Raw genomic sequence first — 72089 nt, forward strand, 5'->3', positions numbered from 1 at the left:
TCATTCCCTATATCCCTATATCATGTATTTCCATGTCGTCAATCCGGTTCAGTAATCCTCCACATCTTCGACCTTCAGACATCTGCCTCAGCTGTTTCACAGCCTCAAATTAAACATGTGGAAGGTTGAAGCTTTTTCAACATTTGAACCACGTACACATCAGCCCCCTGAAAGAAATTAACCCTTAAATCTGTTGCTGCTATCACAGCTAAAACACCCACCCTCGCTGAGCAGACCAATCGTTTTATGGAATTTATGAGGTCAGGGTCCAGGGATAGCAACTCCTGTCCCGAGAGATATGTGGTTGCATGTCGTGCACGGCTTGTCAAACACATACAACATGTTTTTATTTGGATCTCAGCACGTGACAACAATGGTTAAATCCATCCAGCGGTAAGGGCTTCAGTGCTCCACTAAACGGCACGTCAAGTCCACCTACTAGTCTACCTGGTTCTTCCCCTTTCTTTAGTACAATCCTGCAATTCTCAAGAACACCCTGTTGTCTGAATTTGAGTTAATTTGAGTTATTTAAGATACAATTCAACTGTTACTGTGGTGAAGAGCTATATAAATGCCAAGCTTTAGAATTATGCCAGGGACATCTGAATTTGAGATACAGACACAAATAGGGATGCCACAATAACAGAAATTCCACAATTCCCGATCATGATCCCATGGACTATTGTACTCGACGTTTTTCAACGCAGGCCTTATATTGTAATATGTTGTTTCCAATCTTCATAGCTTCACTGATTCTTCATAGCGCAACCTCGCTAAACACTTTACCATTGGCAAACATTTAAGCGTTCAACGTGACTTATTTTTGAAAACCGGGAACTCACATTATAGTCCTAGATTTCTTTGCATGTTTTTTTGAACACTGATAGTGTTTTGAATAGTAACATCACCCTTTATTTCGAACTACTTTTGGCAGTCCAAATCCAGGTAAATCCAGAGTGTAATCTTTGTTTCTGTATTATACCAGTAGGAATTGCCAAAACTTCCTGTTTCTAGTCTTGTGCGGTTATAGCCAAAAGGGCTGATTCCCAGAAGTCAAGCCATTTTTTTTCATGGTATAACATAGGAAAGGACTGTGACTATATTGTGAGCTTCCTGTTTTCGAAAAGGAGATTTGCAGTAAGATGTTTTTCAAGGCTTCAAAGATTGCCTTGTTGGACTACATTTAAGCACAGTGAAAAGTAAAACCACCTGTAACCAGTACTGAACATGTTGAGGCATTGCGGCAGACTGTTTAAAGGAATTTGTGTCCCACCGCAGCAAAACTCGCCATCTCACGCATTTCTAAAATCGCCAGCAGCAGCCAAATATGTTGAAAAAACCTTTCTTGAAGGAAAATTCGATTGTTCCAGGTTCGTGTTCCTTTGTGTTTTTTGTATCTCTCAACGTATTTTCAAAACAGAGTTTGATTTATAAATAGTAGAAAAATGTTAAACTGTGGAGTTAAATATTCCCGTTAGATTACACAGGAAAACTCAGTTCACTTACGAGACGCGGAACAGCGCTGAATAATCGATCGTTTCCTTTAAAGCGAGCGTCCAGGTGAAGATCATCCCTACATATTCCATGTGATACAACGTCACAATGTGAAGTCGTTTTGATAGAATTAAACCTTAATTTGTGCTACTTTCACACACACGGAGCCACAGTTGTAAAAAGGGCGTAGAAGAAGAAGACGGGGAAATGCGTCACGCACCTACGTCACTTCTGTAAACAGACGGTTAAAGCGCAGCACGGGGGTGTTTCGGTCTCACTTGTCTGTGAAAACTTTCTTCTCTGTATCGTTATGGATTATGTGAAGCTCTGAATCATATTTAGGACCTTAATTTGACCAGTGTGATAGATCCAAGTCAATGTTAGCAGCTTGTACTGGACTTCATTTTCCGTGATGATAGTCACTTCTCCGACAGCGACGCGGAGAACGACAGCGCAGCTGAATCTGATATTACTCCGGACTTGGAGAACATTTTAAACAGCGGATTTCCAACTTAATGTGACGATGAAACGGAATATTCTCAAGAACCACCAGAGGAGACCGATGATACGTCCGTTGTTACAACGGAAGAAGTCGATGACGTGATAGTCTATGGAGGTTGGTGACAGATTTTCAGATTTTGGGAGACTCATATTATTGATAGACATTTTGTTGTGTTGTCCGTATTTTTAAACTCCAAAATAATTCCACGTTTATAAAACATGTATACTCTTACTGTTAAATAAAAGCTTTTTTAAAAGCCAAATGATTTGTGTTGTTGAGCTGTTTGTGATTGGCCCATTCAGCAGTATGTTAAGTTGCCATGAGGCTTTGCTTGTCCGCCAACCCCATTTGCATTCTGGGAGCTGGCCAAATGAACCTGGTGTGGGTAAAACTTTGGAGGTGATTATCTCAGAAACACGCTTCGCCACACCCTTGTCATTAACAAGTCATAGCTTTAATAATATTTGCTTGATTTGCACAAGTGACACCTTGTTTGGAAGCTCTGATTCTCCACTTTCAAATGATGCGAGTAAAAAAATCTCGAAAGCCGCCAAATGACCCTAAAGTACGTAGTGCGTCACATTTGCAATGTGATTACAAGAGTGAAGACACTTTCAACCAATGTCCACATTATTTGTGGTAGTTTACGATTTTGTCTCTGGAAAATGTCCTCATAAATTTGTGAAGTTGAAAATATGGTTGTGAATTGAACGGAAACCTTTCTGAATCAACTGATTCTGCCCCTTGATCATCTGCCCCAAAGGAAAAGTACTTCCACATGCAACTCTTTCTCTGCTTTTCTCTTTGTTGCGTTCTTTCTTGCTGCTTTCTTCTGAGGTCATACAACTAGCTCCATCTTCAAAGTTGTTGTCGTGATTGTAAAAGCAGACATTTGCAGTTTTTTGTCTGTTTCTTGTGCTGCTTTCCTGGACTTTACTCCTTGGGGTCAGTTAGACAACAGCGTGTTACCAACTCAGTGCAACCAACAATGTAGAAAAAAACTTTTCTCAAATTTGGTCCTTGAATTGAGTTTGATCAAACTCCTCTCCTGCCACCACGCATGAAGTATGCACAGTGCCTATTTCATTTAATAAAAACGTTATTAATTAATTTTTTAATTTTTTTATTTTCGGAACCACAACCCCACCACGCAGCTACTGTACGCGAGGCCTTCTCCAAATCTCTTGACAGGTTGATACAATCATGCCGTGGGCCATAGCGGTTGACAGGGATTACCAAGGGATTACAATATATTCACCCCACTGGGAGTCCAGTGCATGGCAGATCAGATCCGCTGACAGGGGACCGGCGTGAGGCACTCCCTCGGGCCAGCAGACACTACTGTGACAGTTTTGACACAAAGCTTGAGTGCATCTGACAGCTTATCCAGGCCTAGCGTCTGGTGACACTACAGATGTAAATGTTAAAGCAAAGCGCCATTGGACGTGACTTTATCATGCTTCCTCCGATGGCGTTTCTCCTCCATTACCTCCCTGGGGGAAGAATACTGAGCAACTACAGGGGTTTTTGGAAGGGGAAAATTATATTTTTGGCATAAAGTCTCTCATTGGGATCCAGTCTATTACCAATGTGATGCTACTCAAGGAACTTGGGTTTGTCTCAGGTCAATTTGGGAACTGTCAACACTTTGTAAATACAAGGTCAAGGTAGTCTTTATTATCCCAGAGGGGGCAATTTGTTGCACAGCAATTAACACATCAATCAACACACAAACAATACACACACACACACACACAAAAAATCACTGATTTTCTTGATGTAATTGAAAAGGCCCATAGCAGTAGGGACAAATTACTATTTAAGTCTATTGGTCCAGCATCTTGGCAGATTATATCTGCAACCAGATGGAAGCAACCTGACCTCACTGAACAAGGGGTTACTATGGTCAGCAAGGATTGACTGGACCTTCTTTGTGGCTCTGACTGTACACTTGGGAGAGGTCATTTAGAAATGTGCCTGCAATTTAACTGCACATTCTGACAATACCTTCTAACCTGTTCCTGTTTTTCAAGGTAGCTGACCTAAACCAGCAAAGAAAAGAGAAGATTAAAACGGATTCAATAAAACAAGAATAAAACCTTCTTATAAAAGAGGTGTCAACAGTTAAACTTCTGAGCTTCCCATAAAAGTACATGTGTTAATGTGCCTCTGCACAAACACCAGTTTTTAGTTCAAAGGTTAACTTTTCGATAACTGTCCCCAGATACTTGTCCTGCTGAACTACCTAAACAGCCTGGCCCTAAATAACAGCAGGAAGAATTGGGGAAAGGCTTCTTTCTAATGCCAATTGTCATTTCCTCTGTTTTAGACACAAATGTCCAAGAAGGAGCCTTTGCACCAGTCACTAAATTCATCCACCACTGGAGCGTGGTTAGTTTATCATTACTGAGCAGGGACACAATGATTTAGTCATCCACAAACCTGATGATATGTCTGCCCTCATAATGACACTGACACTCATTTGTACATAAAACAAATAAAAGTTGTGAGAGGACACACCAGTGGCGGGACAGGTGGCAGATAAAAGGGCATCAGATAAATCACCATTGACCTTCACCTTTTTGAGACCTGTTGAAATGTCAATCGACGAGCAAATGGATCCATGCTCAATGTTGTGGATGCTGGTAAGAGAACTCAATAAAAAGCAATCGTACAAAATTTGCACTTTGCACCATCCAGGAGATCCAGGACCATTTTAGGTAGGGTGCCTGTGCCTACACACCTCTGCCTATCCTGTAAGCAAATTGAAGTTGATCCAATTTTGCCTGAGTTGCATCCAAAATCCCCTCTTTTATAATTTCCTATAAGGTTTTCAGTTCAAAAAAACTAAGTGCGACAGGTCTATGGTCATTGAGTAATTTTGGTGCTTTAGTCTTGGGCACAGGTACAGTCACTGAATACTTCCAGAGACAACTAACCCTATGGCGTTGACGTGACTTGATGAAGGAAAATATGTCAGACAACGGTTCTGCACAGTTCTTAAGAAGTTGAGCGCCAAAATTACCTGGACCGGAATTTTTTTCTCTCCTCCACTCCCGTGAAGAGTGTAAAAACCATGTCCCTATCAACATGTATCTCATTCTGCTCTGGGCAGGCATTTCTGTACACAGACAGTCCCCTGCCAAAATCATGCGAATTAAAACGATTATAAAAAATGTTCAGGTCATGAGCAAGACCTGAACAGACCGTATTTAACAAGGTGCTCGACATGCTTCAGTGTTTTTTAGGGTTTCCTGCTTTACCTTTTCTTTTTGATCTTATAGTATTTTCTGTACTATTATCACCTTATAGTCACTTATTTTTGGCTTTGCTGCTTTCGTTTTCCTTTGCATCCTCCACAAACAGACTCACCGACCGGGGATGAATAATACATTATATTGTATTCAGTCATATAATTTTGTATTTTATTGTATTGTGTTGTAAAAGATTGAAAACAGCCTTCGCAATGAAATTATATCAGCGCGGCCGTGGTTTCGTCCACACGGCAGAACCCAAACAATTTCCTGCACTTCCAACCCACTGATGCGCGCAGGCCTTCTGCAGATTAAGTCGGAATGCTTCAGTGCGCTGTAAAAAAAAAAAAAATCAGCGACAGGATGAAATTAAAAGGAAAATAAAAAAGGCATGAGAGAGAAAAGTTACAAATCCTCTTGTTCCTCCATTTGTTACATTAAACAGTGGCCACCATCTGTTCCGTTGCACTGATGAATGCGGTGGCAGCAGGGTGACAGCTGCCACCCTAAGATGCAGAAACCTGTCCCCACGCTGCACGCTGACACACTCTAAAAATACGTCTCGGGCAGCCTCATCCGCCCGGCTAATGGGCTCTTATGCTCTCTTAGCGATAGCAGCACAGCAAACTGCATCAGCTCGCCGGGCAGAGATTGCAGCGCGGAGAGGTCATTAATCAAAATAAAACTGACCCCAAACAAAAGGCAGCTTGGTTTGGCTAGCCAGTTCGGGATTACCGAGAATTATCACAACATTGCCACAGAACGGCATCAGATGGTCGCGTGTAACTAATATGTCAATCTCCACTTCCACCTCCCCTCACCCCCAACACCGCCTACGCCAGGCAGTAGGTGACTGAGATGGGCGTTCGTCCAGGCCTGAGGAGCGACTCCCTGAGGTGGCCCCCGCCGCTACAGGTAGCGCCGCTGCCGTTGCTGCTACCGTTGCTGCTGCTGCTCTGCGGTGCCCCCTGCTGCCGGGCGCGTCCATTCGGGGTCCCCGCACCGGCGGTCAACGTGGCGGTGGTGTTCAGCGGCACTGCCTGTCAGGCGGAGATCAAGGGCCGGTTGAGCCGGGAGAACTTCCTGGACCTGCCGCTGGAGGTGAACCCCATCACGGTGCTGGTGAACAACACCAACCCGCGGGCGCTGCTCACGCGCATCTGCGACACGCTCGCCGCCAACCGCGTGCATGGCGTGGTTTTCGAGGACAGCGTGGGCTCCGAGGCCGTGGCGCAGATGCTGGATTTCATCTCCACGCAGACGGCAGTGCCCATCGTGGGAATCAGCGGCGGCTCTGCGGTCGTCCTGCCATACAAGGTCAGTAACAAGGCATCCGGTATCACTCACGACAGGGATACACCAAAAGATTTTCAACAGATTATCAGAAGACAGAATCCCACATCTAGACTCATCTAACCTCAGTACTGCACGCACTATAGGATTTAGCAAGGACGGATGATCATAGGGGATCACACGTTTCGGGAGTCAAGCTCACACCGTTGGAGCCGAGACTTAAGACTTAAGATGATATCAAACCAAGCAGATATTCTCACAAGAGACCCAGACTAGTCTGAGACTAATCACATGAGTTTCAGACGTCTCAAATAGAACGACTAGAAGACTCTTGATGACCCTCAAGAAAAGTGTTTTTATTATGATTCTTTGAAGATTGTGAAAAAATAAGAGACTCAAACACCCTAGTGGAAATCCTTTGGCCTATACTGGGTATAACTGGAGTAATTGTTTGTCAGAATAGAATGAGGTGTGATATTGCATGAGGTATTGGACAGATTTACACACACTCGTTCTTAAAAATACAAATATTGAACCATTCAGATGCATACAACCTTTATTTTTCTTTGTGTGTTGGGTGGTCATCACCACTTTAATATTCATTACAATATTTGTATCCAATGCTATAAAATATGGACATTTTAAAATATTCATTCAGTTAACTGAAATCATTGAGCTTTACAGAGGGCTCAATGTATTTTCATCTTATCTAATTTGGTATAGCATAAGATACATATATATGCACATGTAAGAAATCATCTTCATACTAGGTGGTAATATAGTATAGTAGGCCTAAAATTAGGGTGTGTGCTCCGACCGCTCCAACTCCATTTGGTAGTAAAGAGAGTTTAAAACTTTAATATCTTTACACATTTTGTAAAGCAATAATAATTGATGATTAACTTTGATAGACTACAAATAACCTCACGATTACACTTGTGTACAAAAACAATGAGCAGCACTTTAATTAAAGGCCGCCTTAATGATGACAGACTTGTTAACTTCCATCCACCATCATCTCAGTCTTTAGATGAAACTTCAATGAATTAATCCATCAATTTAACATCTTTGTTCAAAGTTTCAACGGGTTCTACTCTTAATAAACATGATATTCTGTTGCGTCACCGGTACCAGCTGTAAAGCTACACATCGAAATTGATTGCAATTTACGAAGAAGATAACTAGTGAAGTGGAAAGATCTATGGAGGAAAGTGGAGAAGATAGTTTCACGTATTCAACTATAAAATGACACCAAACTAGTGAGGAGGAAATGCGAGGATTGTTGGGAGGAGGACATGATGCCTCTTGGCTGGGGAACGCTCTGCCTGCTTTGCTTTCAAAAACTGTCTTTCACACAGAAATTTGGAGGTGATTGCTGTGGGAGTCTCTGCCCACATGTACGGGTTGAGTGAGGGAGACGAGAGTTGTTCTGGCAGTGAGGCGCCAACATGGCACGGGTTTATTAAAGTTCCCCAAAACAAAAAGGCTCGCTGGCCAGAACCGGGAGCATAAAATAAAGATAATGATTAGTGTCCGTGGTTCCTCGGCCGCCGTCCGGCCCACAGCCGCTGCGGCGCCCTGCACCGTACAATCTCTACGGAAAGACAAAAAAACACAGAAGAAAACTCTCCTAGGGCCTGGGTCCCACCCATCAGCACTAAAGGGGCTGATCAGGCGGACGCGGTACAGCTGCGCCACCACGGGGAGAAGCCAGCGCCGCCACCTGCGGACCGTGGCTTGACCACGCCCCCTCGTCTGCCACAACGGCGTGTAGAAGTGATTGATGATCAATTCTGAAATTGTTGTTGAGGAGGACAACTGATGTTTGGTTTAATGGGGAACACAAATCACTCCCAGAGATGGTTTGTAATGTTTCAGAACAGGTATATGGAATAGAATATAAAACTATATTTTAAAGGTGTGGTTGTTTCATTTAGTTATATTATGATCTTTACTACTTATAAAGCTTCAGAACAGGTATTGGTTATAGATAAGGATAGAAGGGAATAGAATAGAAAAGTGGACCCTGGAGGTGTTGTGGTTGCTTTCTTAGTTATATTATGTTCTTTACCCCTTTTAAAATAAAAAATCCCAATACAATATAATCCAAAGTGAATATTAATCATACACACTGCCAATTTATAATGTTACTGCTATACATATTATCATTTGATCGATGGACAGAAATTGTCATCAACATGTCATAAAAAGCTCCAGGTGTGAGGGGGACCTTTCCCAAAATCAAGCACAAAATGAAAAATATTATTACATCTATTATTCATTTGGGTACATTTTACACTTTATCTGTACTGGAAGGCAAAAAGGAGTATTCCTCAAAACTACCAAATCTATTTGGTAGTATTCAGGCTTTTTGGCGGTTTGACGGCGTTAAAGCTCCATCACGCACAGTTTGCCCTGACACATAAAATGTCAGCGGGATGATCTTGATCGCCGCCTTCTTTCGCCCCCTTCTTCTCCAAGGTCTCAGCCTTGGGGGGGGGGATATAATAAAAAATGAACTTTTCCCTATTGTTGCCGCAGGGCATTAGGGAGCCGAGTAGGAAAAATAAAATAACGACAATTGCAACACACGGGCAATTACAAGTGATGCAGCTCAACTGCATCTATGCAAATTCCAGACCCCTAAGCAGAGGAGGAAAGTCTCTCCACTAAACAGATAATGAGCAAAGTGTTTGTTCAGCTCAAGACAAAGCTGCTGAGCTCAGCTCGCTGGATGAGGGAGCAGGAGACTTGTAGTTTACTCGAATGGCGCACTCTCTTTTGTATCATGCATGCTACGCAAACCGACAGAACAGCATCGGGGAAAGCATGGGTCTCAAGATTGCATGGACAAAAAAATTCAGCTTTTTCGCAAAGCTGTTTGTGCAATTTGAATCAATGTGCTCGGTCACGCAACTGGAGAACTTAAAGCCGGGGCCCGATTATACAGTCATCACCACCCCCAGAGACCTGAAGTACTGATGGATATTAGTCCAGTGGATATTTATTCAATAAGCTTCATTGGATTAGTACAAAGCTCCGTAAAAAGGTCAAATGATGTCGACTGTCCAGTTTTTTGACTTTCCCTCTGAAGCGCTTGGACTTTTCCCCATCGTAAATATTTAGCTTACTTCATTATTTTTACTTTAAGTCTTTTTTGTGAGGAGCCGCCTGTAGGCTGTTTCAGTTACCAAACCCGCCTCTGCTCCTGGTTAAACCACCTGAAGAGCCAAGGCAAAAGTCTTTTTTTAAAGGGGAGCAATGCACCGCTCGGTCACGAGACACATTGGGATTCCAGTTGCGCAACATTAAAAATGTGACATTTAAAAACGCATTGTGCGAGACCTTAGTCCAGTGCCCTTGAAACAAATTCATTTTTTAAGGGATAGTAATCATTAGGTTTTGAGTCAGGTCCCGATCTCATTTGTTTTTTGGAAGCTAATCAACCAGAAAGTGCAGGTAATTCTTTTTTTTTTTTAATGCGTGCTCGTTAGATAGGAGCAGATCTGGGCTGTAGGGGTGGGAATCGCCGATACGATACTAACGCGATACTTGGATCCCGATACAATAATATCGCGATTCTCTCTCGATTCTTTTTCCTTCTTTCTTTCTTTATTATTAGGATACATTACTGCAATATATCTCGATATATCATTCATTTCTTTCTCGTCTGACAGCAGTTACAGGTTTAAAACGCATCTTTTTTTTTTTCTTTTTTTTTCAACTTTAGGAACCACGCCCGCACCCTGTCCTTTATGAACGCTATGATTGCCGACCGCGCTCTGGTTGCACGCCTGAGTTTACCTCCGGGGATTAATAAAGCTACGTTTGTCATCACATTTTCCCTCTCTGTTCGTCTCGGCATCTGGACGTGATGAGAATCGTAGCTGACTTCAGACGGTCACTGCATTACGATAACGCTGCTTCCTCGCGCCCGTAAACAAGGTGAACTTGTTCCGTCGCTGCCGATTTCCTGCGCGCGCGTATTAAAGAAACGGAAGCAATTTTTGGCGTTTCGGCGTGGACGGCCCAACCTTTTTGAAAACACTAGTGTAGACTGAAAACACCTTTTTTAAATACCTCTGCATTAGTCCAGATGTGGCCTATATCTCACGGCCCTAAAAAAAAAAAAAAAAAGATTTTTGATCTTAAGAGTATCGTGATGATATCATGGGGGGAAATATCGTGATACTATGCCATATTGATTTTTTTCCCCCGCTTCTACTGACCTGACACTTCAGATGTGCTTTGTACATTTTGTGAAATGAGTGGCTGAGAAAAAAGCAGGGAAAGAAATGAATGGGTGGTTGGGTGGATGAAAACGCTGTCCTCCCAAAAAGCCTCAGTTTGTTTGTCTTTCCTTTCTTTATTAAAAAAAACCACAGGACAAAGGTCAGCCCGCCACTCCCTGGATTTTTGGCTTCCGTCCCTCGTTGCTCAGAGATTCTGTTCCTCCTTCCGTGACGGCTCTGGGATGTTTTGAGACACCTCGGCACCTCTTATTCTGCGGCGATGACAAATCCCCACCTATCACATGTTGAAAGCAGTGCCACTGTCAGCTCGATGCAGCAAGCGCAACCTAATGTGCACATCAGGATCACATTGATTCACTGCTCACACCTGTTCCATTAGTTGGTGGCGGGGTCTGCTACAATGGAAAAAAATCGGGCGTGAGCAAGAAGTGGAAGGCAGCTGCAGGTCCACAGAAAATGACCGCACTTCTGAATGGAAAAAATATCTCCGCCACCTCAAGTGACCGAGGCGGGGGCGGGGGAAGAAATCAGAAATCAATTGTTTTGACGACGCAAACTTTGGAAAAAATAATTTCGGTGCCCTCGGGGGCGACGGTAAACCCGGGGCGAAAAACGCTGGCGGATAATCTTCAGGATCGCACCTTTAAACCGCCAGCACGTTCTGCTGTGATGACACACGCATGTTGCTCGGCAAGAGCCCGATTGATTCTGAAGGAAGGCTGGAGCCTAGGTCCTCAGGTGTCATCGCTGTCACTTCTCCGCGTCGTTTGTGCCGCCGAACTAATGTTCCCGGTCCAACGCCTCCGCCGATAAGGCGCGCGCCCTTCGTTTGAAACCCGCTCGAGCGGAGCCGCGAAGTTTGACGGAGCGGGGAGGCGGGGCGGCAGGGGGGCTGGACCCCGGGTCTATTTATAACCCGCGGGGCATGTGGCCAGCGTTGGAGACTCAGGGGGCTAGGACAAAGAAAAGCGTTACGGACCCCTCCGAGGTAACGCGGCTCTTTTTCGGATCGGTCGGAAGTAGTTATTTATGGTCTTGAAGCGCGTCTTACTTATCACGTTGGCACTTGTCTCGCCGTGATGCATGCGGGGATACGTCGGCGATTGAGTGGGGGGAAATGAAATCAAAGACGCTTCACTTTGGCCAATCAATCACGGGTCGGTCATCGCTCACGGGGCGGTTGAGAGCGCAGGCAGTGGATGAATCAATAACGTCCATGCTTGGAACGCTAAATACCCTCAAAGAAGAGTGATGCTTTGAATTCTGGTACTTTTTATTTATCTTTACTCAAGTATGACTCCTTCTCTGCTCTATCGTGGAGAGCGATACCGTTCCTATATATATAATATCGATATATATGAGACTAGATATTTTCTCGTAATATCATATGTTCGAATGCCTCTACCTGCTTGGTCCTCATTAATTACGATTGTTTCTCATATATTTCTTGTGTGTCGATATCTTATGAAATTACCGAAGAGTCATCCACAAAATGTCAAATGTCACAAAATCCATATTGAGGTATGAGTCAAAAATGGTGTGGTATTTGATTCAGTCGGTATTGCCCACCGTTCCTTTACATAACATTGGTCATTAAAACACTGATTAATACCTCTGTTTAGATGTGGTACCAAGCAGGATGGAGGACCAGAATCCAAGAACAGTCTAAGACCAGAGTTCCCGTCTCGTCGTGTTGCGTCGGCTGTTTTTCAAAGTTGGTGCACGTGTCCTGGAAGATTTCAATGTGTTTATTGAGCTTGAAATCAGTTGATAAGCAGGAATCATCAAGGCATGTAGATTTATAATATTTATTATTGAATATTCTAAATAAAATAAGTCCCATCTGTTAACGCCATTTTAAAAATAAATAAATATTAGGAATATTACTTCTTTAAATCAAATCATTTATTTTCATGAGCAATAAGTAACAAGGTGCAGCCGCTCTTATTACCATTTCACTAAAATAAAATTTTGACCAAATCAAAAACAAAATAAATACGGCAAGTAGGTCTAAATAAATAATAAAGCTTGTGGTGTTGACGTCTCCCTTGGGTCGTCCCGTCGACATCTTTTACACAATGAACATTTACCGTCTGCTTTCTGTCGGAACTTGAATATCCCGAAAAAACGGCAAACTATGTTTCTGTGTGTGTCCCCACGACACATTGTCTTTCTGCTTCTCCTCAGAGTTCTGGACGCTGCGGCTCCGTCTCCACTCATAGTGTGTGTGTGTGTGTGTGTGTGTGTGTGTGTGTGTGTGTGTGTGTGTGTGTGTGTGTGTGTGTGGGCGTGTGGGCGTGTGGGCGTGTGCGTGCGCGCCTGTTTGAATACAAGCCAGGGTGCTCATGTTGAGTTTTTGTGCATGGGTCTACGAGTCTGTGTATGTAGATGTGTCTGCTGTGTTTACAACGCAACCTGTCTGCAGGGGAAGGGGGCGGGGCTTTAGATCCTCCAAATTGGCTTCCCGTTGCAACTTCCCGAGTGCAGTAATGAACAGATCCGTTGACTTATTATTATTCTTTTTTTAATCTAAACGATCGTTGGATTCTCTTGGATTCTCTTTGAAAGAGAATTCATCATGACTGGAGAGATTTAAACATGTCGGATCAGATTTTCCCGGTTCAAAACCGGCAATTGCTGGATAACGGAAAACCCTATCTGGGACACGAGCCAGCCTTGGTTTAGAAAGGTGTGAATATCAACAAAACTGAGCAAATGCAGTGCCCAACACCGTTCCTCACGTGTTTTGCTTTACGCTATTTTACATTTAAAACACGAGTTAATCCGTCTTCAACGACTCAGTGATCCACAGCAACAACCAACGACTTCCTGTAAAAACCTTGGCCAGGAGGCTGTTATGGGCAACTTCACACCGATAACAAAAAGTAGCATTTTTTGGTTTTCTCAATATTTATTCAATTCGACATGTCAGGCGGGCAGAGTTACTTCAAGGTCGACCCCCCCTCCCCTCAGGTGTCGGGGACGAGGTGTTGTTTGTGCACGGTGCGGCAGACGAACCTCACCAAGTGACAGGTGAGTGAAAACTGACCTTACGTCAGACATTTCAGCTAACTGGACCCTGAAGCGCTTACCTGAAAGTCTGTCTGTCTGACTGTCTGTCTGTCTGTCTGCCTGTCTGTCCTAACTGTAGTCATGGGAGATGCTTTTCCCGTCTTTTAGAAAAGCTGGCCCTTTTTCACTGTGCCTGTTTATTCTCGTGATGTTTTGATCGTCTGTTGCTCACCATGAGGGTTTTGGAAAAGTTTTGGGGGTTAGACCTTCCACCTGTCTGAATGTGTGCACGCGTAATGATCAAACAATGCGCTGCAGGAGGTTATTAGACCTCTAGCATTTATCAAATTTTTATATTTTTGATATAATATGCACAATAACGTGCAACCAGCCAGTCATTATTGCAAAATACCCCCAACAGATGGGGCACTCTGAAGATTTTCCCTCGTGGCATAAAATGGATAAAAAAATCGTTAATCAGGGTCATTAGTACGGCAATTAATCATCACCCTAAAATGTCTTGATTGTGAGAGCCCTGTACATACTTAACTGCCGTATATTTAGCGGGAGGGGGATTACAGAACTTATCTAAAAGAAGGAATTGGCCGCTTCAGACGGCATCATCGAGTTGCATCAAAAGCCCTGTGATACTCTCATCCCACGTCGTCTCTATAGAAATATGGGCTGGACCTCCTCCGGTTCCGTGAGGAGGGGGAAAAAAGGGACGGGCTGCCGTCGCCGCCGAGCGTCTGTTCCTTCGGCGACGTACACGGTGACGTCAGAGCACGAGCGGAGAGTGCACGGCGGCGGTGGTGCCAGGGCGCTTCACGCCGAGCGGCCGACATATGCCGCATCAAGCAGCCACGTACACAAGGAGGGAGAGAGGGAGAGAGAGAGAGGGAGAGGGAGATCTGGCTGGGATTCAGCCCTGCTGCCCACGGAGGCTCCAGGCTCCATTTTCTCTCCAGTTCTACTTCTCAACACATTTTAACGTTATCACTACATTCATGTACCGCCACAACGCAGTCCTGCAAACCATTACCATCTTGCATTCCAGTTAGGTCTTTAATCTTTTTTTTTTTTTTTTTTTGGCTTAATTGCGTGTCTGTTAACAAGTCACCAACATTGTGGTTGCGACGCATCCAGACTAATTCATGTCGGTGGTTGAAGGCTTTGGAATGTGACTGATTGTTACTCACGTAAATCACCTTTTAAAGTATGTGATTGTGAGGCCACTCTCGAAGCTGGCAGAAGTCATCCCGAAGCGAATGAAGCAACTGGACAAAAAACATCCATTGTTAATTAAAAAGGATTTTTTTCATTTTGTCTCACTATATTTAGTTGTAAAAATGTTAATGAGCATTTTTATGGAGTGTTTTTTTTCCCACAAACACGTCTGTGCCTCCACTTCACTCCTCCCATTCAAAACATCTCTCAAAATGCTCCTTTTTTAAATTGCCTTAAAACACTTCACTACGTTTTAGACCAAAAAAATATTTATGCATTGTTTTATCCCACGTGATTTTAGGAGTCTCTGAGTATTGGGAAAAGCACACTAGAAAAACAAGCTAGTATTATTATAATCATTATTTTTAGTAGTGGTGGTTTACGATCTCTTGAAATAAAGCAAAGCTTTGTCACTACAGGCAAATTTATGAAATAAGCTTTCAGTATTCTAATAAGATTTTGACAGTTGGATGGTAAAAAGTCATCTTTTTGGAGTGCAGGCTGATCGATTGACTCAGTGTGTGTGTGTGTGTGTGTGTGTGTGTGTGTGTGTGTGTGTTTGCGTGTGCGCGCGCTAGTAAACAGAGCGCGTGCCGTTCGGGATGTTTTAACCCTGTGAATGTGATCTTCTTGTTGAGTTAAGCAGCCACACAGATGAATTTAATCTTCTTTCGGATGCGACACCATCACCAGCAGCTTCTGTGGCGTGTACAAACACGACAGTGTTTACCGCCGGGAGGCAGGAACGACACGGTTGAAAGCTCCACTACGTAGTGACAAAGAAATATCAGTCCGTATTTTCACTAGAAAATCAAATAAGTAAAATTCACTACTCCCTATTGTTATGTAATTAGGATTATGTAATTGAGATTACAAAAGTGTATATATATATATATATATATATATATATATAATTATAGTTTACTATAAAAATGTATACATTTTATATACTTCATTATATTTTGTCATTATTATTTAATTATTTGAAAACTCTTTCCATCATTGCTTCATTTCCCTCAACATTCCTCCCGAGCCAGGACCCACTGAACTTTGAACCCTCAATCATCCCCGTTTCGTTCCCCGTTATCTTCGAGTGCCGTTTGGAGCGCCTTGCTGAACGGGCGACACCCCAGGTATTCGACTTCATAGCGACTGAGAGATCGATTTGTAACGCAGCCACAGCATCTGGCGGACTCCACCTGCCAAGCGGCATCACGCGCAGATTCAACACAGAGCTCGCCATTTCCTCCGGCAGTTTAACTTTGACAGTTTTTCTTTAATTCCCTCAAGCTGTACGTCTTGGCCACTATTAATCTGTTATGCGTGCGATGCACACTGACAGGCGGCGGTGACTTCGGGCTTAGAGCCAAGGTTGTGCCTCCAGCAGCACCGCGGGCAATTTTGGGATCGCTTTCAGTCTAATTGAGCTGTTGCCCTAAAAGGAAGCTTTGCTGTGATTAAAGCTTTGGGCTGTTGATGTTCTTGTTCTTGTTGTTTTGGTTTTTTTTGTTGTTTTTTTTAAGAGAGGTGCCGTATGAATGTGAGCACATACCACACATAAAAACACACTAATACACAGATACATAAGCTAAAGCTGCACGTGAGGACAATTTGTGGTAATAAAAAAAATAATAACCCGTCTTTAGCCCGATCATCATACGAATCTTTATCTATGTAAAAAAATGGTTCATTTAATAACAGTTACATTTTATTTTTTTACATTTGTTAACTGGCCTCAACACTAACTTTCAAAAGTGGTTGCCAGACTGTCAACCAGGCATCAGCTTTTGAAAATGTGACATAAAATGATGTTTAAAAGCTTTATCACAGTCACCAAACAATATTCGGTGTATTTTGTGATTTATCTGATACTTGCTACAGAATTGTTATCTTCAGAGGGAAAGAAACACAAGTCAAGGCAGACAAGAGCCGTGATAACACTAACTCCTCTGGTCACACTTGGCCTGTCTCTCTCTCTTTCTTACACCCACCCGCATATATAATGCTCACCACACGGACAATAAGAATCTGAACAGTCCTGTTTGTCCCTTTATTGTTAACCATGGTATATTCTAATTTGCATCTTTCCATTTAAAAGTAGCTCTCCGTCAGATGAGGTGTGAGCCATGCTCATTGTTAATGCTCTCCATCTACAAAGATAAGAACTGGTTATTGCATTCTAACGGTTATATGTTTACAAATTTGACCAAATTTACTTGAAAAATATATTAAACTAAAGACATCTCCTTTATATTTTTTATTTTATTGTTGTTAGTTTTGTAAGAACACTATTGTTTCAGTTAGTTAAAACTTTTTCTGTCTAGTTTCAACTAAAAAGTTTTTTTCACACCTAGTTTAAGTTTCTTAGTTTAGTTTTAGTTAATTGTACAGGAATGCAAGCACATGTATGGTGAAAATGGACTGAAAGATACTTCCAATGAACGCATCACTTCCGACACGCATTACAGTTTTCCGAGCCCGTGAACGCAGCATCGCTTCCTGCTTGGAGTCCTTTCAACCGGAGACTAGAGGCGTGTGCGCGTCTCAGTTCTAAAGTAATATCAGAGAACGAGTCAAGATAGCCTTGTTCTCTCGGAGAGATTAAAAAAAAAAAAGCTAAAATGGTCTACCGTCCCTATTTTTTATGATAAAAAGTAGTTGCCAAAGTGGGCAACAGAGGCCACAAAATGGTTGCCAATTGACTTAATCTGGTAACAATCTGCCGAGGGTAACCGGGGAACCGTTACAGTACACAATCCAACATAACCAAACAAACACTCTTGTAGTCGCACCAGTACAACCCACTCTTACTCACAGACATGCAAACAAACCCAAGCTCACAAGCAAATAGGCGCACACACACACACGTTCCAGCGCTGTCGCAGTGGTAGGAACAGGCACTAACTCCGACAGATCTCCTGTGGGAACGACGGGGGAAGAGTCCATTTTTTCCTTCACCTCCAGCTCCTCCGTAATGCCCCTGCATAAGAACGCTGCTACCCCGCCCTCCAGGGGCAGTTTTCTCATCGTAGCCCGGGGTAATTGAATAACAAATCGCTAATATAGATGTTATTTCCACATTGTACCGTACAAATTCCCCTCCGTAACGATTCCAAAACGGGCTGATGCGGACGAGAGTCCGAGCAGAAGCTGAGCGTCGTTTAAACCCGCTCTAATAATGTACAACTGTGTGTGACCGCTCTGCACTCTCAAGATAGGAAAAATTGGGCCCGGTCTCTGGGACTTGGCTCACAGTTTGTCTGTTTACCATATTGGATTTAGCAAGAGAGGAATAGTTGGAAATGCACATATCTCCTTCATTTTTTTGTCAATTTGATTTGATTCATGCAGCCTGGATAAAAGGCTTATTCCGCCAGATGTCCACAATTAGTCTTCAGGTGTGCATTAGAGAATTTGCAGCATTGGACTGGAGAAGACTGGAGTGCTGTGAGCAGCAAATGTTAATTCATGTGGTAAAATTACTACATTTTAGTTCAGTGGTGGCCAACCTGCAACCCACAGGTCCCTGCGGTGCAGGCTGCCAGTCAATGACAAGTTTAGGTTAAGACTTTGAGCCTTAAATTAATTATTTATTTTAAGGCAAACTCAATTTTGTATGTTCTTTTTAATCATATTGGTCAAATAGGTAAATTACAGGTAGGTAAATTGTGCGGACGACAGCACGGATCCCTTTCCCGCGGCCGCCAAGCTTCCTCGAATTGTCCCAATCAGCACCGCGCAGGGCGCTGGAGGCAGGGAGATTTCTTAATGATCTTTTTTCTTGCAGAGGGGACAGGCGCACGGGCTCGTCAGCAGCCCAGCAGCGGAACGCTATTCCTCCTGCGGCCAAGATAACCGTTAGCAACCTCGTTATTATAATAATCATCATTTTGTTATTTATACTTGTGGCCAGCGTGCCTTGTTGTTTAAAGTAATAATAAAGACTCTTGCACCACGGCCACAAAGACTCCGTCCCCCTCCCTAAACCCTTACCTGTGGGGGCCTCTGCCCACTGCAGCCCGGGCAAAGGGAACCAAGCTTTGGTTCCGCAGCCGGTGATTGAACACACCCCTTTGTCCGCCACAGAGTCCTTGGATGATGTTTTATATATTTATTTATTCAACCAAATCTGAAGTCGCCACTGCAACGGTTCTTCAAGGTCTTTTTTTTATGTGTGTTCATATTTTAACTTTATGGTCTGACAATGGGAATGTTTCTTATTGAATTGACTCTGCTAGTTAGTGGCTGTTGGCCAGATAATTATAGAAAATACCCACTGTCCCTCCCACCCTTGTTCCTTGCTCTTCATAAATTATACTATGCACAATAAAAAACCACCCCTTGCACACACACCTCTATCAAAGTAATTTGGAGACGAGACCGTGCGGAAACCGAGACCGGTAGTAGTCCCATCCTGGTGCAGTTACAAAACAGAAGTGTGGCGGATGTCCAGGGTTGGTATGGACAGAGGAAAGGCGGAAAGAGAGCGATAGGCGCTAAAGAATGGAAGTGAAGGAGGGAAAGAGAAGAGGGTTGAGGGGAAGTGGGGAGGATAGATGAGCGTGGGGGCGTAGTAAGACGCTGGGGTTTAAATGATGAATGAAGCCTCTGTTCTCGGCAGAGGGAAACGGTGCAGTACCACTCAGCTCTCATCCCTTTCACACCACACTGCCTACCTGCACATACTTCCAGCATCTCTACTTTAGGTTATAACTACCTGTAAGGTATACCTTGAGTAAGCCCTACCTATACCCTACCTGTTGGAAAGCTGGTACATTTTCCTTAGAGGTAGTCCGCTTTCCCATTTCAAGTGTACGTATGGCTAACCTGTGTGAAAGGGAGAACAAGAAGAAGAACAAGAATAAGAATTACTTTACTATTAATTTGCTCTCTGCATATAACCCATCCTAACTGTTGAGGTTGTGTGTGTCTTTTGAAGCTGGAAAAATTGCCATTTCTCCACATGCTCTGACATGCTCCTCTCCATCTGTTCAGGGTGAGGGCTCCACCTTCCTCCAGCTGGGTTCCTCCATAGAGCAGCAGGTAAACGGAATGTTCAAGGTGATGGAGGAGTACAACTGGGACAGCTTCGTGGTGGTCACCAGCCTGTACCCAGGCTACGAGGCCTACGTGGAGTACATCAAGTCCTTCACCAGCTACTTCCTGTGGGACCTTCAGGATGTGCTGACCTTCGACATGTCCGCCGACGGTACCAATGACATCCGTGCGCGCCGGCTGCTGCAGCAGATAGACACTCAGGTGCTGCTGGTGTACTGCACGTACGAGGAGGCCCAGTACCTGTTCACCATGGCGTCCGAGGCCGGCCTTCTGGGGCCCGGCTACATCTGGATCCTGCCCAGCTTGGCGGTGGGAAACCCGGACAAGCCCCCGCCGGACAGCTTCCCCGTGGGGCTGATCAGCATCATCAGTGACCGCTGGCGGATGAGCCTGCGGAAGAGGGTGCGCGACGGCGTGGCCATCGTGGTCAAAGGGGTGCAGAGCTTCCAGAAGCACAGGGGCTACGTACCAGAGGGCCACAGCGACTGCCAGAACCCGGTGCGAACGACGACCAATGACACTCTGTTCAGGTGAGGCCAAAACGTCGGGAGGATGGGGTGGGAGGGCTAGTTTGTTGTGAAGGCGCCTTTACACCAAATCCGAAAACGGATCCGACAGTCTGGGGAAAAAAAACCACCTCCGGCGACCGTTAAAGTGTGTCGCATCACATAATTCTAGTGTGACATTGTGAGTAGATTGCTCAACTGGAGATTTACCATTTTTCAACAAATGAAAAGGCTTTTTTTTTACATCTGTATGAATGAAAGACAGTTGAAAGCTTCAAAGGGGCGCAAAAATTAGGAAGTATGCACAATTCAACAATATAAAAAGAGATTTATTAATTATGAATGTGTTGAATGAGACTCCCGGTGCATTGTCTTTTGTCGGATTCCGTCAAAAGGCGGCTTTCAGAGGCAGCAGAATGTGAGGCCCAATCGGAACGGTGGCAAAGAGTTGCAGAGGACGTCTGCAGTACTTGCACACACAGACACACTCGAGCTACTGTCCTTGAGCGAGACACCCTAAACTGCTACTGATGAGCATTTTGGCGACTTGCATGGCTGCCTCCTCCATCGGTCTGTGCCCTCTGGATTTGAAAGGACGCCACATCAAATGCAGTCCATTTACCATTTGACAACAACAAGTTTATTATGTAAAAACACAAAAATAAACCCCTGTGCTTTGCTGATCCAGATAAGATTATTGAAATATAATTACGTTCAAAGGATGAGATTGAGAGGTTGCTGGGATAAAGCAGGTGGTTCAAACTGCGATCCGGTTTATCGCGACGTTGTACCGCTGCCAACAAATTGCACTTTTGGAAAGACTTCACTGTACTGAACTCAACCCGGATAGGGAAAAAGAATAAAACCAAAGACAGCGGCAGAGCAAATAGACTGCACGGTATGTTAATGCTATCAGATGTATATAGAAAGTTTCGGAAACAGATGAATGACCTTTGATAGTCGCAGCTTGTGGTGTACAGTCCTCATTGGGAGATGTCAGACGTCCAACCTGAGTGAGTTGCCAAGGTCCTTCTATACCTGGAGGTCATAACTGTTTTACTGATTATTCTACAATACCCGTCAGACTGATTATGTAGCTGATGTCTCTGAAGCAGAATGGTATTGAATTTTTAAGGATGTTTTTTCCCCCCGAGACAAGCATATCATCACCTTGCAGCTCACATCCCTTTGACATTGAACGCCGTAGATAGAGCTGCACGTCAAAACCACTGAAGGGCATCGTTGTTTTATTAATGTTTTTATAATCTACTAACATTAACCACGGTTTTAACTTTTCAGTGAGTGAGGTTTAGATGGCCAGAGTCTTGGCAGGATTCTGACTGAGCAGAAGGTCCTTGGTTTGATTCCAGATGTGGGTCTAGATACAGACCTCCTACATGTACCTGCAGAAGGTACTTTGTGGCAGTCACTTCGGATAAAGCCGTCTGCTTAAAATGTGCGACGTAAGGGTACATTTGTCTGCATCTTCGCATCTGGCAGAGGCGATAAAGCAGGAGGTCGGCGCAGCAGCAGCAGCAGCTCCCTGCTCATTTATTCATGGTTTTACATGGTTTGTGTTGTGGAACAAATATGAAGGTGCTCGACCTTTCTCCCAGACTCCGTCCTCCACTTTGCGGCTGTCTACGTCACGGCCCAGTGCACTCTGGATCAGAGACGTGTGTGTGTGTGTGTGTGTGTGTGTGTGTGTGTGTGTGTGTGTGTGTGTGTGTGTGTGTGTGTGTGTGTGTGTGTGCGCGCGCCTGTTTGAATACAAGCCAGGGTGCTCATGTTGTGTTTTTATGCATGGGTCTATGAATCTGTGTGTTTGCATGTTTCCCGTGGGTGTAGATGTGTCTCAAAGTACAGATAAGGGGACAGTGTACAAGTGTTGAACTGGACACAATCACGTCCTGACAGAGGAATCAGACACAGTTGACTGTTTTTCTCTAATCTCCCCCAAGCCATTGTCCTCGTGCAAGGCCTCAGGAGATTCCCAGTTTTATGGTAAAACGTTTGGATCTGCCTCTCATATAAATACCTCTTCCTCTTGCTTTCTCACTCTGACTGCATAAAAGCTACAGAGGTGAGACGTAACCGGCTTGCGAAGTTGGTTTTTCTGCGTTTTGAAGTCTTAAATATTGGTCAATTGGGAGTGGAAGAAACCTCAACCTGCACATACAGTACATACTGGGATCAATTCACAAAGAGGTTAGGAGATTTGATCCTCATCAGTCGATGGGCAGGATACCAGTAGATATATACTGCCTTCGCACATTTGTCAAACAGTACAATTATCAACAAAAGCATTCACAACACAAGCACTCAATGGGAAGAAAATAGGGGCTGATGGGTTTCTCAACCCTTTTCGGCCGATTTTTAGGTCCCCAAATTCTCATAACAACAGCATTTAGAGCGTGTCCGCCAGCACCATGGATTTGAGTGAATTGCAACTCACATTTAGGCCAATAAGCAACAGATTGAGGCTAAGTAAGAATCTTTCTTACTGTAATTTCAAAACCGACAATGCCTCATTGCCTATTCCACGTTGTATATTAGGAAACGGTTTCATGTTAATTTGAGCGCCGCATCGCCTACTTTGATAATGAGGCCCGGAGGGGGCTACAAATGAATTATTTAGAAATTATGATAGACTGTGCAGTACTTTAAAGCTATACCACAATATCTTTTAATTAAAAATATATCAAATATTACTATATCAGTCCTAGAAATGAAGGGAGGTGCAGGGATGTGCATATCAAGTGAACCCGTGGTTGAGTATGTCTGGATAAAATGCTATTTCTACTCAAATAATTTAAATAACACATTTCTATTCAGCATTCTTTCTGAGAAGTTTTGTGGATTTACCGTACACCTGAAAAGTCACAGAAAAATTGTGTCCCGCGTGTCTTGACTTTCAAACCACGATCCCATGCACCACACGGGTCCAAACCCAGCAGCGTGATTTGATTTAGCGTCCGCCTCACTCGTGTGTGTGTGTGTGTGTGTGTGTGTGTGTGTGTGTGTGTGTGTGTGTGTGTGTGTGTGTGTGTGTGTGTGTGTGTGTGTGCGTGCGTGCGTGCGTGCGTGCGTGCGTGCGTGCGTGCGTGCGTGCGCGCATTTCCGGGCGATAGAACAAAGCACTTTATGTCGCTCTCCCACTCTTTTGTCTCTCTTTTCCGCTCATATTTGTGGTTCAAAGAACACAAAAAAAGAAGCAACCGCGCTCCGTTGTTGCACTCATCCCCATCTGAATGAGTTGCTCCATGACTGAGTCCGTTCACCTGTTAATGGGATAATTAGGGATTACCAGATTTCTCTCGCTCTCTCTCTCTCTCTCTCTCTCTCTCTCTCCCCCTCTCCCCCTCTGGTCAGCAGGCTTTCCTAACCACCACTGGGGTGAGAGGTGTCTTGTCCAGGTACAAGTGAGGCTGTAGTTGCACTTTTTGAACAACACAACACCGGCACACTGTTTAGTCCATGACAATATTGAATTAGTCCCCGCATCAGATATAAATATTTGAACCAGTATCATTAGTACCTCATTAATGTCTGCCGTGATTTGCAAAGGTCATGTGAAGAGCGTTTTTCAAATGTTTAAAAGTTTTCATCTGAGCTTGTCTGTTCATGTTGGTCCCTTTATTTGCATTAAAATATCAAAATATCAAAGTACTTATCAAATTGTTTTTCTCTGATATAATACTGTAAGTAATTCCCGCATCGTTATGGTTGATTTCATAAAAGTTAAAGTTCAGCATTATTGCCATTTATTAACAACATGTTTACAAAATATGAAAAACAATTTTCACTCTGTAAACTGAGCTAAAAAAAAATCTAAAGTCTTTCTTTTTTGAGACTGCTAATATCCTCTCCAAGCAATTGGCTCTCTTAAGGGATTTGTAGGTCATCGTTTGTAGTCATATGCAGTAGTTGTTTGTTCATAGAAACCCTGTAGGTGTACACCGATCAGCCACAACATTAAAACCACTGACAGGTGAAGTGAATAACATTGATCATCTCATTCCAGGGGCACCTGTCAAGAGGTGGGATATATTAGGCAGCAAGTGAACAGTCAGTTCTCATAGTTGATGTGTTAGAAGCAGGAAAAATGGGCAAGCGTAAGGATCTGAGCGACTTTGACAAGGACCAAATTGTGACGGCTAGACGACTGGGTCAGAGCATCTCCAAAACCACAGGTCTTGTGGGGTGTTCCCGGTATGCAGTGGTTAGTACCTACCAAAAGTGGTCCAAGGAAGGACAAGCGGTGAACCGGCGACAGGGTCATAGGCACTCATCGTCTCCTTGACCTGCGAGGGGAGTGTAGTCTAGCCCGTCTGGTCCAATCCCACTGAAGAGCTACTGTAGCACAAATTGCTGAAAAAGTTGATGCTGGTTATGATAGAAAGGTGTCAGAACACACAGTGCATCACAGCTTGCTGCGTATGGAGCTGCGACCATAGAGCAATAGAAGGAGGTGGCCTGGTCTGAAGAATCATGTTTTCTCCTACATCATGTGTATGGTCGGGGTTAGGGTCCGATCCAAGCATCTGTGGGATGTGCTGGAACAACAAGCCTGATCCATGGAGGCCCATAGATTACAGGATTTAAAGGATCTGCTGCTCACGTCTTGGTGTCAGATACCACAGGACACCTTCAGAGGTCTTGTGGAGTCCATGCCTCCACGGGTCAGAGCTGTTTTGGCACGAAGGGGAGCTACACAATATTAGTGGTTATTAGTGGTGGTTTTAATGTTGAAGCTGATTAGGTTATGTCATTCCATCCACGTTGTCTTCATTTTGTACCAATGTCAATGGTACACTTAATTTGAGGTTATTTTGCAGATCCAAACAGTATCAAATGTCTGGATTGTCATTTCTAATGATGTACTACTCAGAAGCATGTCTTTCTGTGATAATCATTCATTTCAATGTCTTCACAAACTGATTCTTTATATTGTCATTTATCACCACCCATTATTCTGCATCATTCCTGTTTTTAGTAGGAATTGATCAAATAAGACAGAAGTGTATTAATACCAGGGGGGGGGGGGTTTCAGTTGTAGCAGCATTGAACAAAATACATAATATTTGTATATGTATACAGAGTGTAAAAAAAAAAAAAACAAGGTGGAAAAAGTGTGTGTACAAAGTGCATGGTATAAAAGATGAATAACACACTCAGGACCCCATACAAAAGGAGATGTAGTTTTGTGGTCTTGTGCACTTACAACAACCTACTTCTTTATTAGCCCATTTATTATGCGTTCAAAGATTTAGTGAAAGCCGTGGAGGCCGATTCAATAGAAATTTGTAATCGCCTCCTCGTCTAGATCCTGTTCCCTCCGTCTGTCCTATTAAGCTCGGGATGCTGTGGGTTTTGCTGTATGTGTTTTCAATGTTTGATTTGATGTATTTTGCAACATGGTATTGCTGCTGTTTTGTGGAAAAGAGATCTCGAATCTCAATGGGACTTGACCTGGTTAAATAAAGGTTGGATAAAAATAAAAGGAAAACGAAGAGGGACACCATGTGCACTCACAGCTGTCCCCGTCTCGCTGTCGTTCCAGGCACATGTTGAATGTCACCTGGGAGCACAACGACTTCTCCTTCAACAGCGGCGGCTACCTGGTCAACCCCGCCATGATCATCATCACCCTGGACCGGGAGAGGCAGTGGGACAAGGTACGTGACCTCGCGTCAATACGCTGAATGCAAACACACTCTGTCTGTTTTTCTTTTTACCTCTCTTTTCAACGCGTCCTCTGGGTAATTTTGTGCGTGTCGGTTGTGAGTGTTTTGGGGGGGGGGGGGACAACTCCAGACGAGTGGAGTTGACCTCTCCTGCAGCTCGGGGTAGAAGTTGTTTAGTTAAAGCTAAACATGGTGGTAAACAGCCGCTGGCCTTTCACAGCTAATTACGCGGTATTGATTGTGTTCCTTGCCGGCGTTGGTTCCTATTCATTTCCGACCGGCTGTGGAGGCTCTGGGCCGTGCCTCTGTAATTGGAAGCGCTGGCAGCGCGGGGTCCCTGTGTGTCAGGGGCCGCGGGATTTGACCGGGAGCGGGTCATGCATGGATCACCCCAGCACCATGCTCCACTGACCGACAGAAAAAGGGATTTTAAGTTTACCTCTTGGAGCACTCCATCCATCCCTCCATTCCTCAATCCATTTTCTTAACCGCTTGTTCCTGTTCGGGGAAGCAGGGCGCGCCGGAGCCCGTTCCGCCACGTCAAGGTTATTTCCAAGAGGATACAATCCACTTTGCACCTTGCACAGCGATTTCATGAGCTACCGCTGGTTCACACCAGCCAGGAAATGACTAACACTTTCTTCTATTACTGCTGTGATTAAAGGAAAGCTGTGTGGCTTGATCAGGTCCAAATTCCGTGAGCCAAAAACAGATGTATCAATTGCTGGATTGTTTTTCGCACCCAGAAGGCAAGAGGCTGTGGGTCCCAAAGGTAGTTTCTCTAGCACCTTCGCAAATCAGCTCTTTTACATCCGTGCCGACGTAAGACTAGGAACGCTGTGCTGCTGTGCTGCTTCCTACTTTTTTTTTTTTTTTTTTTTTTTTACTTTTCCCCATCGGACCGCAATTAAGCACTGTGAGAGGCTGCAGCAGATCAGCAAGTCTCTTCAAAAAAGCTTTCCTCTGATCGTTCTCCAACAAAACTTTCCATAAAGTCTTATTCTTACAACTTTGTTTTATCTTTCTTATTTTCTCATCGAGCATTCTGCTTCTGTCTCTTTTGTTTGCACCCTCCATCTTGGCTGTAGATGTACATGGAGAAGGCTTGGTTGCTTTGAAGCTACAAAATGGAGCCCTCAAATACCCAAACTCAGAGTCCAGATGTACAAATACTAGATATCTATTCTGCACCGCAGCAGAAACCTGCTTGCCGGCGGCTTAAGCCAGCACTGGAAAAGTAGGTTTGTCTTAATAGGTTCATGTAAATTCATCCTGCACCACTTCCAAGTACCCAGGGACAGCTGAAAGTTAGGGAGGCGGGTTCACTATCAAGGAGGGTGGATTACTGAGGGGGAAGTGGGTTATCGGTCTCATCCTAGACCTACCGACCACATTACGCTCACCGACCACACTCGTTTCCATTAAGGATACGAGAGGGTTAGGGTTAGGGTTAGGGTCTGGTTGGTGAGTGTACTGTGGATTTCCAAACAAAGAGCTGGGTTTGAATCCTGTCGGCGTGAATGGTTTTCATCCGTTCATGTTAAAGACCTCACATGGCATGGGGTGTGCTTTTAGCATGTGCACCCTGTTGGAGTAATGCGGTGCATGCAACCTCCGCTGCTCGTGCAAAAACAAACACAAGCGCCGCAGAAGAAGAAAGATACTGGCTACGCCACAGTCGTGTGTTGTCCAGTGTGAGTTGGCCCAGCGCAGGTCTCCGAGCGGCGTCAATACCTGTGAGCTGTGTTTGATGTGAAAGGGGCCGTATTATAAAAGTTGAAGAACGGCCCCTCATCTGCGCTTAATGCGGCACCTATATCACCTGCCTGAGCCTGACAGCCTGATGGCCTGCATCGCAGAGCTTACATGCCGTGGCATTAATTTATCGGCCGATGGAGTCACTCCACTGCTCTTATCGAATAGGGTCTTCCCGTGACCGCCAATGGCCGCCGAGTTCTGCCGTCCCCCGGCGTCTCCGAGATAACCCATTTTCCCGTTCTCCCCGATCTTAAGGTCAAGGTGCCTTGAAGGAAGGCGCGAGGAAAGAGCGGCGCGAGAGACAAAGAGGTGCAAAGTGTTGTCGTAATTCACGATTTACAGGTGGCTGTGTTATATAGCTGGAGGATATAAAAGAACCAGAAAATGCTTATGTCAAACGGACTGGTTGGATATTGCGCCGCAGAGTAGTGCTATTGCCTCACAACTCCAGGGACCCGCAGTCAAACCTCGTCTCATGTTCTCCCTGTGTTTGCTCCAATTTCCTGAGGTTTCCTCACGCTGCGAGGACATGCAAGTAGAGCTAATGGGAGACTCTTAATTGCCCTTAGGTGTGTGAGTGGAGGGTGAGTCAATGTGTGACCCTAAAAAAGACTGCTGCCACATCCAGGGCGTCTGCCTGCTCTACACCCAGTGAATGCCAAGCAGAATAGCTGTTTTGCAGGTTTCTACCTTTAACAGCATAAACCCTTGAAGTGAAACGTATTTATGCCCTTTTATATAGTAAAAGTCACTCACTCAGGGTAGATGTAAATTGGGGAGATCAGTTGAAAGAAAATATCATCAATATCAATATCAGGTAAGACTTTGAAGAATGTCACTGTTTTTTTCTAAAAATAAAAATTTCCCAACAAATCAGATATTTTCACCAAAAGAGTTGTAGAGTACAACAGATGTATGTTTTTCTTTTGGAGCATATCTGTTATTTCCCTGGAGAGGGATTTGATTCGTCTGTGATGTCATTGTGGATTCCCTCATCAATTCCACCGGGAATCATTATATCAACATAAAAATTATTAATCCAAATGTAGACAAATACATTTTCTTTTCATATTTTAACCCCAAGATCTGGTTTTGACTGAGCACTTTCATTATCAGAAATGAGTGAGTTTTTCTCCCCGCAGACTCTCACTTAGTAGAGTGATGCGGGGGGGGGGGCATTCCTCTGTGCCTCATCTCTGTTCCTCCAACTAAAAGAACCAAAACAGTGTTTTTAGTTGTTTTATTAGGAGGAACGGGGCACGGCTCTCCGGGATCGGAGCGCACAGAGAGTGAGTGATTCGCACATAAAATATATTTATGATTCCCCTTATTTACAATTCCCCATTGAATTGTTATCCCTGTGAATTTGTTGAGGTTCTATCTGTTTTATTCTGTTATTGTAAAGCACAGACTGGAGACAAAAAAAAAAAAAAATCAGTCAGTCGTCTGACGGGGTTCTACTGACGATTAGACTCGTCAACTTTCAGGGGGCAGCCCTAATTATTTTAAGGCTCGGGTACTTGTGATATGTACGGATAAAGTTCAGTTGAATATTTACACACACTACACAGACTAAAAGACAGAAGCCTAAATTTGGAGTTGGACACTGATTATGTATAGCGAACACACTTCTCTTCTATATGGTAATGCCCATACAGTTGACGCTGTTTGTACTTGTTTTAAAATAGCCTATAATGGACTATAATGTCCAATTAAAAAAAAGGCGGTAAAATATTCATCGTTTTTTTCGGGGGACAGTGCGCCCCCCTCGTCCGTCCGTCGGAAACCTCAATCACGCAGGGTACGTTGAAAAAAAACTCACTCGCCATCACAGCCCTAGTTGACAGACTTTGCACTTAAACAAGTCACAGCACATGTGCCGCCCTCAAGTAAATGAGCTCCTATCAGTTTATTCTGAATCCTGAAAACATATCGAGCTTGCTTGAATGCTTGTTTAGTAGAAATAAGGGAATTCCTAATAAAGCGCGAAGTGAAATCGCCGTTATTTCTGATCTTCGGATTTCCCCCATAATATCCCTAACCTGGCACACACCCGCCAAAAACACACACAAGTGATGCATTTTTTTTTTTAATGTCTGGGATTTGCGGATGTCAGGGTTAGCGTCATGGTTTGCTATGCAGGTGTAAATCCATCACTGGTAAATTATGGTGCATTCCATTGAAGTCAGAACTCGTAAAAACCCGACGGGGTAAATTGATGGACCAGGAAGCAGGTTTGCAGTATAAACACAATTTACTGTGTGATTTTCCGCAACAACAAATCAAATGTCTAAATTAAAGTGACAGACTTCCTTTCAAAACTTTAGCAACACAGCCCGGTACTGTGGGACCCAGCCTCGCTATCAGAAGAGAGAGAGAGAGATCAAACATACCCCAACTTTCAAACACCTCAATCTCCGACAGCTGCGTCCCCTGCCGGCTGCCAGAGCTGGCTCCCCTCACCTGCAGATGGCGCCACTCACCACTACCACACCAACCTCCTTTAAGAACGAAGAAACAGCCATTTATGTGCGAATTCCAAGTCAGAAATTTGTGCCAAACGATTCTCAGAGGCACGTTTTCTGCAGGCGCCCATGTTTTCCTGGACAGAGGCAAGTGAAAGTGGGAAATGCAGAATCGGATTTCCAACTTCAAATGGAATGCAGCGTTATTAATCACAATTATCTCAGGAAATGAATTCTTCAGTGTGAGTTATATTATAGATTGAGAAAACTACTCTCGAGTACTTCTACAAAACAACCGTAGTCCATTACAATGACGCGAGTAGTTGAGTTCGGTCCCTTCAGCCTCTGTTTTTGGCCCTCCCTGGTGGATGTCTCTGTAAACCCGTAAAGACCCAGCACTCGTCTGGAGAGACGGAGATGAGTGCTCCCTCTGCTCCAGTGTTTCTGTACACCATGTGTCTTCAGGGGCAAAGTGAGGGAAGGATTTATTTTTTCAGCACCCTTTTCTTTTTATCCCCGCTTGTAATCTGCGGGGTCCCTTTCGGACATGAGTGCAACGCCACTAAAACTCAAATGTCCACGCAATTGACAGCAAGGCATCATTTATTTCCTGTAACCACCTGGCGATTTTATTTATTTATTTATTTATTACCTGTGGTGTTTTCATTTTTTTTGTTTGTTTGTTTGTTTGTTGTGTTTTGTTTCTACATCCCTGACCATCCATTTCCATTTGGGTTGGCTGCTTTTGCCCCCCTGGAGTTCCGGGAAGGAGGATCCCTCATTTGATCACCTCCTCAATCTTTCCTCCTTTTCCCCACGGCGTAAAGGAAGTAACATCTGAGAACCTTTGAGACTGTAACTGTGATAACGGCTATGTAGCACAATTTGATTTGCCTTTGAATCACCATAATTTCCCCCAATATTTTCCTCATACGGGTGGTGTTTCTGTTGTGGTGACCTGGTGGAGACAGTTTTGGTTTTGAATGGCTTTCTGCCAGAGGTTTGTAGTGTCTCCTCATAATGAAGTCTCTTGAGGGTTTCGACCAATAAGTCATATTAAAACAATTATTCTGCATTAGGTGTGTCGAAGCCAGTTTTGGTTGCACTTGACTGCCTCTGTGGGAAACTCACTGCCACCTAAGTGTTTACCAAGAGCCCCTTTCAACAAATGACATTTTTGGGATGTTTTTTTGTTAATTACGTTGAATTTTTCTTTTCAAAGTTGATCTGTTTTGTTGATAGCGCATCAATATGTGATGTGCGATACGTACTTATCTTATGAACCTTATATTAAATCACAAGATCCAATTGACAGCTCGAAAAAGGCGCATGACAACATTTCTGTATTTGCTCTGTCTTTTTAAGTTTTAATTTGCACTTCTTTTTGAACCTCAAAGCACCATCGGTGGATTTTCCTGATCATATGAGCTACAGAGTGTGGCGATTGTCCGCTTTCTCTCGGACCATACACTCTTTGCGCCGCCACTTTTAGCATTTCCGATTTTCCCATTCGAAGCTGATAGATTGCCCTTTCTCCTCCATAATAATCCTATCCATTCTGATTCCCTCCACCGTCTCACAGTGCTTCCCCATTTTTCCCCCTGGTCTCTCTTGCAGGTCGGGACGTATGAGATGGGCATCCTGCGGATGAGGTACCCCGTGTGGCCGCGGTACGGCACATACCTGGAGCCGGTGTCCGATAACAGACACCTGACCGTGGCCACATTGGAGGAGCGACCGTTTGTCATTGTGGAGGCCGTGGACCCCATGACCGGCACGTGCGTCAGTAACACCGTGCCTTGTCGAAGGCAGTCCAACAAGACGGAGGCGTGAGTGATGTCTATCTGTCTGTCCTGCTGGAAAAATTGAGTTTTGTTCATTTTAACGATGCACACACTTTACTTATGTTTATCTTCGCTACAGGCAAATTATGGTTTCGGAGGCTGTAAAAAAAAAAATATAAACAGACAAATAGAAAAAGACACAAAGAAACAACTATGAAACCATATGGGGATGTATAAACATAGGTCATAAAAAAACATGCTGATAAACTTGGTGAAAAGAGAGTGATAAAAAACATGAAATCCCTCATTTCCTCAAATATAAACCAGTAGTCAAATACAAAACAGGCCTCCAATAAATGCCGGGGTCCCGATCACTAAATGAGGAAATACGATATATAAAACCATGAAAGCACAGGTTAAGAAATGTAGAATACATTAGGCTTCGGCAATCGTGCAAAACGGCGATCGCTGGGGCGCAGCAGTTTACGATTTTATCTCGGGGGGGGTGTGCGCGCTTAGACCGTAATGTAATGTGGCAAATGCGGTCTCCCCGTTACAGAAGTGCAGGTTTTATTATTTACAAGTGAAGTTTTTCCACAAAAACATGTAGTTTTCACTAGATTTAGTCCCGTAGCAACAGAAAGTAACGGGAGACATGCGTGACACATGATGTCGGGTCCGTCGCTCTCCGGCGTGGGGGGGTGGGTGAGAACTGCACTTGCACTGTACACCGTTTCAATGCTTGGAATTTTTCGTGGCGGATAAAAAATAAAATCGTCTGTCATTAATCTCAATTGGCGATGGATGGAGCTGATTGACGTTTTATTTGTCATTCTGCCCAAGCCTAAGTATATTAAACAGTAGTTAGAGTGATTCACTTTTTTCCCCTGTTATTTATATATATGTATATATACTGTGTAATTATACTGTGTAAATATACTGTAAATATACAGTATACTGTATATACGCTGCATTTGATTGATTTCATTGCCAACCTGAGAGCACCATTAGGTAGGAGATTAAGATGCTCTTCCCCCGCCATTAGCCCATGCACGGCTCCTTATCACTCAATAAGGTGCGATTCTCATTAGGCCACTTGGCCGGACTGCAATTTTACTCAGAGATCACGCTGTGGCCCAATAAAGGCAATATATGTGCTGCCTGGTGGGATATCAATTAGACAGCGCGATTAGGCCTCGCCATCAATCCTGACCGCCTAGAGACTGATATTGGTGCTCATCAGCGGAGAAAGAAGCACTGGCCATTATCCATGACTGACTGTGGCGTTAATGAGGTAAGGAGGAAGGAAGGTGACAATCACATCCCCGCTGAGCAATGGACCACTCCAGAGCCTTTTAGGCCCCGCTCACCACATGATTCCTCTCTTGTAAACAGTGCATTCCTCCCAGCCGCCGAAGCACTAAGACATTTCCCCAAAGGGTCAAGAGCAGAAGGACCGGCGCAAGCTGAAGAAAATTTCAGTAATGCATTTGGCAATGTGTTGGACTGAAAGAGACACACGTTGACTGATTGAGGCTCTCATGGCATATTACAGTTTCCTGATTGCAAAATCCAATCTCCTGGGCCGAAGCCATGATAGTGGAACCTTACACAGAGGGGGCCATTTTTAACAGCCGACCCACGCTGACCCTCTGATTCTCACATATGAACGGGTGTCGAATTTAGAGCTCTATACAAAGATACAGGCTCTGCATCCCCTCCCCAAATCACATACGTACATTTTTCTGTCATTCGCACTACACCATGACATACGGATCCAAGATCGACTCCTACTAGCTCAGCAAAGCAACAAGCTCGGTCTGAGAGAAGAATTTTTATTATGATTGTACTTAACATCACGATATTTTTGTCAGTGCAGATATTTAGCCGGGGCATTATATTCCAGACAATGTATGGTCGTTCCCACGAGCGAGGTCCCTCCACACTGAGTACTCTGATACATTACCATTATTATTCCCCCCAATGCCTGCCCTGCTCGAGCTTTATAAGGCAATTACACACACACGCGCGCACACACACACTTATAGATCCGGAGATTAATATGGAGATAATTCTTTGCTTGGCAACAGGTATTGATCCAGATAGATAATGTCATCAAACATTAGCTGGGCGCACAGGGAGTTTCTTGATAAAAGTCGATACTATTAGCTTTGGAATATTGGCAGGACCAGTGGCGTAGTAAAGCTTTTGCCCAAAGTGACTCACAATAAGTACACTTGTCATCAGTAGCTGAACCGACTGGTACATCAGAGTCTTCGTCAACAAACTGCCGCGTTGCCGTCCGGCGAGCCCAGAATACAGGACACGGCGGGGACTCGGGCAGGAAGTGCTCAGACAAAAGTATCTTTTACTAAAGAAACTTAAAACATGGCAGGGCATACAGGCAATGGCACTCACAGGGAATTTTAGACCGGCAAGGACTCGACTGGTGAAGAGAAACAAAATACACCGGGGTAACGACGAGACACGGGGGGGAAAAAACACGGAGGACTGCAGGGCAAACAAAGGAGCATGGGACCTAAGGGGGGGGGACAGTAGAAAACATTGGTGAAGTCAGTTTGGTACGTTTTTGTACGTTGGAGGTAAAGGTGTGAGGATCTTTCGGAGGTGCAGAGGTCGGCCCAGGTAGGGTCCAGGTGTCACCTGAAGATCCTCTCCTGCAGTAGGTCTTGTACTTGCCTCTCCTGCAGTGAAAAATGGAAAGCAATTCGGTCTTGTTTGACGTTCGGCTGCTCGCACGCCGGCCGTCGAGTCGGCCGTGGCCGTGCTTGTGCCAATTCAAGCGAAAAGAAGTTTAAGGACGCCGGCGCCCTAGTTCGGGAGGCGGTAAATAGAGCAGAGATCGAGGGGTCTTTGGGGGTGAGGGGCCGTTTTATGAGAAGCAAGAGAACCAGCCGTAGATCGTAGCCGCTGTGCGCAGTCTTCAGCCGGAGCAAAATACCATTAGCGGGATCACAGGATTAGACGTGGTTTCTATCGCGACACCAACACTGAAGCGAGACGTGTAAAGTGGGAGGGGTTTTGCTCAGCGACAAACTAACTGGGATCAGGGAAGGGTAGGAGATCATTATGAGACGGAGAGGTCAGTAGAGGAGGAGGTTGTGTGGTTACCAGCCTAATACTCCTTGATATCAAAAGTGTAGTATATACCCACCTCCCACTTGTCAGTAATCCATCAGCGACTAGCACAGGAGCCCTAGGCAGGACCAACAGACAGCGCCATCATCCAATCAAAGTGATGGCCCGGTGTAGGGCTGAACACCTGCAAGGCACAGCATCGACAGATTCGTCTTCGAACGGGGGACGTAACAACCATCAACTTAGATCCCGTACTGTCACGCACGTGCACGCGCTGTAAAGACAGACGCATCGTTCCCGAAACCTTTTCCCCCGCGTCCTGAAGGAGTTGGCAGCCCGGTTATAAGCTGGAGCTCAGCGCCTCGCCACCCGCTCGGAGCGGGGACGCTGGGACCGCCGAGTTTATTCACAGTCCCCAGCGACAGTCGACAGCGGCGGCTTGTTTTCTCCTCCTGGAGGGGTTCGTCGGCTCGCTGCCCCGCCTCCCGCTGGCTCGGTGCATTCGCCGTGCGTCCCACTGGCTTCCGGCGACACTCTCCTCCTCCGCCTCCTCCGTGTGTGAGGGCGGCGCTGGTGTTTGTGATTCGGTCTATTAGACGTTAAGATGCGCTTCAGGCCGGGGGGGTTGAAGGCCGCAGGGTGTTTAAAGACTCACCTAAAAAGTTGGATAGCGGGAAAGCTTGCTCATTGGTGCTCCTCCACTTCAGTTTTCTAAATAGGGTGAACATGCAAATCGCTTCGGATAGTTGTGCCTGCTACATAACGAGAAAAAATGTTCTTAGGAATTCCATCTTTCTATCCCTCTAAGGCGGTCATATTATTTTGAAAGTGTGCCTTTTTCTAATCGTTGATTTGTTTTGTATTTTGTTGGTCACTATTGACACTTTATAGACCACAGCTGTCGACGCTGCTTTATAAAATTCACCCCGGCTGTTTTACACTTCTTGCCTGATCTTCGATCTTGGCATTCTTGGTGGGAAGGGCGGACCCTGCCACCAACAGTGATAAAACAGCATATAGAGGATCACATGCATAATGCAAATACATGGAATGGCCATTTCTTCAAAAGTTCCTAAAAAAAGAAATGTGAGACATCTCAAGTAAATTAAGGCTCAATAATCTTACGGATTACCACTTTAAATTGTTACTTAACTGCAAAAAGCATGTTTAGTAGAGCACATGCTCCACCACCCACACGCTTCGACTCTTCGACAGGTTTGTTTGCGGCCAAACTCGTCCCGAGCGAAGATGGCATTAGATTTTAGATTGAAGTGGAAGGCGCGACTGCGTTTCTCCCAGGTGATGTCAAGGCTGTCCTCCCACGTGAGTTGTGGAGTTGTAAATGTGACACCGGGCACTGGCGATGGCCTTCCTCCACTCTCTGTGACTCATCACGCTTCCCTCATCCTGTTAGTGTGAAACTGAAGGGCGTCGTCCCACCCAGGGATTGATTTTGCTTTGCCGTTACTTGATATGTGGAGCACTAGGTGTCTTCGTACAGGAAGTTACACGAGTCTGTCTTGTCAGGGTCACTCAGGTGGGATTGTACCACGGGAAGTGTCACGCAGGTGTGTTTGTACGCAATGTCATCCAGCTGGTCAACGTTATCAATATCTACAAATATTGATTTAAAAACGTTTTTTGCTCTCTCTCTCTAAACAGAACAAAAAGTACGACGCTGGAGTGCACCTGTAACCACGACCCCTGCCCCTCGTACAAGCTTGTGCCTTTTTTTGTTTTTGTTATTCGTCAACATAGAGGAGAAATAAGCGCAGAGGGATGCAAGATATTAGAGTTGTAGAAGTTCTGTGAATTAACAGATACAACAATAATCAATTATTATTTAAGAGCAACTATTTTCTATGAATTTATAGTCTTGGAGTGGTTCGGAAAAAAATCACATTTCAAACATTTTTTACAGGCAACAAGGGCAAAAATATAGGGGAAACTTAGGGGTTTTCATTTTTCAGGTAAAAAAAAATGTGTTTAGGATTTATTATTTAGTATTTACACAAAAAATAAATCCAGTTTTTACAAAATACAGTCCCATCCCTCTGGTAGAGGAGAGGCTCCACAGCGACGGGAGGTAGTTATTTTCACTTTTTTTTTTTTTCTTTCATACAAGTAAGAAACTGGGAAATAACTCAAAATCTAACATAAAAACACACTCTGAGCATCTTTCCCGCATCTCCTCTTCTTGCCAAGTTGCCATTCGCTGTCAAATCCAATTGCTGCATAATTTCCCCACACATTCACTAGGTGTGCCAACCTGCAAGTTGCCCTTTAAATATTAATTTATGAATTTGTGCAAAATGGAATTCTCCAAATATGTCGTGCCTTTAATATTTTTATTTATTTTTATTTATTTTGTGATTTTTTTTTTGCTGTCAAATATTGGGAATTGGTGTCGTAAACATATGTGTACTTAATTTTAGTGGTTAAAGTAGGAGTTAAAGTCCAAGTTAAAGGCTCACTGTCCTGTGTGTATAGAGGTGACTTCATTCTAAATCATTTGGTAGCCTATTTGTCTATCATGTGTTCCAAGGCCATGGGGAAATTTCCTTTTGTAATATACCAATATAGACAGAGTAAAATGCATGTCCTTTAGAGCAAATCTATCATTACATATTATAATGCACAATAATCCCACAACATACATATTTAAATTCCCATTGTCTTAGTTAGCAAACGTCTAAAATATAAAAATTTGACATGTCTTTTTTTTATTTTTTTTTTTACCTTTTTTAATATGATCAAGTTTTGTTCAAAGGCTCTTTGGAAGAGATTATATATGGCAAGGGACAGTGGAGAGAGAGCAAACAGGAAGTGACCTCACCCTATAGGGCACTGGTGGCAGGACCTGCACATTTCTTTAAAGGCTGCTTGTTGCCATTAGCCGTAATCCAGCATCGTGTTGCCTGCCTGCCGTTGTTTCTGCCATTGTTTGCTTGTGATTAATTTGTGTTGGATTTGTTGTGGTCAGCCCAGCTGTCCGTCCATCTGCTGTGGCTGTGACATAATGTGCAGGATCGCGGAGTGGAGGGGAGCGGTGGAGGCTTCTTCTCCTGACGTAGTTAATGATACGGGTATCAGACCAGTGCCTTCGTTAGGGGTGAACGTCTGGGGCTTCAGATTTAGGAACCCCCGATCTTATACAAATAAAACAATTTTATAAAGATAAGTCTAATAAAAAAAATATTCATCTGTCATTCAGATCATGAATTAAAGCCCTCGAAAATAATACAATATCGTTGACGCAAGTAGGGAGCTCCGCTGCCACCCCCTCAACAGAGTACCCAGAGTGCCATGGTCCGCTAGAGCTAAGCCCCTGATGTCTTTGAGTCCTAGAAACGCCCCTGTATCAGATTAAAATAGGGTATTGGTGTTGGAGGGTACCATTTACACAAAACAAAGATATCCATATGTCACGTAGTAGAGAAACTTTTTATGTTTTTTTATGAGTTTTATGGATTTTGTGCAGCGTGACCTGGGTTCGAAAATCGTTGACGTTATGTTAGCACAAATTTTTCCTCTAAGGATAATGCAGCTTAGACTAATTGGAGACTGTAAATTATAAATTCATCGTCTTTATTGCGTGTGTGTGTGTGTGTGTGTGTGTGTGCTTAACCACTTTTAAAGTGTCCAAGGGGTTGGAATCTAGGTAAGTGCCTGCAATTCCAGTGCAACACCAGATTTCATATGAATCGTCTCATGGATGAGTTCAACGATCCATTTTCTTCTTACTGCTGTAAACTTTATGTAGTGCATCTATAAAATGTCCATCTTCAGCAAAGGATATCAATAAATCAATATGTGCTCTACAAGCTAGGTATATCCTGGTTTACCAATTCTATTCCTAGGAACTGGCTGGGTTATTATTAAATAATCAATGCATTGGAGACAACGATTAACCCCGTAAATTGTTAATTTATGGCATTCATGAGAGACTTACGGCATCTATTAATCACCGTCGACACAGAGGTGTCTGGATCAATAACAAAATACAGCAATACGGTCCAGAACGATGGGGTGAGCCAGAAAGTGCAGCATTGACCTCCAAGTAAAACCTTGAGAAACAATTACATTTGGAGGAGACGGCCCCTTAAATTACTGTACTCTGGCTATTTTAAGCACTGGCGCCTAATGACCATTAGAATTCCTCTCCCTCGCTCCCTCGCTGTCTTTCTCCCGCTCTTTCCCCAGTATCGTGGGCCACACGGAGCCCTACAAGAAGCTGTGCTGCAAGGGCTTCTGCATCGACATTCTGAAGAAGCTGTCGCGCACCATCAAGTTCTCCTACGACCTTTACCTGGTCACCAACGGCACGCACGGCAAGCTGATCCGCGGGATCTGGAACGGGATGATCGGAGAGGTGAGGGAGAGGTTACCCCTAAATAAAATGGGGGGAGGGGGAATAAAAAGTTCCAATAAAATGTAAGGCCACCTAAGCTGACGGGTACAGCGCGAGAGATCGAGACACGGAATGGAGAATATAATTGGTGGAAGGACCAGCATAGGTTACAATATATTATTTAAAATATGAAACCAGACAAACATCAAGTTGAATACAAACAATCATAAAAAAAAAAATGACCACTGAAAGGGACATAATCTGTGAGATATTGAGATAGTGAGAAATTGTGGAAGAATAATGAAGCTTCTCAGAACTCCCGCTCTGTGTGCCACAACTAACTTATGAGTGTATCATATAATCATTCATTTTTAGTAGGTTCTTCTTCTCGGCAGTCTCAAGTTAAAACAAAAATACGTTATCCTTTGAAGGGTCATATTTAAATGTTTAGAGAGAGAGCGTATGCTCCTCCCTCGCCGGGAGGTGGCCTGGCTGGAAAGGAGCGCACCTACTGTCAAGTCAGGTTAACAAAGTGAAGGAACGCACGCACTGGTGTGACTGAGGTTTTATTTTACTATCATTATTTATGTGTTATAAAAAATACTGTTTATACTTGTTCTACAAAAAAATAACTAACTATAGTACTAGGAAATATATTTTTTATTGTGAAACGTTTTTAAATATTTATATATATATATATATATATATATATATATATATATATATATATATATATATATATAATGAACGGAAATTAATATTTGAATTATTCACTATCCTGGACCAATCAGATGAACTTATGCAAATTATAACAACCCACCAATGAACTTGAACCCCTGTCTCCCCCCTCCCCCCTCAGTCATACACACAGCTCGTTACACTAGTTATTTATGATAGACTACTAAAAAAACATTTTTTAATTGAAAAAATAAATAAATCATCTTAAATATTAAAAAAATGATACAGACCAAACCGGGAGCCCACTGTACTGTACCGTTGCAGCCCTAGGAAGCACTATTCAATTTGTCTTCAACTCGCATAATCTCATCTATTGTTTTTTTGGGGTTGAACTTCCCTGATGAAATTGTAATTTTATTTGATTTTATTGTTATTATTTTTTTTTTTTATGAATAAAAAAACAAGTATTGTGATTACCGCCATGAAAACAGTGAAAATACTTCTTTTATGAGGGTATAAATAATTGTATTGAAAAAATGTATTGATTTGATTAAGGATGCCGTGGTCTGTGGTTATTGATCGTCTGGGAATAAACAGAAAATGGCGTTTGTGACATTCAGCAGCTAGAGTTCTGAACCCTTCAACAATCCAAAGTGAATAATGACCAGATTAAAAAAGAAATAAAAAAATTGGAAGAATGTGGAAAACGATTAAATATTTACATAAAAGTACAAATATACGAGGCTGTGGGCATGCCAGTGGGTGTATGTGTGTAAAAAAAAAAATGTCATAATATGAATAAAACTTACTTGACAGCTGTCGCATAGTTATGTTCTTTTTCTCCAGGAGCAGGAAGGCATCGGCCTCTGGAGCAGAGTTATTGACTTGCGTCACAGCGGTAGCGTTGCGACTCTAAATCGCGCGCTACTTCTTGGGAGGAGGGCGTGACGGCGCTTAATGACAGCGGGGAAACACGGCGTGGGGGGTTCGGGGAGGTTCAAAAGACGCCTTTTTTTACCAGATTGGCGGACGACCTTTCACGCGGCGCCGATCGCCTTCTCCCTCACTTCCTTGTGGTGACGGTTGGTCAGCCCGGAGCGGGTACGTTACGGGTCTCACGCCGCGTGCCTGGTAATGGATTAGGGATGAGGGTGGGTGGCGGTTCAGGCTTTTGCAATGCAGCGGTGGGGGGAAGAAAACGGAAGATAACACTTGGTTGGGCGGTCAGCTGAATGGCGGGCGTCCCGTCGGCGGAAAGAAAAGATCGAGGTCGTCCATCGTCGAGGGACAGGAACCTTGCGTGTCCACGGGGAGATTTATCTCAAAGGTCACTGGTGGCCCTCTCTTATTCTGGCCCTGTTACACGGTGTCCGATTTATGACCCCCCCCCCCCCCCCGTTCTCTCTCTCTCTCTCCATCTATCTATCTCCCTTGTCATCCCCTAATACATCTCCATCGTCCCCACCCGCTAACCAGGTTTTCTACAAGCGGGCGGACATGGCCATCGGCTCGCTGACCATCAACGAGGAGCGCTCGGAGATCATCGACTTTTCGGTGCCCTTCGTCGAGACGGGCATCAGCGTCATGGTCGCCAGGAGCAATGGGACCGTCTCACCCTCTGCCTTCCTCGGTGAGATAGCCCCCACCAGCCCTGCCCCGCCCCACCCCAACCCGCCCTCGCCCTGTTCATGATTTCGGTTCATTGGTTGCCTGGTAACTTTTGAATTTGCCTCCAGTTTGAGAGATCCGTCCCTCTTTGATGCGTGGCGGCAGCCATGCGGTCTTTTTGGCCTGAATCCGACATTGTTTCCCGATTCATTCAAATCTCTCTGGCGACTTCTCACTGAACGCCTTCAGCGTGTACATTTTTGTGACTTCTCTTGTTGTTCAAGACTTTTTCACGTATCTAGTCTTCGCCCCGCCCTTCTACAATGGCCCTGGTTTTGGACTCACTCCACGAAGTCCATACTTTGTCTTTACTGACAAGATGACGAGATTCAGCTTTCCCACAATTCACAGCCTGCATTTCATGTCATTGGTCTGGACATGTTTAGTGCAGAACATTGTAGAACAGGCTTTCACTTGGAAAGTGGACCGAGACCGTGTTTTTTTTTTTGGCGAACCAGGGTTCGCTTGTGTAGGACAGGTGTGTTCACCTCTGTCAGAAAGGTCGGAAATTAATTGTTGTTGAGCGCTAAACAAGGTAGATGTGAAGGCACCCTAAGATTCCCTTTTAGAAACGGGTCTATTGGTCTGGCCTTATGAAGGAGAGCCGACGAGTTGTACCAAAACATCCTCCAGACGTCTCAGATGACAGCGTGTCTCATTGTTCTGACGGTTTCACACTGGAAAGCTGTTTTTAAAAAACGGCATTTCTCGATGCATTTATTAATAATAATTATAATAATAATAATAATAATAATAACTGGGATTTATATAGCGCCTTTCAGAACCACAAGGACACTTTACAATGGAAAAAAAAAAAAAGTTTAAAAATGCGGATTCTGAGTTTCTGAACAGCTGTAGCACGAAGGCTGAAGGGGCAGAAGGCTCATTTCAAACTGAACGGTGTGGGTCGTTGAAGCGTTCACTTACGCATTGACTGAGAAAAAAAAAAATTGTAAACTTTCTTTTTCAGTCATCATGTGACATGGCTTTCACATTTATGCCATTGACATTGAGGAGGCCAATCCATCTTAATACGTGACGTTGGGGAACCCCTGCTGAAGGCAAAATTCTGGGTTGCTGTATTTAAAAAAAAGTATTTTAACGTTGTTTTTCTCCTCCTTTTTTCCACTCTGTCCCATCGTCTCTTAGAGCCCTACAGTCCGGCTGTTTGGGTGATGATGTTTGTGATGTGCCTGACTGTGGTGGCGATCACAGTGTTTGTCTTTGAATACTGCAGCCCAGTGGGCTACAACCGCAGTCTGGTCAGTGCCAAAGGTGAGATTCCCACTGTTGATTCCTAGCTCTTCTATACGGGATACGCCCACAATTTTTAAGTGTTTTAAAATTGAGAAACGTACAGTACCACTCTGCTTCTGACTGTGCTTCAGTGCAGTCCAATTGGGTATTTGGACGTTTATGACTTTAAAATAAAAAGATAAATGTCCCTTTTGAAAACGTAAAAGCCACATTATAATCAGTTTTTCTTTATGCATGCATTTCTTTTTGACGTGTTTTGAATAACAGTCATATTACTTTTTTTCGGAGCTTATTCTTTGAATTGCTGCAGTACGTCCAGAGCGATTGTATTCATCGGCACTAGATGGCGGCCAAAAGAGCCATAGTTTCCAAATTGTGTGCGTCCGTCTCAGACCCCGGAGGCCCCACCTTTACCATTGGGAAGTCGGTGTGGCTGCTGTGGGGAATCGTCTTCAACAACTCCGTCCCCATCGAGAACCCGAAGGGCACCACCAGTAAGATCATGGTGCTGGTGTGGGCCTTCTTCGCCGTCATCTTCCTGGCCTCCTACACCGCCAACCTGGCCGCCTTCATGATCCAGGAGCAGTACATTGACACCGTCTCCGGACTGAGTGACAAAAAGGTAGGAAAGGAACCGAGGCTTTTGGATGCCAAGATCTCTTAAATAGCTGTAAGAAATTGTACTTGGCTTTGTCGAGCCCAAAATTTAAACCATCTATATAACATAGAAATCTGTGCTTTCAAACAATGCCATTGTCAAAGTTATAAGATGTGGATATGGACTGATGTTAATGTTGTTTTTTGTGATATATTTTGGGATCATATACAATTCTGAGCGGGCAGCCAAAGTCACTTTAAGAGAAGCTGCAATCTTGGTAATGCTTCCGGAATTTTATTATTATGTTATTACAACTATGAAGGAGATAGTACTGTAACTCTGGGCCAGACAGCCATAATAACTTTGAAAGTTAATGGTTTAGACCAAACCTTGTTTGGTCAATTTTATTGGATTTCTAAACCAAAAGGGAGCAGTCGTGTCGACTGCGCGACCGCTAATGTGCCAAGTAGTTGTGCCAAAACGTTCTCCCTGACACATCAAGATCCCGTCCGCTGCCAGAGCAGTGCAACTGAGTCATATCCGGTGCACCTTTGAGCGGCGCGATGTCACTGAAAGCGGTGCTGGGCGTCACCCTGAAAGAGGAATATTTCCCCGGACAACCGTCGGTTATCATTTCCACTTTTGTCTTTGCGTATTGTGTCCGGCCCAAGGATGCACTTCAAAAAAAACGGTATCGACAAGAAGATCCACGGTAAAGCTGTGGAACAATAAATGATTTGTGAACCCGTCGCCGTTTTCCACCGGGGGATTAAAGAGACATTTGAGGGAAAGAGCAAGCTGTCCAGCACTCATTACAATTCCTCCAAACTCATTTGCTATTCCTGCCACATTATCCATTAGCAGAGAGAGAGAGAGCGATAGAGAGAGAGAGAGAGAGAGAGAGAGAGAGAGAGAGAGAGAGGTTAGGAGAAGTCAATAGAGGGATATTTGAATAGATTTCAGTGTGGTCGGGGGGAAAGGGGGAGGGAAGATGAGGTTGTGGTTATCCCACTGGCGGGGACCCCTTGGGTTGGGGAAAATTAAATTTTGATCCGGGATGAGCGCGCAGGAAGTGACCTTGGTGCAGAATGTTTAGGTGTGACACGGACACAACAAGGAGTCGCGAGGACCCCGGGCCCGGCTGCATCAGGCGATTACCTCCCCCTACGCGCATGTGTAATGGCCACTTCTCCTCAGAGCGAGGACTTTATGCATGAATGCCACAGGCAGGTCCTTGTGACGAGGTCATTTATTAAATATCACGTCACCTTCTGTGGCAGCCGCTCGTGCTGCTGCGCGCCACACCTAATATCATAAATATGTAAACAGAACAGACTCTTATTACACTTCATCATGTTCAGGCGAGCGACCTCAAACGCGGGCGACCGGGCCCCTTCCCACCGTGCGTGTCGTGAAAGCGCCGCGCCCAACGCAGACGCGCAGCGTTCTAATCCTGATCTCACGGCCTTTCGGTAAACCGCGCCCCTCGTGACCTTGGTCCGCAACCGCCAAGGGCTTGGATTTGGAAATGCTCTAACCCGCGTGCTAGAAATGCAAGCGGGGTACAAAGCACCGACCCCGAGATCTACCCTCGAGTGGGAGGGTACATGCCTCTACTTGCCTCGCCTAGACGAGAATTACACCCAAGTAGCCCTTCAACTGGAATATGTGAATGAGCTAATGAAAAAGAACAATTTGGTCGCCGTTGTTCATCCCCCAACCCCTCTTACAGGTTTATTAAACGAATATGGCTCTGATGAAGGCAATAGCCTTAATAAAATGGTGAGAAATTAGATCAGGCTTTATTGCGGCCCCGGGAAAGGAGAAGCCTTTTCCGAACCCTCGAGGTGACCACAGGCGGAGTTCCTGAGCACTTAGTCCCATTATCGTAGATTTAGACGTATCAATTATCACACAAGGAGAAAGGCGGACAAGGTCACCGGCCAAACGGTACCCCAGACTTTAAGATGACACGCTTGAGGACGAGCATACTGACACGTAGATGCAGACACACCTACGTACAGTACGGACGGGATTAGCGAGGTCCGCATTATATGTGTACGTGTTCGTCCGCGTATATCAGAGCTTCAGTGTGGCCGCTTGGCTTCTAGGAGTGATTGGAACGAGGAACTGGATCACAAAAGAGCCGCGCGGGTGTTGGGGAACTAGCAGAGAGTAGCCATATGTTGAAATTCCACTGAACTGCAGTGCGTTTCAACACACTCGATGGGAAGACGTCTAAGTAATCAACGTCATGCCTGTGGTTTTCTGCGATCGAGGTTGTTCAATGATCTTTCAGTACCGTGGATCAACGATGTCCGCATCGTCTCTGTCTCGACAGTTTCAAAAGCCGCAGGAACAATATCCTCCATTCCGCTTTGGTACGGTCCCAAATGGCAGCACCGAGCGCAACATACGGAGCAACTACCCCGAGATGCACTCCCACATGGTGAAATACAACCAGAAGGGGGTGGAGGATGCCCTCAACAGCCTGAAAACAAGGTAGGCTCCTGCCAAACACGCACACAGGACGCACTGGAACGCCATCGCAGCAGCCAATCATCTAGCGGTCCCTCCAAGATCTCACTGGGGCTTTTTTGGGATTGTTGTGACCAGAAATGCTTGATTTTGCAGCGGCTTTTCTCAAAAAGCTCACACGGCAATTTGCCCATTTTTACGTGTTTTCTGGCGGTAGAATTGTGGGAATTGGCCAAAAAAAAAAAAAAAGTGAGCTAAAACTAGTCAACTTTTGTTTTGCAATCCTTTGGAGACGTCATCATGTTGTATCACATGATAATATTGATGAATCTCCCTTTCGCGGTAAAGTAACTGCCCGTTCCTCTCTCAGCAAGCTGGATGCCTTTATCTACGATGCTGCTGTGCTGAACTACATGGCCGGGAAGGACGAGGGCTGCAAGCTGGTGACCATCGGCAGCGGGAAGGTCTTCGCTACGACCGGCTACGGCATCGCGCTACAGAAGGAGTCACGCTGGAAGCGTCCCATCGACCTGGCCCTGCTCCAGTTCCTAGCAGATGGTGAGTTCCTCCCTGTAAACGAGTCCCCTGAAGACAGGGGCCCGCCGCAGATACGAGGCAGCTCAATCTGCAAGACAGGAAATGTCAGTGTGCTTCTAGAATTTGAGTAACCAAGTCTTGAAATTGTGCACTTGACGCAAACAGTTGTTTACAGAAAACGTACAAACCATGGTTGACACTTCAATGTTTTCAAGAGCCTATTTCTTTAATCTTTTTTTGCATTCTTCGTTTGTAAAAAATGTGTCGACTGTTACCACCTTGAAAGAGCTGGAGTATTTGACGCGGTAATGTCTAAACTTTAAAAAAATCCCAAAAATGGCTTCCAGCACTGAAGGTTGTCGACCACCCTGGAAACAGAAATCTTCCTCTACGAAAGAGTTAACTGAGGCACCTTTTTCCACATTCTTTGACTTAGCGAAGTAGGTGACACAATTCCGCTCCGGAATTTTGAGCCAACCGCGTGGATTTGCTTCTGAGCATCAATCCAGAGCCCGAACCAATGACCTCTACTAGTTCATATAGTCCAGGACCAGAACAGGGTCTGGCAGGGTGTGTTTAACTTCCCCCTTTCTGTCATCCCTGTTCACAGGCGACACGCAGAAGCTGCAGACCGTCTGGCTGACGGGGATCTGCCGCAACGAGAAGAAGGAGGTGATGAGCAGCAAGCTGGACATCGACAACATGGCGGGCGTCTTCTACATGCTGCTGGTGGCCATGGGCCTCAGCCTGCTGGTGTTCGCCTGGGAACACCTGCTCTACTGGAAGCTCCGGCACTCTGTCCGCAAGTCCGAGCGACTGGACTTCCTGCTCAGCATCAGCAGGGTAAGGTCAAGCACTGGGAAGGAGGACTGGAAATAGTTTTCTGCTCTAGAAAATGAAATGCTGTTCTGATGTTAAGCAACATGAAATACTTGTTTATTAAGAGTTCAGTGTAATAGCAAATGTTATTATTATGAGATGTGTGACTGTCGCTCAATAAATATGTAATTAAGAAGGGTATGGAGTATGATAGTTATATACATCCCTTAAAATATCGCCATTTATCGTGGCTCAGCGCCACAAAATCCCCAAAACAAAGCATCAGAAATATTGACAGGGCAGTAAGTCAAACAGCACCAAGCATAATCTTTCTAGGGCAGTGAAGCTAAAGTTGATAATAAAATAAAATTACCAAAAAGAGATAAAATGACTTTAGGGATGCCCCGGATCCTTCGGAAATTGAATTTAAATTGCCCTATTAACAAAACCTTCATCTGCAAAGTGTTTACAGTGGCGAGAGGTGAAGATTAAGCATTCCTCATCGACGCCATATTTGAAAGTAAAATGATGGAATGGAAACTGAGAAAGCAATATCGCGAGTGCCTGATCAGCAATTCATTCGTTTACATGCCTGAGCTGTTTTGAAGAACAAGCCATATGCTCACTATGCTTCAGAGCGCTGTCGCCTGAACAAATGAACTACGTCCAACACACAATCTAACTTCACCAATAATGCAATTCAGTGTCATTGTCTCCACTTCATTTACCAGCAAGGTTGTTAGAAATTCAAGTCGCTTAGAGTGAATACCATGCAACCAAGCGGCAAAGGTGTCAACACAAGAAAACATGGCAAACATGACAGCACAAACATCACAAAACAAATGTTGCCGTTGTTATGTGACGCGGCTCTTATGTCAATCCTAACCCACCTCCCTTCACCCGGCCTTCATAGGGCATCTACAGCTGCTTCAGCGGCGTGGAGGAGACCGATCGCAACGGAAGTCTGCAGAACCCCGACGTCACCACCAACTACACGCAGGCCAACATGCTGAAGATGCTGAAGACCGCCAAGGACATTGTGTCCTCCGCTCGGGTGGAGAACTCGCTGGACAACACCACAAAGACCATCGAGAGCTGGAGCCGGCGCGGGGCGGACGGCATGCGCGCCGGCCTCCCGCGCCGGCCTACCGCCACGGACATGAGCCACGGTCGCTTGCCTTACATCTCCAGCATCACGGACAACCAGACGGCCTACGCCCAGAGGGCCCTCACCCCAACCTTCCCCATGCACTACGGGGACGGCTCCACCCAGCCGCTGCTGGACAAGCCCAGGGTGGTGACGCGACCTACCCCCCTCCGCTACACCCTCCCAGCTCGCGGCACGCAGCAGGTGTTGGAGAGGACTCTACCCATCTCCAGCCTCAGCAGTCCTCACATCGCCATCAGGGACCCGGCCACGCCCAGTGGCTCCAACCCCCACCACAGTGGCAGGCTGTATTTGGACAGCCATGCACGTCACCCCACCTCCTCCTTCATCCCCTACAGAGAGTTCCAGGTGCCGGATATCTACGTTGAGCACAAAGGGCCCTTGCGGAGGAAGTTCAGCTACCCTCCTGACTGCGTGGGCCGCAAGAAGAGGTCCCACAGCTACGTGTTCGATGCCGCCGACCCCAGAGTAAGAAATGACTACGACGAGCCGACAGCCTGCCTCGCTGAGCTTAGGGCCAACCACCTGCTGAGCAACCACGCAACGGCAGCTACAGCACTTCCCTGCGGTGCAGCGCACTACCCGAGCAACACCGCCAGCTGCAACTCCTGCATGAAGCCCTACCTGGAGCCAGAGATGGACAACGTGCCCCTCCTGGGGAAGGACAAGCTCAACCGTCGCGCCTCCTTCCTGAAGGCCACCTGGGGCAACGACAGGATCCGGCAGGTGGATGAAACAAAGCCCTCCACGTCCGCGGCCGCCGCTTCACGCATAGACATGCCGGACCTCTTCCCCCGTGTCGTGGTGGCCAATCCCAAGCCCCACAAGCTGTACGGCAGCTTGGGGAACGACCTCTCCTGCTACCCGCTGGCAGCTGAGCCGGCCTACCTGGACCCTGCACACATGGGCTCCTACCCTTACAAGCAGAAGCTAAAGTACTCCGAGTCCAACAGGCTACCCTCCTACAGGGAGGCCATACTCCAAAATGCCGCCGCCCTGCGTCGGTCTTCCTCCACGGTGGTGCACAGACACTACTCCACCTACCTGAACTCGTACACGGACTTACCTGTGTATGTGGGGCCACTGGCCCAGGGTCCCGCCCACTTCTACGACGGCACCAAGGACATGTGCCATTTGTCCCCCTGCGCCAGCCACTGCCCAGACGGTGCCGCCCTGGTGCCCCGTATGGGCGACAGACCGGTGTTGTATCAGAACAACATGTTCGGGAACTATGACGGCGGGCGAAAGAGGGAGGAGCCGGGCTCCGGGGGCCGGGAGCGACGGCAGGTATTGGTTGCCCGCAGAGTCAACAGTCCCTATGTGCCAAAGCCCTGGGGCAGGGTATCCAGCCTGGAGTCTGAGGTCTGACCTCCAACAAGGGCTTCGACTGAGCCCCACAGAGGAGGGGGGTGCCTCGGGTGGCGCCCCTCAGCCTCTCGAAGCAAAAATCTAACTGATACCAATGGTGGACTAGAGAGTGCCGCTCTAAACAACAGTGCAATAATATCATTGGTAACATAAAGTAAAGGAGAGGACACTGAAAAGCAAATAACTACTGGGACTTGTTAGCCAAACTCAATAAGCTAAGAAAATAAAAGGCATTGATGAATAATATTTAATATATTTAAATTGAATATTTATTATTATTATTATTATTGAAAGGATTTTTAAAAGCTGTCTTGCTGTATGTGAGAGAGAATTGTGGGAGCCAATATATTGTAGCCCCTCACTCTGATTACCAGTTCAGATATATCTTTTTTTTGTCTTTTCTTTTGAAAGCCAGTTCAATACCTTGCATTTACAATTTACAATTACAATTAAGTTTAAATGAAAATCTTTTGATCAAATCACAGAAATGATCGTCTTCCATGACAACCTTATGTCCAGGGACCCAGGGCGTGTTGTCTGTCTGATGGTTTTTCACCCCAGTGGTCTCCGCTCTCATTTTGACACGGGTTTTAAAAAGGGAAAACTATATAAACGGGAACCGTCTGTATTACCATTGTTACACTATTCTTGAATAAAGAACTAAGGCCACCTCAAGGGCCTTTTGGAATCCACTCTTCTGTCCTCTTTCATCAGCCTGCGTGTAGAACAGATACCGCCAGAGATACAGAAACAGATGGGAATATCTTCCAAGGGCCCCCGTCGCTTTGTCTATCTGCCGCACACACGAAAACATTTGTTAAGGGGCGTTTGATTTGTTTTCAATATGCACTTTTACACCTAGATGACGGAAAAAAGGATTGCTTATGAAAAATGCATGACTCTCTCAGCTTATCTTCACTCTGTTATTATTTTCAAGAGATAAATGTTTACGCCAATCCCTGAGTTTGGCGGCGAGCCAAGGCATATTATTTGTGCTTTGAGATAGTGGAGGGAAACAAAATGTATTAAGTTTAGTCACCGGTTCACCAAAAAAAAAAAAAAAAGCATTTAACACCATCATCACCTTATGCGTTTGTAACTTTACCTTTAACGTTCTGTATCCTGACATTGGGAAGACGCACCGGGAAATGTTAATCGACACACTTACAGCTGTGCTGTGCCACTTCCTCTTGCTGCTGATAGCGGAGGAGTTTTGTCCTTCAAGTTCAAAATAAACCGTCGGTTCCCATTGCGCCGCAGCGCCTCCATCGTCCATCACATATCCCAGTTCTGGTAGGATTTAGGATTCTATTAGGATCCCCATTAGCTGATGCGGAACATCAGCTACTCTTCCTGAGGGTCCACATAAAGCATCTCAAGAAATAGGACACTTACAGACAAAACAAGAACATGAAATGAAAGTATAACAATACAATACAACGTCTTACATCTCGCAAACATATTACTATACATTTCCTATTCGTATGCACTTATACTATATATATGCATAAGCACTTGGTAGACACACAAAGTGAAAACTTACACCTTATTCATATACATATTGGTCTTTCTATTCATACAAGGTGTACAAAAAGTGGTTACTGGCGCAGGGCTATTATGTGGTGCTTCACTTGTTTTTTAAAGCTTGCTTTCTTGTGTGCTTCAGCAGTCTGAGCTGGAAGTGAGTTCCATGCAACTATGGCTCGATGCAATACTGCGCGTTGCTTTGATTGTGTTCTAGATTTAGGAACTGTGAAGAGACCTCCGATGGCATGTCTGGTGGGGCGTGCGTGCGTGTGTCAGAGCCAAACGGGAGTTGACTATACAAACAATCAGGAATTCTCCGATACATGAATGTATGAATGTTTCCAACGAAGACGAGCGGTGATGCTGTCAGCCCCTCCTCGACTTTCAACCAGGATGGCTTGACATGCACGTTGTTTACATGAGTCCCTGGTGTGCATGGAAGGGCAAGACGTGCTGCTTTGTTCTGATCCAGCTGCGGTTTTCCTAGATCCTTCTCTGCAAGCACCTGACCGTATCACTGGGCTGTAGTCTCGAAGTGATAAAACTAGAGCCTGCAGGACCTGTTTGGTGAAGTGTGGTGTTAGAAAAGCAGAGCGCCTCCCTCTAACAGATATATTCCTCCCGGTCTTAACAACAAGAGTATCAATATGCCTTGTCCACGACAGTTTACAGTCTGGAATGACACCAAAAAGCTTTGTTTCCTCTTCTTGCTCGACAGGTGCATCGTTGAGCATCCGATTCAGCTGGGGTTTAGAGTATTTGTACCAAAGACAATGCTTTTAGTTTGTGCTTTGTTTAGGACTAGTTTATTGCAAGTAACCCGTTCTAGTACTCTCTGCAACTCTCTGTTGGGGGTCGCAGTGATTTCATTCACTGAGGGTGCATACATGTATATTGTTGTGTCCTCTGCATACATGGACACAGACAGAGAAAGTGGAAGGTCCTTAGTATAAAAAAGAAAAAAAATAAAGGGCCAAGTGAACTTCTTGTCGAATGCCACACTCCACAAGTCTGGCATCTGAAAAGCTTCCATCGAAGAAAACTCTTTGTGTTCAATTGGATGGATAGCTTTCTATCCATGATAAGGCAGATGGGTCAAAACCATAACACATGAGTTTTTTTCCAGTAATAATTTGTGATCGATCATGCCAAATGCAGCACTGGAATCTAAAAGCTCCTACAATATTCGTTTGATCAATTTCTTCAGCCAGTCATCTGTCATTTGTGTAGTGGCTGTGCATGTTGAGTGACCTTCCCTATAAGCGCGCTGGTGGCCACTGGTCAAATTGTTAACAGAGAAATAGCAATCGTATCCGGTCAAATACAATTTTTTGCTCAAGTTTGCTGAGAACAGGTGACTGAAACAGTGAAACTGATTGGGCGACTGTTCGAGCCAGTAAAGGCAGCCCTGGAGTTCTTGGGTAGTGGACTTGAGCTTCTCTCCACGTTTGGGGACAAACATCACTCACAAGGCTCAGATTCAAGATATGGTAGATTGGAGCGGCAATATGGTCCGCTACCGTCCTCATCTAAGTTGTCAATACCAGGTGGTTTCTCAATATCAATAGATAGCAATGCTTTTTTTCACCTCTTCTCTACTGACTCTACACAGTTCAAAAGTACAATTCTTGTCTTTCATTATTTGTTTTTTTTATACATCTCACAACTTGATTTTGGTATTTCCTGCCTTAGGTTGGCACACTTGATTATCCTGGACCTGGATCAATGATCAATCAAAATAATTGGCAATGTCTAAAGGTTTAGCAATGAAAGTTGAGTTACTCTTCCTGCCCCATGATATGGTTTAAGGTACTCCAGAGCTTTTTTTCCATCATGCTTGTGATGGACCCTCCCACAAACGTGTGTATGGGAGGGTCAGGGGTGATTAAAAGTAACCCTTAACTATCAGGGTGGAAGTCCCGGAATCTAAGATATAAGCGACTTTTTTTGTTCAATTGCAGTTCCGACCAGTCGTTAGTTTGATCCGGTCGGTGTCACCTGCCACGAGTGTCAGAAGGGTCAGTTGGCTCTGACTTGTGAATGTAATTCACGCGAGAATCATTTAATTCTCTTATAGTTATTCACTGGGGTGGAATGCAAAGCGTAAATCAGACACTTCCAATATTAACTGTGCCAAATTTCACTTGCATGCGTGACTCATGACTCCCGAGTCATTTTAAGAAGTTGTTTGCTATGAACAAACAGTTCAAACCTTGAATCACGACAGCAACCCGCCTGACCCAAGGCGGCTCACCTCCTCGCTGCCTGGGAAGACAGTATCTCACAGTTATGTCTAATAGCCTGTTTTCTTTTCACGCTATTTTAGATCAATAGCTTCCAGCATTAAACACATCCAGCATTAAACACCTTGATTTATTCAACAATGGCGGCAAAGTAATGGCTTGTACCCCCAGTCAAAGCCGCAGCGATGTGAGAATCTTTTTTTTAGATCAGCTGAAAGATGAACTGGGACATTAATGTGAAAACATGGGACATATCGAGCAAAATTTAGGAATACATTACGACCACTCTGCGGCCGCGGTTGTTTTGATCAATGGGAAAAGGCCGATGCTGATTGCAGGAGGGATGAGAAATTATTTTACACGTGCAGATGAAACATCACAGGATGCTGCTTCTTTCTAAAAATCCATAGATACTGTAAATGATCATACTTATAGACACACACACACAGACAGATGCAGCAGACCTGCTCATTTAAACAAACCCTGGGAATAGCGTAAACATCAGCCCAATAAGCGCCTCCCTGTCGATGTATTTAACCACATGCTGCGAGAGAAATGAAAGCCATTTAATAATCGCAGGCGCACGAGGTGATTGTCATGCCTATCGGCGCCACGCTGTAAAAAGGAAACTAAGAGATTGATAATTTCCCTGCCTTCACAGCAAAGAGAGGGCTCCACTCCACAAGAAGCATCCAGCATGTGCACGTAAACCCGCTTTGGACTATTTGTTCAGAACATAGTCTTTAGTCTTTCCTTTCTGGAACGCAGTCTAGTCACTGGAATCCTTTACGTTCATCCGCTCTACGTCAAGCAAATGCAGTAAGGGGGAGAGTGGAGTGTCTTTTCAAGGTCTTTGGAGGTTGAACGCTCAGCGCGGCGCCATCCCGGTGACTGCAGTGACCACGTGAAGCCTCTCACCGCTGAGTGAAGACTCGTATCCCTGAAACGTGATTCCTAATGGAGAGAACACAGAGAGATGAATGCCCAGCGTACCTAATAAGCGTGAGAACTGCCTCCAAGATTAATAAACTAATTTCTGCTCCCCCTAACATGAGCCATTTTAGAGCGATATACGAACTCTCCTCCCCGCCACCCCTCGGCCGGGGCCAATCATTTCTCATTTTGCACAGTAATTAATGACTATTTCTGTGATCCGTGAGCTTTGTAACGTGACAAATTCACTCCCTCACTCCTCGAGATGTAGAAATCCACCAGAAGAGGAAGGCACACAACGGAGGCTCGGCTCGACTCGGCTCGTGGCGGACAATTTATATCTGTGTATTACCGCATACATAAAGAACAAGATAATATCCCAACCTCCGGGAATATTTTAGAAATATAATTTCAGTCTTCTCTCCCCCAGCTCATTGATACATATTTTACTGCTGCCCCCTTCTTTTCTCCCAACTTCCCACAGCTAAAAGAAGAAAAAAAAATGATTACATCTCAGCGAAAGTACTTCTGGGCTCCAGCCATGCAACTGCATTCAGAGAGAAAGTGGATCCAGATGCAGTCACTTTGGAGGACGTTCAAAAGAGAGATTTTTTTGAAGATATTGTGTGTGTCAGTTCACTTCTACTGCGGCAGAAATGCACAACGTTGCATTTTAAAACATGAATTCATTCCAAATGCCACAAAAGACGAGAACTCTGCAGGACAGTTTCTCGAGGTTATCGAGAAAGCCTTAAAGAGTTTGCAGAGGACTGGGTTTTAATTTTGATCATCCTCGCGGGGTGGAGTTGAAACTATTTCTCAGCCGGTGACCCCCGTTAGCCCACCAAATCCTGCACCGCTGCTGCATCTAATATTCCTCCAATGCCTCATTCTTCCTGCACAGCTGGTTAGTGCCGGTTGACCTTCAAAGCTTCCCCTTGTTCCAGCAGACGGCTGCTGCCGCTCCAGGTGAACCAGTTCGGCCACTCTGGTTCCCTCTATCATGAAGAAAGGTATCTCACAGTATTTAATCTCTGAGAGCGAAAAACAAGCTCAATACATGTAATAAGGCCAGCGATGTAAACGGTGGTGTGCACAGAGCATTTTAGAGGCAGGGGCAAAATTCGGAGAAAGGGAGCTTTTCACCGGCGGAAGGGGGTGGGGGGGTCTGAAGGATGAAGACATTTTTATAATGTTGAACACCTGAAGCACCATTTCCTGCAATCTAGAGTTCCCAGAGGGGAGACAATGACCTTGACTGTAACAATGACCTTTTTACTGTCAACCGGGATGACCCTCTCAGTGGACAGCAGCATAAGATCTGAGAGTCTTTTAAGAGTCTAAGTCTAAGAGTCTAAGAACCAGACTGGCCTTCCAGCTGGACATTAAGGACTGTAACGTCTTTGATTTCATGGACACGTAGCTGGATCCCTCAGTCCCTGACTCGGCCATTCTACCTGAAAGCCTCTCCATTCATCGCAGGGACAGAACCAACGAGTCAGGTGAGGGCAAGGAGGTAGTGTTTGTATCATGGTCAACAACCGGTGGTGTGTGGCCATACAAACACTATCGACAGGGTGCTCCCCTGATCCTGAACATCTCACAATCAAATGCAAACCTTTTTTACCTGCCTACGGAGTTCACAGTGGTGTTTTTCACCGCTGTTTGTATCCCCCCACACGCCGACGCTAAACTGGATGAACTCTATGGAGTTAATGACCGGCAAGAAACTCTGCATCGGGAGCCTGCTTTCATCGTGACTGGCGACTTTAACGAAGCCAACCTGAAGAAAGTTCTGCCGAAATACCACCATCATGTACATTTTCCAATACGTGGTGATAACATCCTGGACCATGTTTACAGTCCATACCAACACGCCTACAAGGCTGGCAAAGCCTGCCCCCGCTCAACGCCCTTTGTATGCCAGCTTCTGTGAGAACGTATCCATTTCCATAAGGACTTTTACCAGATACAATAAGAATAAACCTTGGTTCACCACCAAACTCAGTCAGCTTTGACAATCCAAGAAGAAGGCTTACAGAGGAGAGGACAGAGCCCTGTATAACCAGGCAAGGAACACACTGACAAAGGAAATCGGGGCAGCCCAGGAGGGTTATCCGGGATTTAGAGAACATTTCAAACAGCGGATTTCAACCTGAATGTGACAATGAAACAGAATGTTTTCAAGAACCACCGGAGGAGAGCAATGATACGGCCATTGTTGTTACAACAGAAGAAGTTTCTACAAGAAGCAATTTCAACAGCATGAGGAAATACACTTGGAGAGGGAGGTCTACAACTCCATGATCAAGGACTCCAGAAATACCTGTGAGTGCCTCAACCTCTCTTTAGGTGGTCGTGTTCAACCTGCAAGCAACACCATCAAGATGCATTAGAGTTTTGACTTCGCTCAGCAGGCTAGTACATTGTCTAAAGAAGTGACGTCAATTTTGAAACATGAAAGGGGTTGACAAAAGGCTACCGCAGACATTAAATATGGGTTGGTCAACTATTAACATTCCTAGGCGTGTATATTCTTACTGTTAAATAGAGGCTTTTTTAAAAACAAAGATGTTGTGTGTCCATGATGCTGTTAAACATTCCCTATAAACACAAGAACAATGCAGAGATTGTACCATTCAGCAGGGTGTCAAGTGGATATGTGGCAAGTAGCCGTGTGGCTTTGTTAGTCCTCCCATACATTTGCATTCTAGGAGCTGGATGAATGGGTCAAAGTGTTGGGAAACTTTGAGGGTAATTATCTTAGAAACACAGTTTGCCACGCCCTCATCCTTAACAAGTCATAGCTTGAAAAATATTTGCTTGATTCACACAAGTGACACCTTGTTTTGAAGCTCTGATTCTTCACTTGCAAACGCTGTGAAAAAAGTCATAAGGTACCAAATGTACCTTAAATCCACAGTGGGTCACATATAGTGGTCAATTTTGTTCAAGGTGCATGACCTAGAGCTTTTGATCCATTGAAGAAAAGTTTAAGCTCTAAAAATCAGTACTGGATTGAATCAAAAGTTGTCTGAAAAATAGATATTGCTCCCCCCAGTGTAGGAGTAGATGCATACAGCACTGTGTCATCAGCGTAGAAATGAACATTACAGGCATTATCAATAGATAATAAACATTATTATTGCTATAAAATGTGAAAGGTTAAGGATCCAACATTGGTGTGGACCTGTGACACACCTTTGGTGACTTTTGAAAAAGTGGATTGAAAAAGAGTCGACAACAGTACAGTGGGTTCTATTTGCTAGATAGTTGGTAAACCACTGGCAGGCATTCTGATCCAGGCCAATAGAGATGAGTCTGTCTATTTAAACTGAATTGTCAACCATATCAAAAGCTTCAGAGAGGTCAATGAACAAAGCAGCATGGCTTTGCCCATTGACAAAAGCCCATGAAATATTAGTCAGAACAAGAAGTGCAGCTGATACAGTACTGTGACCAGATCCAAAACCAGACTGAAACGTATTTAAAATGAAATTTCTACTCAGGAAAAAATGAAGCTGCTAATTAACTAAAGATTCAAGGACCTTGGCTCAAGAAGATAGCTTTGAAATTGGGCGGAAATTATTCAGGTCTCTGCAGTCACCATCCCACCATCCCATCCCCCCACCAAATTTTAGGAACAATCCCCGAGCTAAGAGAGAGATTAATATATGTTAAGGGTCCAGTGATAACTGAAGCAGCTAATTTCAAAAGACCAGGGTCCAGACGACCAGCACCCTTAGACTTTTTGGGGTCTATCAGGTATGAGTGGCACCTTGTCTCACACATATTAAAATCACATAGGAACCTCCGAGTGTCAGGGTTCTTAAAATTCCTTTTGGATATGATACCTGGTTTTGTTCGACGTAATTTCCCATTCCAAATACGGGTAATAGGTCAGTGATCACTAGAGCCTTGAGGTAAAACTCCATTGGCTGGATATTTCTGAGGCATTTTGGTGAGAATAATGTCAATTAATGAAGATTTGGAGCTACATTTTGCATGAGGACATGTTGGTTTAGTTAGTAATTGAATCAGATTTAGATATGTTGGATATCAGTGCAGATATCTTTGAAGCTATCTGACGTTGTTTCTTCCCGATCGAGATTAATGTCACCCATAAGTAACAATTCTGTAGTTGTGTATGAAGAAATAATGTCTACAAAGTGGTCAATGGCACAGGGGAGGGCTGAAGGGGTCTATATGCCCCTATCACAGTCACCTGGTTGTTTTCCAGAAGATTTACTAATAGAGCCAGACATTAAAACGTTTTTGGAACAGAGGATGAGAATAGCACAGATACAGGAATACATGTTTTAACATTGATTGCTCCACCACCACCTTTCATTTTCTGTCTGCTCTAAAAAGGTTAAACCAACAAGACCTATTTAAGAATCTGAGATAGATTTTTTTCAGCCACGACTCAAAAATTACTAAAATACCAGGATAGGCCTGTTGGACAATCAGTAACATGAAACAATGTTTATGAGGCCGATAAAATCTTCTTTGAGTTTTTCTGATTGCTGTGTTTTAAGGTGGTTGGTGTCCACATGCACTGCAACAGCGGAGACGGACGGGTGATGACTAAGCAGCTGCATGATGGCGATACATGTATCTGTGTGTGTATGTATGTATGTATGTATGCACAGTATGTATGTGTGTTAAATATGTATGAATGTATGTATGTATATTTGTCCTTGAATGTATGCATGACCTTGAATGTATGTTTGACCTTGTATGTATGCATGTATGTATGTATGTATGTATGTATGTATGTATGTACTCGATATGTGTATGTATGTATGTACTTGAATGTATGGATGACCTTGACATTATATATGACCTTCAATATCTGTATGTATGTCTGATATATGTATTCTGTGTGTTTGTACGTACGTATGTATGTTATGTAGGTACTCTATGTATGTATGTATGTATGTCCTCGAATGTATGTTTGACCTTGAATGTATGTATGTATGTATGTATGTTTGTCCTTGAATGTATGTATGACCTTGAATATACATGCAGTATGTATGTATGTAGTTGTTTGTAGCTGTATGTATGTATGTATGTCCTTCAATGTATGTGTGACCTTGAATGTATGTTTGACCATGACATTATATATGACCTTGAATATATGTATTCTGTGTGTTTGTACGTACGTATGTATGTTATGTAGGTACTCTATGTATGTATGTATGTATGTATGTCCTCGAATGTATGTTTGACCTTGAATGTATGTATGTATGTTTGTCCTTGAATGTATGTATGACCTTGAATATACGTACAGTATGTATGTATGTAGCTGTATGTAGCTGTATGTATGTATGTATGTATGTCCTTCAATGTATGTGTGACCTTGAATGTATGTTTGACCATGACATTATATATGACCTTGAATATGTATTTATGTCTGTATATATGTATGTATTCTGTGTGTTTAGATGTATGTATTTTATGTATTATGTATGTATGTGAGTATGTATGTGTGTTATCTATGTGATGTATTAGTGTCCTAAAATGAATCTATGACCTTCAATGTGTGGTTGATCTTGAATGTATGTATGTATGTATGTATGTATGTATGCATGCATGCATGTATGCATGCATGTATGCAAGTATGTAAGTATATAAGTATGCATGTGGGTTTCTTTCTTCTAACATCAGCAAGGACCCCCACCAAATACCTGCACACATCATCGTCTGACCAGCGATGGACATTTGAAACCAGGTCCCCGGGCGCGTCGTTGAATGCTGCCCACTGCTCCGGGCTGCCCCCCCCCCCCCCCCCGGAGGAAGGACAAGCCAGGATGGGTCAAATGCAGAGGCCACATTTCACCGGCCACCATCCAAAGCATGTGCCTGTGTGTGTAGGTGTACATGTGTTGTAGTGTGCCGTTTCGTGTGATCAGTAAAGATTCTTCTTCTTCTAATTCTTCTTCTAATGTATGTACGTACGGATGTATGTTTGTATGTATGTATGTTTGACAGTGAATGTATGTTTGACCTTAATAATATGTATGGCCTTGTATGCATGTGTGTATGTCCTTGAATGTATGTATGACCTTGAATGAAAGTTTGACTTTGAAAGTATTTATAACCTTGAATAGTATGTACGGCCTTGAATAAATTAATTAATGTCTGTATGTATGTATGTCTCTGAAGGTATATTACTTTGTAGGTATATTACCTTGAATCAAGAACAACTTCTACTTTCAAGTCAAGTTTGACTTGAAAATATGTATGTATGTTGAATGTATGTATGTATGGTTGACCTTGAAAGTATGTATGACCTTGAATGTATGTCTGTCCTTGAATGTATGTATGTATGAATGTATGTATGTATGTATGTATGTATGTATGCACGCTATGTGTGTATGTATGTTTGATTGATTGTATGTTCATAATATGTATGGCATAGTATATATGTACTGTATGTTCTTGAATGTTTGAATGTGTGTATGTCCTTTGTATGTAATCATAAATGTATGTATATTTGACCTTGAATGTATGTTTGGCCTTCATATTATGTATGACCTTGAATCTATGTTTGACCTTGTATCTATGTATGTATGTCTGTACTGTATAAATGCATGCATGTATTCATGTAATGCATGTTATGTGTGTACTGTATGTATGAACGTATGTATGTTTGTCCCTGAATGTATGTTTGACCTTGATAGTATATATGACCTTGAATGTATGTATGTATGTATGTATGTATGTATGTTTGACCTTGACAGTATGCATGACTTTGAATCTATTAATATATATGTCTGTATATTTGTATGTACTCTATGTATGTATTCTGTGTGTGTATGTATGAATTTATGCTATGTATGGTTTTATATATGTATGTATGTCTGACATTGAATGTATGTTTTACCTTAAATGTGTGTATGTTTTACCTTTTACCCATAATATGTATGTATGTATGCTTGTCATTTTGTATGTACTGTGTGCATGTATGTAGTTATTTATGTTTGACATTGAATGTATGTTTGACCTGGTATGCAGTGGTAAGTACCTACTGCACCAAAATAGCTCCAAGGAAGGACAACTGGTAACAGGGTCATGGGCGTCCATGGGTTAATTTATGCAGCCCGTCTGGTCCGATCTCACAGAAGAGCTACAAATTTTTGAAAAAGTTAATGCTGCTATGATAGAAAGGTGATAGAAAGCATCGCAGCTTGCTCTGTAAGGGGCTGCGTAGCCGCAGACCGGTCAGAGGGCCCATGCTGACCCCTGTCCCATGCCGAAAGAGCCTTTAATGGGCACGTGAGCGTCAGAACCGGACCACGGAGCAAGGGAAGAAGGTGGCCTGGTCTGACGAATCACGTTCTCTGGGCCGGATCCAACCGAGCATCTGTGGGATGAGCTGGTACAGCAAGTCCGATCCATGGAGACACACTTCACAACTCACAGGACATAATGGGTCTGCTGCTAACGTCTTGGTGCCAGAACGTTAGCATGTGTCAGTCCTGTCCTGACAGGACACCTTCAGAGGTCTTGTGGAGTCCATGCCTCAGCAGGTCTCTATTGGTGGTTATTACTGTTGGTTTTAATCTGTGGCTGATTGGTTTATGTATGCATGTATGTATGCATGTACAGTATGTATGTATGTATGTTTGTTTAGTCATTAATGTATGAATGACTGAATTTATTAGTAAATATGTATATGTTTTTGTGCGTGTATGTGTGTGGGTGCAAAGAATGTGTGTATATATACTCAGTGTGCACCACAGTAAGTCTTCATCTGAACTAATGTGTGTTCGACACAGGCCCAACACTTACTGGCCCACAGTGTTGGACTCGTTACTCAAAAAATGTAAGTTATTACTCATTACTCTTTTCAACAGCAATATTATTACCATACTGATTTCTCTCTGCCAACAGCAATTCATTACACCACTCGTTATATTACTTTTCTGTTAGACCCCACAAATTGGTAATTGCGTCCTTTCTCCTGAAAATTCTGACGTTGTACGCGAGCCTCTGTGTGTGTGTGGTGTATAGAGCCGCACAGCGATACTGATGTGATGAAGTTGCTGATGTGGAAGTTGCTGATGTGGTCCGGGTAAGCTCAGAGTGCATGTGCTGTAATGCGGACGCGGTATTCTAGTGCCTGCAATAAATGTTGAGCTCATGCAGTTAAAGTCAAGCCTCCGGATATCCTTCTTATATATCAAGTCCTCCAGCCATAACAGTGTGAGTGTCAGGGTAATCGCTGGTACGTGCCGGACGCGCGCGGCCATTATCAAAATGAATCAACAAAAGCAATATTACAGCCCAACACTGCTCACCAGTGGAAGCCAGACTCCCTATCGTTGCCGGGCCTTTGTGCCTTAGTCCGTGGGCACTGGGCCGGTGCCCAACAGCGCCGCTCGGTATTTTGTGGGCAGATGCCTTGACATCTGCGTTCCGGGTTAGAGGGGAGCCATCAGTATGTGGTGTGCTGGCACTCGGCGAGCGCCAGCCTGCACGGGTTGATGGGCATCCACGGGGTTAGCGAGTAGTCGCTGGAAACCGATTGACATTCACGAGGGACCGTGATTTCGATCATCTATTATGTCTCGCATTTGGATCGAGGCGGCATTATTTGCTTGAGTAATAACGGTGAAATTATGACAGCCGGACAGAAAGTTGTAGTCGGTCCAACACGCTGTCCGCAGCAGCGGCGCCCTTACGTGTATGAATATGATGTAGGCGTATGGAAAAACAGAAAATATATGTAAACACGTATTAAAAAGTTTCGGGTTTTTTTTTTGCCAACCAAGATTGTTGCCTAAAGATAGAACTAAAATAATAAAACTGTTTAAAGACAAAACACACGCACACGCACACGCGCACACACACACACACACACACACACACACACACACACACACACACAAGCAAAGAGAGTTCACGGGAGTACGGTGCTCCTAAGCTTTCTCAGTCCAGAGATCTCCATAGGAACATTCTGGGAACGTCCACAATTTGAATACATTACCTCACAGTTCATAAATTCTCCCAGACGCCAGGAGTCACCTTGAGAGAGAGAGAGAGAGAGAGAGAGAGAGAGAGAGAGAGAGAGAGAGAGAGAGAGAGAGAGAGAGAGGGAGAGAGGGCCTCGCTGTAGCATCAGCCGGAGGAGAGAGGAGCGCATTGCACGAGGGCAGGAAGCCACAGCGTGAGCGTGAGTACTTTACTATAACCCAGATGCAACCCGGATAACTCAGTCACATCACACTCAGGGGAAGAATAAATCTTTCTGTTATGTCGTTTGTTTTGAATTCCTCAAGTTTGACAAACAACGGAAAATGTTTGATTAACTACTACTTTTGGACACACCTAAAGCAGCTTGTGGACAATTTATCTGGAAGTAAGGATGGTCTCCGCTCACTGTCAGCAGCGGAAAGAAAACGTTCCACTTGAAGCGCCACAGTCTCACGCCCCAATGACCAAATGCTGCTGTTTTTCCAGACTCCCAACCAAGGTGGACATTATTAATGTGGGTAAAACACACTCACCCGATATCTAGCAGAACACGAGAGATTAAAAATCCATGTGATATCCGATCGCAGCTTTCTCCGCACCGCCACAGCCGCAGCGTTTATGTAAAAACATTTGGCTCTTCAAAACAGACGGTAAAATGTCGAGTGCCACTTCAGTGTGGGGCTCCGGCGTTCTAACCTCAACAGGTCACAATAAAAGTCTGAGAGGGATTGTAACAGTGGGTTCCATGCCCTGTGCCGGTCCCACTGCGAAGCCTGACATATACGGAGATCAAAACACTTCAAAACTCGCTCATCGTCCACGTTGGATTGCTTTTTTTTTTTAATCCATGCTTGATTGCAACAAACCCGTTAGGTGGACCACGTGATGCAAAAAAAAAAAAAAAAGCGAGAAAGATTTTGCAGATTTGACTTCGGCCTCGAGATAAACTTGCTAGTCTTTCCGACGTTCAAGAGCGAGTTCTATGCGTCAGTACATTTTATACCACTGCGATGCAGCTGGACTGTGGAAGCACCACCGGAAGCAAACACATGAATTGGCCAATCCTGCATGCTTCGCTCACAATATAATCAATTCAAACTATGCATTACAACTTGCCGGAAACAAACGTCTTGATTTCGGACGATACCAGCATCTGTAACCTTCGTAACATCTCTAGCTGTGGATGTGAATTTTTTCATGTATGCATGTGCGACAGTCCAGTGCACGCGGTAGCCATGACATTATGCTATTGCGCATTAGACAATAGACGTTTGGATATTATTTTGTGATTTGGTAGCTCATGTGGTGAATGACCTGATGTAGCTGCCTGGAAAGTTTGAAAGAAAATACACTTTTTTGGTTGAACGGAGTTCAGGAAAAGTTTGGATGAAGGGGGGGTTCCACTTTACCTCGGCGCTCGCTCGGCTGTGAATAACTGCGGAAATCTCACGATTTCGCGGGAACCTGTCGCGAGCTGAGTCAGGAACCTTTTGACCGTTGGTGTCGGGATCCCGCCCGTTGCTTGCGTGTCGTGTCTCCCTCTGTCTGTCTCGAGCTCCCCCTGTCTGTCTCCCGGTCCCTCTGTCCCTCTGTCTGGTCTCACATCCCGGCCACTGCACACCTGTCTCCAGTCAGCAATCTCACCACCTGTCAGCAATCTCACCACCTTCCTCGTCACTCCTCTTGTATTTTGACCTGTTCCTCGCTCTGTCTCGGTCAGATCGTTGTGTCTGAGTGCGTATTGAATTCTCGGTCCTTCCCACGACCCCCCGACCCCTGGACCCTGGTTCCCTGCCAATAGGCTTTCCTGTTGACTGTTCCCCTGGTTTTGACCCCTGCCTGTTCTACATTGTACCCTCCAGAGCGTCCCGCATTTGGGATCACCAGACCGTATCCGTAACAGAGGCGAGGCCCAGGGCGGCACTTTCCTTCGAGATAACTTCATTGTCCAATCGGTGACGCTTTTGGGAGCAAACTGACCTGCGGATCACCAGGGTGATGTCCTCCAGCGCACACGGCATCAGGACACCGCGGGATGCCATCTTGGTTTTCAACGTGGAGCGTGACCCCGTGTGATCCCACTTCAACTCACTCATTGGATTTGAATTGAGCTCGGCGACATCATCAGTGTTTCTTCAGTGTCTGAACAGGGGGTTACAATCACCCCCTGCCGCCGGCACGCCGCAGGTCTTTGGTGGCGTTGCCGACGACAACAGGAGAGCGTGTCGACGGGTGAGCAGGGCGGCTCATTACCAAGAGCTATTTATTTTCCGGGTAATGAGAACATTCTGGTATGTTCCAAGGTTAAGTAAAAACAAGAGAATTCCGTCTCCTCATCGCTCATCCAGCGGTGAGGAGCGTCCATGAGGGCGTCGTTCCTATGCAAACAGAGCGACGGTGAAGGTGATCAAGTCCAATCGATGAGACCTTAAAAGTGGTGGTCGCTCATAGGAATGATCTCTGTCGCCTTAACCCTCGTTTCCCTGCTGGAGGATTCCCTGTGGAAGAGCAGGGCAGTCACATTGATGAATTCCTTCATTTAATTTCACTTTAGCTTGGTTGAACACCGGGAGAGGAACTCAACTGTCATTTAATGATAAAAAACCTAGTTTATCCGCGCTCCTGTGTAGAGAAACAGGTTTTTAAAAGGAGAACTGGAGGTCCAAAAAATATGCAAGAGAGACTCCTGCACGCTGTCAACAACTTGCACTTTACTTGACATACACTATAAAAGAGCTGCTCCTTTTTTCACATATTTTGGCAAATATCCATATCAAAATGGCCCATTTGGCAAAAAATTGTAGGTTTTGCATCCAGAGGCCAGAGAGCGTCTCAGCTAACTACGCAAACATGTACGCAAGAGGACCTAGCTAGGACCACCTCGTGTATCCTGCAGTCCTTTGCAGCGGTGGTTATGCACGTCCTCAGAAACGAACGTTATGCGTCTGCAAGATGCACTTCAGCGGATGTCCTGTGGGGGCGGCGCATCAGGATGTGACAGGCAGCGTCGCAGAAGACTCAACAACAGCGGAAAGTTGAGAAGAGAAACGTACAGAGGTTGTCCGCAATTACCCACATTTATTGAATGATGTATGTAACGATAAAGCTTGTGCCAGAGGAGCTGGTGTGAGATCCCAAATGCGGATTTCTCCCTCTCGAGGAGATATTGCGGTGTCGGCCACCGATGATTGGGCCCTCGTCTTCCCCCGCTGGTGGATGCGTGGTGAAACCCTACAGGCACGCGCAAAGTACGCATTAGGACATGACATAGAGTTTGTATATGGGTTGCTAAACTTCTACAGGTTGTGATGTAAATGGCGTGTCGAGCACCTGCCCCTCTTGAGGTCTCTGCTGGTAAACCATAATCAGCGTGTCACAGCCGCTAAGTACAATCCCGAATCTCGCTCCCAAACACCATCCATCAGCCGTGTTTGATCCATAAATTGTTATCTACTCTGTAGTTAATGAGCCTGTAGTCTGGAAACAAGGAATCGACTCATCCTCACACGCTTCTATGGATTTCGCCATCACAGACATTACAGATGGCCGCCTCCTGATCATTTTTGTTATTGATTTTCCTCGCGAGGCCAAATGCGTCCTCGCGTCACATTGGGAGAACTAAAGCCATAAATCCAACGTGAAACATGCAGTACATTTCAGAGGAGGTTCCTCCGTGTTCTGAGATAACTCATCGCCGAGCTGTCGTAGTGAAGAGGGAGAGGCACGGGGTCTCTCTCTCTCTCTCTCCCACACCGCCACAGGACCAGAGACTTGGAGATTCCCCCGACCGGGTCTTAAGAACGTGTTCAGGGGACGCTCTAGGTTTTAGTTCGATGGCTCCATGACGGCATTGCCCTCATATTCACATTTTCTATGATTTTGTAGTAGTAGTAGTCTGTCGCCTACATAAAAAAAATAGCGAAGGAGGTTCGGGACCAAATTTACAATTTTACAATTTCTCCAGATACATGGGAGGTGCATGAGTACATTATGAATAGTATGAAGTATTAACAAGAAGCCATCACCCCCCCAACACACACACACACACACACACACACACACACACACACACACACACACACACACACACACACACACACACACACACACACTACAAAGATCTACCTCAATATACCTCAAGAAGGGGCTGTATAAGAGGGATCCCCCTTCCAGGATGACCAGGCTGCAATGGATGCTGAGTGGGCAACAACAATAACAATATAGTATGAGAAATCATGGGATATTGTACTTTTATACTATACTTATATACTACATGAGAGTCTACTTATACCCTTGAAATCATTTCAGGACCCATAGGGGGGTCCTTATGGATCCTTAAAAAAAGATGTGCATCACGCTGCAGTTGCCCCTTTGAACCTGCACCAACGCAGCCTCACAGGTGAGGCTGCGAGCCCACTGCGAGCCCACACACACACCCACACCCACAAACACACACCCACACCCCCCGAGACCTAATGTAATTGTCTCTGCAGTGGATGCAGAGCGTGCTGGCTGGACGCCAGCATGGTCCAACCTCTGTCACTGACCTTTCAGAGTCTCCACACGCTGCCCAAGACGGATACAAGACTGCTGAGGAGGCAAAAAAAACTGTGTGTGTGTGTGTGGGGGGGGGGGGCTAAGTGGAGGAATTTACACATTTGAGGTGTTTATTCTTTACTCAATTACTTCTATTGCTTTGGGGACCTTATTTCTTACTATCACTATACTATTTATATCTTATATTTTATACCCATAGCCATACTGACACTTAGGCCCAGCTATTGCCGTTTGACCTAACCTCTGCTGTGCAAAGGAAAACATTTTTGTGTATTTGTTCTTTTTTTTGGGGCTATTTTAGTATAATTGGCTATTTTTCCGTTCGGACTATTAAACTGTTTTAACGCTAATAGTCTGTACGGCAATGCACCAATCCTCACCATCCCAATAAACGCATTCTGCTTCTGATTCTGATTATACTTTTACTCCACAACATTTCAAAACAAACATCTTAACATTTCAATAATACTGTAACTGCACGATAGTTCCATTTTAGGGGAGATTTTACTGTTATACATTAAATACATTTACCGCTCCACTACATTTTAAACCAAATATCTAAAAATGTTCTACTGCACTGCATTTCTGCAAACACTGAAGTCAATTTAGGTGAACGGGCTACTGGACTATCAAGACTTTTCGTTTGAGCAAGGGAACTATAAACGTTTCAGGACTTAAAGGAGTGGGAGATCAGGGTGAGGACGATGACATCATGGCGTTGAACAACTCATTCATTCGCTCTTACTTTAGTACTTTGGCTTTGAGTAGAATGTTGAAACGAACAGAAAAAGGACTTTTCCTTCCACCCGAGCACCGTCTTCTTCTCCAGTGAAGGACACGAGCGCTGCTTCCAGCGCTGGGGCTCGGAGCGCGGTGCCTGGGTGTGTGTAAACGGGGAGTTAGCGCTTCAGCAGGGCGCTCCACAGGGTCCCTAGCCGGGCGCCAAGTAACACTTCACAAGGCACAAATTAATGGATGTCTAATTAAGATGTGCTTGAGACTAAAATATCCTCCACCACCACACACACCAATCCCAGATCCACACACACGCACACACACACACACACACACACACACACATACACATACACATACAGATACACATACACACACACACACACACAGTACTAAAAGGAGCTGACTTTCTCCTCTACAGGACAGACATTAATCTCCCGCTCTCCCAGATGTAAGGGAAAAAAAATCTCATTATTTGTGTTGAAGGATCAACCCTTTTTTACCCTCTGTCCTCTTGCACTCCCACTGCAAAGAAAGGAAAAGACAACGGGCAAATAAAACGCAGAGGAGGAGGAGGAGGAGGAGGAAGAGGGACGGGGATGAGAGGATGATAAGAGGGAGTCAGATGACAAAAGTGAGGATTAGGTGAGAAGGAGAGACGTGTGTGTGTGTGTGTGTGTGTGTGTGTGTGTGTGTGTGTGTGTGTGTGTGTGTGTGTGTGTGTGTGTGCGCGCGCGCGTGCAGATTACTTTGCAACTTTTACACCTCTCCCTGCAGCAGAGGCTCCTGGGAGCGATCTGGGAGCGGTTGAGGTTAGAGATGCTTCATGAGATGACTCCCCCCTGTTTCCTGGAAACGACATTGTACGCAAACCGCCGCACATCACATCTCGGGAGCTGATGAGCCGTCATGACCTTGGCTGCACTGTGGCCACATTTAGGACTTTCAATTTGCTCACTGTAAACACCCACTCATGCCAGACATTAAAAGCAGTATACCTTGCATGCACCCGCTGTACAAAATGACCTTATCCCTATTTTTAGGAATGACTAATAGAGGCAAAGTACGGCATTCTGATACTGTTTATTACCATGAAATGACAGATAGATAGATAGATAGATAGATAGATAGATAGATAGATAGATAGATAGATAGATAGATAGATAGATAGATAGATAGATAGATAGATAGATAGATAGATAGATAGATAGATAGACAGACAGATAGACAGACAAATAGATAGGTTCTAACTGAGGACTGCCGACACTGCAACCGTTGATGTTGCAAAATATGCAATATACAATAACCCTTACGATAAATAAAGGTAGAAATTCACAAAATAAACTATATTATAACCAAAAAATAAACAACAAACAAGGAAAGAACCCCATGTAGAGAGTCTATGCACGGTATGTGACATGATACTCGGGTCGCAAACCTTTTCAGGACCTTGGAGAGTTCCGGCTCCCATCCTTCTATTACTGCTGCCATTAATCAACACCTGCGCTGGTGTGAACTTATCTTCCCATGAACTCACCTCATCTCTCTCCAACCAACGTTTGTCCCAAGCTGAGGTTCACATTGGGACAAGAACTTCAAAATGCCACGAAGCGTTCGGGCTCAGACAAATACATGAAGGATGCATCGGATGGTGACTTGTGACTAAGTGGATTGACCCAGATATCCAGGTAGTTGTTTTTTTGGAGAAACTTAAAAGACTTCCTTTGAAAAAATAAATAAAATAAATAGTATATTCTTTGAGTACGTAGTGTATTTTCTTGCAGAGGCAGTGACAAATTCATTATTATTGAAGGCACTGGCGTTGGACTTCACCCGAGTCTCTCTCTCTCTCTTTCTTTCCACCAGCTTGTGCTTTTGTCTTTTTTTATGGTCCATTTTGTCAAATGATTTCTTTCATAAATAATTGGAAAACCCCCGCTTGTGTCCCTGACAACAATGACGTGTCTTTGAGACGCCCAGGACGATGGCTGGCCCTCGACTTTGATCGTATCCTGATGTATTTAATTTCTCTCACAATGTCGTGAAAGACTTTGCTGTGAGTGGTGTCACAATGAGAAGAGGCACTAAAATGTACCTGCACAGACGCATTTCTAGACCCTTTGAAACTCAGACACAACACATTACTAACACACAGGATACCTAGTATGAATGAATATGTTATTTATAAATAATATTAATTAATTACAGATTTTTTTTATGTATTTATTGCTAATGAATTGCTCTTTTTTATTGCTTTACCAGCCATTTTATATTTTATCGGAGAGAGAGAGAAAGAGAGAGAGAGAGAGAGCGAGAGAGAGAGAGAGAGAGAGCGAGAGAGAGGGGGGAGTGACAGAGGTCCCTCTTATCAGGAGATGGCAAGGGGACGATTAATCTCCATCTCCAGGCGGTGGACACCGTAATAGATGCCTCATCTGACATAGCGGGGCAGAGGAATCCTGGGAAAACAAAGCAACTCTCCGAGGGCGTGGGCTGAGTGACGGTGACAGGAGCTGACTGTTGGCCACCCCCAACGCCCTCCTGCGTTCCCACGGGTCCGGGGCGACAAACAAGTTTGTTCCCGCTCCTCGTGACCTCTTGGCTTTTCCCCGGACTCTCCTCCAACTTTTACCCATTTCTTTGCTCTTTAATTCTTTATTATCTGTTTATTTGGATGCAAAGTTTTGTATAAGTTTCATTTCCTGGGTGGATCACAGCCGGTGAACCCTATAGGCTATAACCCTACATAGAAAGGTGACTAAATAGGCCTTCACCAAACTTTTTTTTTATATTATTTT

At 44.5% G+C, this 72089-nt stretch overlaps 1 protein-coding gene across 1 annotated transcript; it reads left to right on the plus strand.

Annotated features, from left to right (window-relative positions):
* Window positions 1-6108: 6108 nt before the first annotated feature.
* grin2ca (glutamate receptor, ionotropic, N-methyl D-aspartate 2Ca) lies at window positions 6109-50314 on the plus strand (the record flags this gene model as incomplete). The annotated part of the gene is made up of 12 exons (XM_080009177.1): window positions 6109-6567; window positions 20031-20623; window positions 26163-26277; window positions 32127-32338; window positions 39596-39764; window positions 41898-42051; window positions 43239-43364; window positions 43739-43968; window positions 46286-46446; window positions 46793-46980; window positions 47570-47802; window positions 48692-50314. 12 exons carry the CDS (start codon window positions 6109-6111, stop codon window positions 50312-50314), a joined length of 4263 nt encoding a protein of 1420 aa, XP_079865303.1.
* Window positions 50315-72089: the final 21775 nt, after the last annotated feature.

This window comes from Zeus faber (genome assembly GCF_960531495.2).
Source record: "Zeus faber genome assembly, chromosome: 11".
NCBI lineage: Eukaryota > Metazoa > Chordata > Actinopteri > Zeiformes > Zeidae > Zeus > Zeus faber.